The 72,089-nt window shown below is 39.5% G+C and overlaps 1 protein-coding gene and 1 pseudogene across 7 annotated transcripts; both read left to right on the top strand.

Moving 5' to 3' along the window:
- Positions 1 to 8,787: 8,787 nt before the first annotated feature.
- LOC112605933 lies at positions 8,788 to 9,631 on the top strand (annotated as a pseudogene).
- A 5,897-nt stretch (positions 9,632 to 15,528) lies between these two features.
- Positions 15,529 to 56,684, top strand: HIKESHI (Hikeshi, heat shock protein nuclear import factor). 7 transcript variants are annotated; one of them, XR_003115732.1, is made up of 6 exons: positions 15,544 to 15,794; positions 19,542 to 19,779; positions 30,230 to 30,353; positions 47,997 to 48,148; positions 55,276 to 55,394; positions 56,322 to 56,672. XR_003115732.1 is itself a non-coding variant. In XM_025358114.1 (6 exons), the coding sequence occupies exons 3-6, from the start codon at positions 19,629 to 19,631 to the stop codon at positions 56,374 to 56,376; spliced, it is 477 nt and encodes a 158-aa protein (XP_025213899.1). In that variant the 5' UTR covers positions 15,544 to 15,794; positions 16,673 to 16,850; positions 19,542 to 19,628; the 3' UTR covers positions 56,377 to 56,672. The 7 variants fall into 7 exon arrangements, 6 of the variants coding, with proteins under 6 accessions (XP_025213896.1, XP_025213899.1, XP_025213900.1 ...); XM_025358114.1 differs by lacking the exon at positions 30,230 to 30,353 and adding an exon at positions 16,673 to 16,850; XM_025358115.1 differs by lacking the exon at positions 30,230 to 30,353 and adding an exon at positions 16,673 to 16,776.
- Positions 56,685 to 72,089: the final 15,405 nt, after the last annotated feature.

Raw genomic sequence — 72,089 nt, forward strand, 5'->3', positions numbered from 1 at the left:
GAAATACCATTTGACCCAGCCATCTCATGACTGGGTATATACCCAAAGGATTATAAATCATGCTGCTCTAAAGACACATGCACACATATGTTTATTGTGGCACTATTCACAATAGCAAAGACTTGGAACCAACCCAAATGTCCATCAATGATAGACTGGATTAAGAAAATGTGGCACATATACACCATGGAATACTATGCAGCCATAAAAAAGGATGAGTTCATGTCCTTTGTAGGGACATGGATGAAGCTGGAAACCATTATTCTGAGCAAACTATCGCAAGAACAGAAAACCAGACACCACATGTTCTCACTCATAGGTGTGATTTGAACAGTGAGAACACTTGGGACACAGGAAGGGCAACATCACACACTGGGGCCTCTTGTGGGGTGGGGGGAGAGGGGGAGGGATAGCATTAGGAGATATACCTAATGTAAATGAGGAGTTAATGGGTGCAGCACACCAACATGGCACATGTATACATGTGTAACAAACCTGCACGTTGTGTACATGTACCCTGGAACTTAAAGTACAATAACAACAACAACAACAAAAAGAAACTCAGTGATTTTAAAGTTATCTTTAAGCAAATTCTGAGAAAGGCAAAAATCTAAAGAAATGATGGTCACTTTTCCAGAAGTGCTTGAAGAATTAAAATGCTCCCTTGAGGCAAAGGGGACAGTCATTCTGCTTAATTGCATCTTCAGGCTTGAACAAGGTATCATTTAGGACAGTAGGTCTTAAATGTTTTTTAATGTGACCTACAGTAAGAAATAGACTATACATAATACCCCAATCATACACACATATAGAAAGTTCCATGAAACAATATACTTACCAAGTATGATGCATTCTGAAATTTTTTATTTCTTTTTTTTTTTCTTTTTGTAATGCTGATTGTAACTCACTAAATTGATTTCGCAACCTACCTATGGATCTCAGCCTGCAGTCTGAAATACAATAACCTAGGGAAAATGAGTCTAGATGGCTTTTACCAAAGCTATTGGGAGTGGGGACCACATTGTCAGAAATACAACCATCAGTAAAAAGTGCTAGATGGCCTGTCTTTAACCAGAGACCACAGTGCCAACACTGTAAAGTCTGTAACTTCCCCTGCTTTCAGTGGTCACCTCTGGTTTTCCCCTGTTGTGATTTATAGAAAATGACTATCACTTTGGAATTGAGCTGGTGGATTTCTACAAAGATTCTTGGTATTTCATGGTTATTTTCTGATGCAGAGGAAGACTTCATGTGAATGAAAGCAGATTCCTTTTGCCTTTCTTGCTTTGGGTACACCAGACTGATGTGGAATAAAAAATTGTTGGGTGATTTCTGTTACATTTCTGCATAATGAGTGAGGGAAGTATGTATGTTTAATTCCAAAACCATTAAATTTTGGGTTGCCAGAAAACCATTGATCATAAGAACTGTATGGCATTGAATTGACACCTGTACTATTTGGGCCATTATTTTTCTTCATTGCAAAATCACTTTTTTTTTTTTTTTGAGACGGAGTTTTGCTCTTGTTGCCCAGGCTGGAGTGCAACGGCGCGATCTCAGCTCATGGCAACCTCTGCCTCCCGGGTTCAAGCGATTCTCCTGCCTCAGCCTACCGAGTAGCTGGGATTACAGGCATGCACCTCCACGCCTGGCTAATTTTGTATTTTTGGTAGAGATGGGGTTTCTACATATGGGTCAGGCTGGTCTCGAACTCCCGACCTCAGGTGATCTGCCCGCCTTGACCTCCCAAAGTGCTGGAATTACAGGCGTGAGCCACTGCACTCAGCCATGCAAAATCACTTTTTAAACTGTTAATATTTCATATAAGAAAGGCTTGGTTTATCTTACTGAATCTGGTTGCAAATTAAGTCTTAATATTCCCAGTTCTGAATAGCAACCTGCAGGGGGCGGTGGCTCAAGCCTGTAATTCCAGCACTTTAGGAGGCTGATACAGGAAGATCACTTGAGCCCAAGAATTTGAGACCAGCCCTGGCAACATAGTGAGATTCCATCTCTACAAAAAACAACTAGCCAGGTGTGGTGGCACATGCCTGTAGTCTTAGCTACTTGGAAGGCTGAGGCAGGAGGGTTGCTTGAGCCCAAGAGTTCAAGACGGCAGTGAGCCATGATCCCGCCACTGCACTCCGGCCCTGGTGACGGAGTGAGACCCTGACTCTAATGAAAAATAATAAAATGAATAGCTTATGTAAGAGTTCTGCATTATTCCCTTAATCCCTGAATAAATCTGGCTGAAATACAGAGTTTGTGACCCTTGGGAAGTCAAAAGTGTCTGTGAAGGGTCCTTCAAAATACTTTTTTGCCTTTGCTCTAAAATGTAAGCTCCTAGTAGACAGCAGAGAATCATTTATTCATGCATTTAATTGGCCAGGTGTGCAAAGCATTGTATTAGTGATGCCCCTATATAGACCTGTATCATGCAATGGTTCCCACATGTGAAAAGAGTGAATGTACCATAATCATTTAGGGAGTATTTTAATAATAAACTCTCCAACGTTTTGCTAAACTGCAATTTTATATTGGCTGGGCACAACACAAAACAGCCCAAAGTAGATCTAGTTATATAAAGTTTATTTCAGCCCAGCCCAGCCCAACTTTCCACAGTCAACTTGAAATTTTCTCACTGTTACTAACTGGTGTCTTCCAAACCCATGTCCGAGGTCATGAGTGGGAGTGCTAGAGAATTGTCACTAGCTCTGCCGCCTATTGAATTGCTTCTGTGTCTAGGATTTAGCAGTTCCTGTCCCAGATGGGGCCTGACTCAGCTTTCTACCAGGACTCTTCTTGTCTGTGGCTGTGCTTTCTAGTCTTCTGGGCCATAGTGAAGGCCAGTACGTCCAAGAAGCCAGCTGTGAACAGACTGGGATTTGATATGGCCCCTCACTGCCTGATGCCTCTTTCTGGTGGCCTTGCCAGGTTTAGAACTAGATCCTGCTAGGCTGCCTTCCTGGTAGTAGAGGCTTCCCAGGTAGTCAGGCTGCTTTCTGCATGCATGATGTTGGGTTCAGTTAATATTTGTAAAACAAATTTCCTCTGGAAAGGGCTCTGCCTTTCTGAATTACTGCCTCTCTTCTACCTCATTTAATAACCTGCTCATTTTAGCATCATTGAAATGCACACATCTTGTGGTTTCCTATGCTCTAAAATCAGTGCCAGACTAAGAGCTCTTCAAACAGGAGCCTTTCCCTTTTTTTTTTTTGAGACAGATTATCGCTCTGTTGCCCAGGTTGAAGTGCAGTGCAGTGGTACGATCTCAGTTCACTGAAACCTCCGCCTCCCAGGTTCAAGCAGTTCTCCTGTCTCAGCCTCCCAAGTAGCTGGGACTACAGGTGCACACCACCACACCCAGCTAATTTTTGTATTTTTAGTTGAGTTGGGGTTTCACCATATTGGTCAGGCTGGTCTTGAACTCCTGATCTCAGGTGATCCACCCGCCTCGGCCTCCCAAAGTGTTGGGATTATAGGCATAAGCCACCGTGCCTGACCCTTTCCTTATTTTTTGAATGCTCATTGCTTAACATACTATATGGCTTATAATAGGCATTCAAAGAAATGTCGAATGAAAAAATCAGCTAAACAATCTTTGCTTAAGTGAATTTCTGATGATTTTCAGGCTATATAGAAGAGAGTATAGGGGAGGTGAAGGCATGCTGGAACACCACTAGGTCTAGTCCCTTATGTAAAACTGTTCTGGGAAAAGAAGGGGAAGATTTGTGCCCCATTTGCCCCAGTATTCTTAGCCCCAAGCACACACAGCCTCTCTTATATTTTCTTCAGCAGTGTTTTTCAAATGTTAGCATGCATTGGGATCATCTGGAGGGCTTGTTAAATCAGATTGCTGTGCAACATCCTAGAATTTCTGATGCAGTAGGTTTAGTGTGGGGCCAGACAATTTGCAGCTTTAGTAAGTTCCTAGGTCTGTTGATGCTGCTGGCTCAGGGTCCACACTTTCCAGGGTTCATACTTTTTTTGAGAATTACTGTATTTTTTTTTTTCTTTTTTTTGAGATGGAGTTTCACTCTGTCGCCCAGGCTGGAGTGCAGTGGTAAGATCTCAGCCTGCCTCAGCCTCCTGAACAGCTGGGATTACAGGCGCCTGCCACCATGCTCAGCTAATTTTTGTTTTTAGTAGAGATGGGGTTTCACCTTGTTGGCCAGGCTGGTCTTGAACTCCTAACCTCAGGTGATCCACCCGCCTCAGCCTCCTAGAGTGCTGGGATAACAGGCATGAGCTACTGTGGCTGGCCTGTATTTTCGATAGTAGTAGCTACACTATTAGTTGAGTACTGACCAGCTTATTCCTTACCACGCACTGTGGTAAATTCTTTATATATGTTATTTCATTTCCATTCAACAACTCTATGAAGGAGAAATTGTCATCTCAATTTTACAAATGAAGAATCTGAGGAATAGAGTTGTTAAAAAACTTGCCTAGTATCTTAAGTACAGGACTGAAATTCGAAGTAAATTCTGTCTGAGTCATAGTAAGTGCACAACAAATACATAATTATTGAAAACGAACACAGGGCCGGGCGCGGTGGCTCAAGCCTGTAATCCCAGCACTTTGGGAGGCCGAGGCGGGCGGATCACGAGGTCAGGAGATCGAGACCATCCTGGCTAACACAGTGAAACCCCGTCTCTACTAAAAATACAAAAAAAAAAAATTAGCCGGGCGTGGTGGCGGCGCCTGTAGTCCCATACTCGGGAGGCTGAGGCAGGAGAATGGCGTAAACCCGGGAGGCGGAGCTTGCAGTGAGCCGAGATCGCGCCACTGTACTCCAGCCTGGGCGACAGAGTGAGACTCCGCCTCAAAAAAAAAAAAAAAAAAAAAAAAAAAAGAAAACGAACACAGAAAGTATCTAGGCAAACCTCAAACTTGTGAACCAAGTAGATACATGTTCACATATACAGACTGAGTGTGCAGAAATCCTGTGTTAGAGTGATGGGTATTTACTTCACTCCAACTCAAGACTTCTGAATTAGCAAGGCAACTTTATGCATGAGACTATATTGCCATTGTTTCTCAAATTGTGGTTCCTGAACCAGCAGCGTGAACATCACCTGAAAACTTGTCTAAGACTGCCAGATTTAGGGATTTAGGGATGTCAGATTAAATTGAATTTCAGATAAACTATGAATAATAAATCTTTGAGACATACATATACTAAAAGTTATTCATCATTTATCTGAAATTCAAGAATCTGATATATGGGAATTCTGTATTTTATTTGGCAAGACTAAACTATTAGAAATTGAAATTTTCCAGCCCTAGCCCAGACTTACTGAATTAGAAACTCAAGTGAGTCCCAGCCATCAGTGTTTAAATAGGCCCTACAGGTGATTCTGATGCACCTTCAAGTTTGAAAACCAATGACCTAGGCAATGCCTTGTTCACCTAAAGCAGGGGTTAGCCAAATCTGTCCAGCTGTCTGTTTTTGTCAATAATTTTTTTTTGAAACACAGTTATACCCACATCCATTCTTTTGCTTATTCTTGTATTCATTTACTTATTAAGTTCCCTGCCCTCTTGGAGCTTATATAGTCTAGCTGTGGACAGTTAATTATATCTTCAGGTGTAAGTAACAATAAAGCAAACTAAAATTGGCTTAAGTAATAAAGGAATACATGATCTTGCATAGCCAGAAATACAGAGGCTGCAGGGATGCTTGGCTCAGCAGTTCTTTGTGTTGCAAGAGCATGACAGGATAAAGACCTTACGGCCCTAGAATGTTTACTATCTGGCCTTTTACAGATAATGTTTGCTTAACCCTGACCTAAGAGAGCATCCTCTGATCATAGAAGCATATTCTCAGCCCTAACAGGAGCTGGAAGCTGGGATAGGACAGACACTGAGGTTCTGAAAATTGAAAAGTCCCTTCTGAGCTTCCTTGCATTGCTGTGTTCCTTGGCTCCAAGAGGGGGTCGGGGGAAGATCAAGGGGAATGCAGAAAAGGAGGGGCTGATGATAAAAAAAAAAAAAAAAAAAAGTTCCCAGAGCCCAGAACAGCTGGTTATGGGCACCCCCTGCTGGAGAGTTGGCAAAATTCTGTGACATAGGTCATTTAGTCAGCAAATGTGTAGAGGTCTACTGTATGCCAGATTGTGAAGAGCAAAGGTAAAGTTCTTCTCTTAAAGGACTGACTCACAGTCAAGAGTAGTCAGGCTCCCTAATTAGATATTTATGCTGTCTAGTCAAGTGTCAATTGCAGTCGTACTTAATAAATGATAATTGATATAATATGCTTATAGTCATTCAGTAAATAACTATTACATGTTTGTTAGGGGATAGGTGTTGGACTACACACTGGAGATAGAGTGGTAAACAAAATAGACACATTCCCTGCCCTCTTGGAGCTTATATTCTAGTGGATGTTGTGTTAATTATAACATCAGTTGTAAGTAACAACAAAACCAACTAAAATTGGCTTAAGCAATAAGGAATATATTACCTCACATAACCGTAAGTACAAAGGTAGGATAGGCTTTAGGGCTAGTTGATTCAACAGCACAAGACATCAATAAAGACAAGTTATTTTCATCTCATTCTCTGCCTTTCTGATTGTGCTGGCATTTTCCTCAGGTTGTTCCTTTATTATTTTTATTATTATTTTCTTTTTTTGGAGACGTCTCACTCTGTCTCCCAGGCTGGAGTACAGTGATGTGATTTCAGCTCACTGCAACTTCTGTCTCCTGGCCCCAGGTCAGGGCCTCCACCTCCTGGGCCCAGGCCCTCCCACCTCAGCCTCCTGAGTAGCTGAGACTACAGGCATGAGCCAACCACCAACTAATTTTTGTATTTTGTAATTTTTTTTTGGTAGAGATGGGGTTTGTGATGTTGCCTAGGCTGGTCTGGAACTCCTGGGCTCCAGTGATTGAGCCTCGGTCTCCCAAAGTGCTGGGATTATAGGCGTGAGCCACCACACAGGCCTCAGGTTGTTCCTTTTGAAGTTTCAAAATGCTTGCTACAACTCGAAGTATCACCTTCAGATTCATCAAAGTACAGAGACAGAAAGTGATCATCTCTTTGTGTGGCTTTTTCTATTTTGTTTAAAGAGACAGGGTCTGACTTGTTGCCCAGGCTGGAATGCAGTGGCACAGTCATAACTCACTGCAGCCTTGAACTCCTAGGATCAAGAGATCCTCTGACCTCAGCCTCCCAAATTTCTGGGATTACAGGCGTGAGCCACTATGCCTGGCTGTGTAACTTTCTTTTTCTTCTTCTTTTTTTTTTTTTTTTTTTTTTTTTGAGACAGGGTCTCACTCAGTCATCCAGGCTAGCGTGCAGTGGCACAATCACAGTTCACTGCAGCCTCAACCTCCTAGGCTCAAGCGATCTTCCTGCTTTAGCTTCCGGAGTAGCTGAGACTACAGGCCTGTGCCACAACACTTGGCTAATTTTTTACTGTGGCCTTCTCACGATGAAGACACTTTTCTCAGAGGCTCCCAGAAAACTTCCTTTCAGGTTATGGGACTGATCCTAAACCAATCACTGCAAAGAGAAGAGAAAATTGTTGATTAAAGTAAGGGCTTCCCCTGGGGCTCCTGAGTCATAGAGAGGAGAGATGGATGCCAGGACAAAATTGGGGTTCTGTTAACAAGGAAGAAGGGGAGAAGTGAATGTTAAATAGATATCTGCCAGCATCTGCTATAGGAAAGGGAAACAAATACATAAAAATTATTTTCATGGGCCGAGCACAGTGGCTCACGCCTGTAATTCCAGCACTTTGGGAAGCTGAGGCGGGTGGATCACCTGAGGTCAAGAGTTTGAGACCAGCCTGGCCAACATGGTGAACTCCTGTCTGTATTAAAAATACAAAAAATTGGCTGGGCATGGTGGCAGGCACCTGTAATCCCAGCTACTTGGGAGGCTGAGGCAGGAGAATCACTTGAACCTGGGAGGCAGAGGTTGCTGTGAGCCGAGATTGTGCCATTGCACTCCAGCCTGGGCAACAAGAGTGAAACTCTGTCTCAAAAAAATTTTTTTCATATGATGAAGGAATTACAAAGAAGTTAGCTTTTGCTGCTGAACAAAACACCTACAACTTCTATGGCTTAAGACAGCAATTTATTTAACTCATGATTCTATTTGGGCTGAGCTCAGTTGGGTGGTTCTTTTGGAATTGACTGGACTTACTCATGACTGTGGTCAGCTGCAAGTCAGCTAGGTAGCTTTGCTCATGGGATCTGGCTGTTAGCTGAGGAAATGAGTCCAGGTGTCTTTACTTATCCAGCAGGCTCTCCTTGGCTTATTCCAGTAGTAAATCAGCAAACTTCCAAGAACTAGAGCAGATGCTTGCAAGTAGTTTTGAAACCTAAGCTTGGAACTGGAACATTATCAGTTCTGCTGCATTCTTTAGGTCAAATTAAGTAAGAAGGCCAAGAAGGTGAAGAAATAGATTCCATCTCTTGAGAGGAGGAGCTTCAAAGTCACATTGCAAGGGCATGGACCCAGGTAGGGAAAGAACTTGTGACACTTTGGCAATTTATCACAGGTGCTAAGAGTAATAGGGAAAGCTACCTGGGTCTGCCTTCAAGAGAGAACTATCATTTGTAAAGTTTCAAATCAGCAATATGTCTACTCTGAGCTGAAATTCTTATACTAGTATAACTGTTACTGATGATTTCATTACACTGTTCTAGGTAGCAGAAGTTCAGAGGTTGTGATGCTGTGATTTAAAACAATAATATTAGGGTTTTCTGAGCTTCTTCCTGATGGGCAAGGAGATCAGTGGTCTCGTTTTTGGCCTTTCTTCACTGCATGGCCCCCCAAATGCCATGCTTTCTATTTCTGCTTCAAAAGAAGAAACCAAGAGCACCTTCTGCCTCGAGGCTGGAAGAGACATCAGTCTCTCTGGTCTTGCTGAAGAAGGGAGAAAAAGAACAGCAAGAAGCAACTGCACATATTGATGAAGTACAAAATGAAGTAGACTTAATAAACAAGCCAATGAGGAGACTTTGAAACCAGAACAGAAATATAACAAACTCGGCCAACTATTTTTTCAGATGAGGTCTGAATTGATAGCCAAAATCCCAAAGGGGTAACAGCATTTGTCAACCATCGACAAGTGTCTGCACTGCTTGTGGAGGAGGATGAAGAGGCACTACCTCATTTAACCAGTGTTGAAGTGACAGAATTTGAAGATATTAAACCAGGTTACAGAATATTTTCATTCTGACAAAAATCCTTACTTCAAAAATAAAGTTCTCTCCAAAAACTTTAATCTGAATGAGAGTGGTGCTCCATCTTCAAACTCACTAAAATCAAGTGGAAATCTGGAAAGGATTTCATGAAAAATGCAAGTCAAATGCAGAATAATGCCAGCAGGAAGAGGCAGCATGGGGAACCACAGAGCTTCTTTAACTGGCTTACTGACCATTCTGATGCAGATGCAGATGATTGAGGAAAGGTCATCAAAGATGGTATTTGGCCAAATCAACTACAGTATTACTTGGGTCCCAATATGGATGACAAGGAAGGGGAAAGAGAAAAAGAAGATGATGAAGACACGGATGAGGATGAAAGCGAAGATAAAGATGATGATGAAGGGGAGGAAGGACAGGAAGATAAAGGAGATGACCAACAGAACACCAATGGATTCCAACCTTCCTTTTAAAACATTTTCTCCAATCCCTGGGAGCAACTTGCAGTCTGTTTTTTTCCTCTTGTGCTCAGTCACCCTGTTGTTGAGGTATTTTCTCTATACCATGGTTCCTAAGTTATTTTGGGGAGAAATATATTGAGCAGAGGTGGGCATTTTGACAGCATGACTTCTTTCATATGGATGGAATCATATATGTGGTCTTTTGTGGCTTCTTTCACCTAGCACAATATTTTGAAGGTATATCCATATTGTAGCATGTATCAGTACTCTATTTTTTTATGCTGAATAATATTCCGTTGTATGGATATACCACGTTTTATTCATTCATTCATTCATCTGTTGGTAGAGACTGGATTTTCACCTTTTAGCTATTACGAATAATGATGCTGTAAGCCTTCATGTACAAGTTTTGGTTTGGACATGTTTTCATTTCTCCTATATCTTAGGAGTAGGTCCACAGGGTCACATGGTAGCTGTTTCCACAGCGACTGCACCATTTTACATTCCCATCAGCAGTGGATGAGGATTCCAATTCCACATCCTTACTTCCTAGTGGGTATAAAGTGGTCTATTGCAGTTTTGATTTTCATTTCCCTAATGATATCCAGCATCTTCTCATATGCTTATAGGCCACTTATATATCTAACTTGGAGAAATGTCTACTCAGATTAGTAGAGGACTGAATAGACCCTCCCCACTCCCCTAAATTCATGACCATTTGGTACCTGCGAATGTTGCCTTTTTGGAAATACCATCTTTGCAGATGTAACCAATTTAAGTTGAATCCATACTGGAGTAGGGTGGGCCCTAAATATAATGACTGGGGTTCATACAAGAAAACACAGAGACACAGTGAGGAATACCATGTGAAACAAGCCAGTGAGGCAGAGTTTGAAATTTATCTATACGTTAAGAAATGCCAACTGCTGGCAACACCCAGAAGCTAGGAGAGAATCATGGAATAGATTCTCCTCTGGAGCCTGCAGAGGGCACATGGCCCTCCCAACACCTACTTTGACTTCAAACTTCTAGCCTCCAGAACTATAAGAAAATAAATTTCTGTGGTTTTAAACCTCCCAGTTTGTAGTAATTTGTTACAGCAGCTCTAGGAAATTAATAAAAACCCATGGCCCATTTTTACATTGGGCTGTCTTATTTTTTTTTAAAGATGGGGGTCTCACTGTATTACTCAGGCTGGCCTTGAACTCGCAGGCACACGTGATCCTCCTGCCTCAGCCTCCTGAGTAGCTGGTACTATAGACGTGCCACTGTTCCCAGCTTAGTGTTATCTTCTTATTGAGCTGTTAAGTCCTTTAAATATTCTGGATACAAGTCCCTTATCAGACATATGATTTGTAAATATTTTCTCCAATTCCGTGGGTTTTTTTCATGGATCTTTTGAAGCATATTGTAAATTTTGATGAAGTAGAGATTATAAATTTTGCTTTTCTTGCTCATGGTTTTGATGTCGTATTTAAGAATCCTTTTCTAAATCCAAGGTCATGAAGATTTAACCCTGTTTTCTTCAAAGAATTTTATAATTTTGACTTGTATATCTAGATCTTTGATTCATTTTGGGTTGTTATATATGTTACGAGGTTAGGGTCCAAGTTTATTTTTTTGCATGTGGCCATCTAGTTGTCCCAGCATCATTTATTGAAAAGACTATTCTTTCCCCCCATTGAATGGTATTAGTGCTCCTGTTGAAAATCAGTTGACCATAGACATATGGTTTTATTTCTGGACTCTTGAATCTAATCTATATGTCTACCCTTGTGCCAATACCATACTGTGTTACCTTGAACTCCCAGCCTCAAGTGATCCGCCCACCTTGGCCTCCCAAAGTGCTAGGATTACAGGCATGAGCCACCCTGTCCAGCCTTTTAAATACTATACTGCCTTGATGACTGTTTCTTTGTAGCAAGTTTTGAAATCAGGAAGTATGGATATTAGTTTGTTCTTTTCAAGATTGTTTTGGCTATTCTGGATCCTTTGCTTAAGAGTTTTAGAATCAGCTTGTCAATTTCTACAAAGAAGTCAGCTAGGATTCTGATGGGAATTGCACTGAATCTGTAGATCAATTTGGGGAGTACAGCCTTCTAAACAATATTAAGTCTTCTGATGCATGAATATGGGACATTTTCCCATTTATTTAGATATCCTTTAATTTCTGTGTTATTCCATTTGCATTGCTAAAAAGAAGTAACTGAGGCTGAGTGAAAAGAGGTTTATTTTGACTCAGTTCTGCAGGCTGTACCAGCATGGTGGCAATATATGTCCAGCTTCTGGTAAGGGCCTCAGGAAGCTTACAATCATGATGGAAGCTGAAGGGGGAGCAGGCATTCACATGGTGAGAGGGAGCAAGGGAGATGCCAGGCTCTTTTTTAAATATATTTTTTATTTTTTTTAAACAATCAGCTCTCGAATGAAATAATACAGTGAGAACTCACTACTGCAAGGATAGCACCAAGCCATTCGTGAGGGATCTGCCTCCATGCTCCAAACACCTCCCACTAGGCCAACCTCCAACCATGAAGTTCACATTTCAGCATGAGATTTGGAGGAGACAAATGTTCAAGCCAGATCAATTTCTTACAACAACTTTTTTGTAGTTTTCAGAGTATATACTTTATACTTCTTTTGTTAAATGAGAATTTTAAATGAAATTATCTTCTTAATTTCACTTTTGGATTGTTCACTGCAAGTGTATAGCAACACTATTTTGTATATTGACCTATCCTTCAATCTTGCTGAAATTGTTTACTGGTTCTAATAGTTTTTTTAGTGGATCCCTTAGGATTTTCTATATACACGATGTCCAGGCATGGTGGCTCACACCTGTAATCCTAGCACCTTGGAAGGATGAGGTGGGCAGATCATTTGAGGTCAGGAGTTTGAGACCAGCTTTGCCAACATGGTGAAACCCCATCTCTACCAAAAAATACAAAAATTAGCCAGGCATGGTGGTGCGTGCCTGTAATTCCAGCTAATTGGGAGGCTGAGGCAGGAGAATCGCTTGACGTTGCGAGGTGGAGGTTGTGGTGAGCTGAGATTGCCACTGCACTCCAGCCTGGGCAATTGAGTAAGACTCTGTCTAAAAACAAAACAAAACAAACAAACAAAAAAACCCAAAAAGATTATGTCATCTGTGACTAGAGATTGTTTTACTTTTTCATCTCCAGTTTTATTTATCTTGCCTAATTGCCTTGGCTGGAATTTCCAGTACAATGTTGAGTAAAAGCAGGACCTAATCTATATATATATATGGTGGCCTTAATCTACAACCACTTTTTCTCGGTATATGGTTTCCTACTACCCAGGGTGCCTCTGATTTAATTTTTTTTCCACAGAGATTCATACCAGTGGGCTTTTGCAAGGTGTGGATGAGGAACAGATATAAACATCTTAACATTGATTTTAAGCAATCTGCCTGTCTTAGTCTTGCCTTCTGTGGCCCCTGGTATCTCCAATTCCTGGGCTTCTCTGATATTCATCTTTCTCTGTAAGTACCTGACTTTGATCTTCCACTCCTCTGCTAAGTCATTTGCCTTTCTTTTATCTACTTTCCATTGATATCTATTGTGACTTGGAGTTACAGATATCTCCCAGTTCAGGGAAGACAGAGTTTGTGTGTCTATTTGTTGTTCTCCTTGTTTTGTAAATAAAAATTTTTCAGAGGAGAGAAAAATATATTTTTGCTGTCTTCAAGTCAGAATTCAGTCCTAGAATTGGAAGAAATGTAATGGCCAAAATGATAAAATAAATGATCTCATCATTAGGTTAATTAATGAAGAGCTAAAACCAGGATTCAGAATCCCTGATACCCTGGCCAAGATTAAATTATAAGTGGTTCTTACTCCATAGAATCATATAGTTTGAGAGGGGGGAAGTACCTCTGAAGTTTTCAGCCAATTTCCCGAATTTTCCGTAAGTCTCCTCAACAATGTAAGTGGATTTCAGCATTGGTCAAAATATCAATGTGAATGGGAGCATTCACTCTATTCCATGACTATCTATCCTTATTTCAGAGAGCTCTGATTATTGGAAAGATTTTTTCCCTGAAACATTTTTTCTTCACTTCTTCACACTGTATCTAGTTCTGCTCACAGAAGTTACAAAGAACTACTGTATGTACAAATAATATAGTTTGGTAGCTGGAATACTGGCTACTCTAGAGATATGATACTATACTCACTGCCTCTATGTACAATCTATAACTAAGACAGTTCACCAGCAAAATGGAGAAAAAGCTCAACTCTCACATAACAGAGATTGAGACAATTAATAAACAGCAACTGTAATTAAAAAAAAATTCTAAGCTAGCTAGTTCTCAATCCATTAAATAAGATTGCTGGGTAGGAGAAGAAATGACTATCAGGTGGGTCATAGGAAGATTAGTGAAGAAAACTGAGAGGATATGTAAGAAATAACCAAGTGAATATTACAGGGAGATAAAACAAGTTGTATAAGCACATACAAATTTAAAAGTAGGAGTTGCTCAGAGAATTCAAAAGTATGGCTAGTGCACAAGGTGGGTATGAATAAGACATGGAAAATTAGTTAGGAAAGGCAATAATGCTAAATATTAACATTTATTGAGTAAGCTACATTCTGGCCACTACTGGGTACTTTACATGTAAGAACCCTCGAAACAACTTTATGAGGTAGATACTATTATTACTTCATTTTAAAGATGGGGAAAAGGAGGTATGGGAGTGTTAGGTTAACTTGCCTAAGATTATGTAACTAATAAATGGCAGAGATGGGCTCTGAAGCCAGGTAGTGGGTGCCTTAATTTATGAAGTGGTCTTCATATGAATGGCCTTTTTATTCGGAAGGTTCTAGGACTTTTTAGGTAGCAAGTTGGAGACATTGGTAGATCCTTTCCTACCTCTTCATCTTTGGCTCAGCTATCTCAAAGGAGTATCAGTGATAAGATAGGTGATCAGTTTAGGGATCCACAGTGGAGGCCAGAAGACTGTTCCAAACACTGATCCCCCGTATATAAACTAAGGACAGGGAAGACAGACCTGCTTTATGGCTGGTGGCCAAGCTCAGATATTTAAATTGGACAGAGACCCTTTACTATCCTATTCAAGATGAAAAGGAATTGGAGCTGTGAAAGGGAGAATAAGTATTGGTGGCAATCAGTACTTGATGCCAGTTTTTTTTTTTTTTTTTTTTGGCTATTGTTTTGTATTTCCTATGAACCTTTTCTGCAAATGCATATAGAAAAAAAAAATAGATATTTTTACAACAAAACTCCCACTAATTAAGCACAGCCAGGCACTATGCTAAGTGTTTTATACATATTAGCTCATTTAATCCTCACAGCAACCCTAGGAGATAGGCACATTATTTTTCTTTTGCAAAGGAGGGACACTGAAGCACAAAGACATCTACAACTTTTCCACAATTGTACAGCAAATGAGCGTGACAACTAAGTGAAGCTGGAAAGAACTATAAACTGTAGACAAGTACAAAACAATTGGTTAAAGATTAGTACTTGTGAGATACTGTGTAGCAGAAAGAAACCCGGATTTGGATTAGGACTTGAAATCAGCCTCCAACATTTACTGCTGTGTAAAGATTTGAGGTTGCTCACTCCTATAAAATTTGGATTATAATACTTACCTCATAGGGTTTTTGTAAAGATCTAGTGACGTGATTATTGTAAAAGTGCACTATCTCTCAGATGTTACAGAAACGTTAGAAGTATCTCCTCCCAGGATTGTACATGGAAATGAGAGATCCACAGATGGTGTGGCTATAGAACACTCGGACTACCGATCCCAGTGTGCAAAGCCTCCGGGCTTACTTTCCCGGAAACCGGCGCAGTGCCCTCTGGGACTTGTTCTGGGACTTGTAGTCTTGTACTGGCGCTGGCCCACCTTCCTTCCTCAGTGGGGAAACCGGGTGTAAGCCCCGGAAGTACTTGTTGCCTGAGCGGCGTGCTGCTTAGGAAGAGAAGGTCAGAGGTCGCGGGGCAGAAGCGTTCCAGCCGCTGGCCCAGTCACTATGTAGTGGAGGGGCAGACACCCTCTCACAAATTCTGGAAGGTTCTTAGTCTCGACTAGGGCAGTAGCCCCAGGACTCCTAGTCGCCGGCTTCAGGTCACTGCCGGCTGAACGGAGCTGCCGTCGCCATGTTTGGCTGCTTGGTGGCGGGGAGGCTGGTGAGGATGGGACCGAGTGGTATCAGGAAGGGGTCAGGATATCGAGGGCGAAGCCCTGCGGCGGGGAGGGTACGCAGGCTCTAGGGATGCGGGGAAGCCCACTTAACTGTATTTTGGCTGGGTATGTGAGGATGGAGCGTGGGAAGCTGGGTGCTCTCCTATGCCCAGCTCCGTTCAGATTCTTTCGAATAGTAGTCACAGTATTAGTTGGCATTTATTAAGTGTGCATTTTGTACAAGTACTGGGCTAAGTGCAGTGTACGCCTTTGGTCACTCAGCCTTATGTGTGGCGCTTATTTGGCACTTTGAACTTAATCCTCATAACTCGTGAGATGGTCTTTATCTTTGACATTTTGCAGTTAAGGAACTAAGTTCAATCGCCAGTATAAATGCCTCCCTTATTACCGTGAGGTAGAGGTGAATTTGGGATTGAATCTGGTCTATAGCAAACGGTTTTTCAAAGATTAAGGTGCTCAGGCAGTGTATATCTGCTGGGTCCCTTTGGAAGAACCCCAGTAAAAATATGCTTAATTTAATTGGAAGTTGGCAGAAACTTAACGTGTGAACCGTATCTGAGATAACCAGAGAAGGATGCAAGTAGTGTGTTTCCTTATTGGTCAAAATAGATAACCTACATTGCCAAATTGTTAGAGTAAATGAAATCAGCACCTGGAATTCTTTAGGAATAATCTGGAAGGTGAATCTTTTTTGTTTCCTTAGAAACCACACAGACATCAATTTTCAGGCCTGACTCCTTTCCCCTAGAAGTATTTTTCCTTCTTTTTTCTTCTGGCTTTTTTAAATGTTGCAATCCCTTTGTTGAATTGTCTTTTTTTCCCATCAAGTTTTGATAATGTATTGTATTCTGTACATATACAGTTCTAAGAAGCCAGAAAGATAAATTGGAGATGACTAGCCTCATAAAGTTTGTCTCTTGAATGACTGTGAGACCCCTGTGGTGATGGTGGTAATTCATAATCCTGGTGAGATAATTCTACCCTGCTCTTAATAGGGAAAAAGAAAGGACAACCCTGGAATGATTGTGTGACTCAGACGAGTGAGTGTTATTAATTAATGACATTAAAATTGTGTTTCTCAGAGAATAAAAAACCTATTTAGAATCCATGTATCTCTCATGTTGTCAACTAATTTGGAAGGAAATTCAATTATAGTAATACCTGTCTCTATATATTAGGGATACTTGGTCCTTTAATTATGGGGTATTAGGACATATCAAAGTGAAGGACAAATAGACCTAGTGGCATCTCAAAACTTAACTACATTACTCTAAGAAAAATTTACTTATCTAAACTTACGAACCCAGTTTTTATTTCTTGAGATTTTTTTCTTAAAGAGATAATACCTTTTCTTAATGTGAAAAATTAGAGTGTGATGATACAGATTTGCAGACTGTTCAGTACCCATACAAAGTTGACACTTGAGAAATACTTATTTTGCCTGGTGGTTATTTCAAGACTCACAAATAATAGTTTCCCACGCTTTTTAGGTTATATGCATGCCAAAGACTGGTGAAATTGAATTTAATACTAATACTGGCCATTTGGTTTATGTTCTTCCTTTGTTTTATTCTTTGTACTAAAGCTGGAGGATTTTAAATTGGGTTAGAATACTTCTGAAGAGGGAATCAGAATTTGACTTTAGGAACTCTCAGCCTTTGTATCTTGGGACTTAATTTAGGGCAGGCAGTTGATACTACTTTATAACTAATAGGTAGTTGAAATTACATAGCAGTATATTTTTCTTAAGTTTCTTTGTATCAGTAGATAGGATATTATAGAAGGAAAACTTATCTAACACACATATTTTCTCTGTAAGGCATGCCATGGCCTTCTTGCACTTAGGAAGGCTAGCCAGCACTTGAACTTGGTCATTTTAAACAGCACAATCACCAACAAAAATCACAAAAATGCTTTAAATAGATTAGACTGTGAAAAGGACACTTTTTCATATTATGAGGACTGAAACAAGATGGCATGTTCTACCTCAGCTGCCAGTGTGTGAGTTGCACACTCCTTTTTTTTTTTTTTTGAGATGGAGTCTTACTCTGTCATCCAGACTGGAGTGCAATGGTATGATCTCGGCTCATTGTAACCTCCGCCTCCAGGTTCAAGCGATTCTCATGCCTCAGCCTCTCAAGTAGCTGAGACTACAGGCTTGTGCCCCCATGTTCAGCTAATATTTGTATTTTTAGTAGAGACCGCATTTCGCCATGTTGGCCAGGCTGATCTGGAACTCCTGACCTTAGGTGATTCACCTGCCTTGGCCTCCCAAAGTGCTGGGATTACAGGCGTGAGCCTCCGTGCCAGGCCTACAACTCACATTTTTTGCTACTGTTCATATGAGTGTGTCCATGAATGACTGCAGAAATGCAGCAAGCATTGATTTGGGATTACAAATTTTAGTGAGTAGACGAATTCAGATAAAGGATTTGTGAATAAGGAGGATTGCCTAATTACTTCTGGATTGCTTACCTGTTTTAATTACCTGACATTCTTTCTTTTATTTATTTTTGGGACAGGGTCCCGCTCTGTCATCCAGGCTGGAGTGCAGTGGCGGGACCTCGGCTCACTGCAGCCTTGACATCCCAGGTTCAAGTGATTATCTGTCCTTAGCCTCCCGAGTAGCTGGGACCAAAGGTGCATGCCACTACCCCTGGCTAATTTTTGTATTTTTTGTAGAGATGGGATTTTGCTGTGTTGCCCTGGCTAGTCTCCAACTCCTGAACTCAAGCCAGCTGCCTGCCTCGGCCTCCCAAAGTGCTGGGATTACAGGCATGAGCCATCGTACCTGGCCCCTTTATCTTTGAACTGTAGGGTGAGAGCTTAGGTGATGTGTTTTGAATAACCTTTCATCTTTACAGCATTCTAAAGCTACAGTTATTTTTATTTATTTATTTTTTGAGACAGCGTTTAGTCCAGGCTGGAGTGCAATGGCGCGATCTCGGCTCACCACAACCTCCACCTCCCGGGTTCAAGTGATTCTTCTGCCTTAGCCTCCCGAGTACCTGGGATTATAGGCATGTGCCACCACACCTGGCTAATTTTGTATTTTTAGTAGAAATGGGGTTTCTCCATGTTGGCCAGGCTGGTCTTGAACTCCTGACCTCAGGTGATCTGCCTGCCTTGGCCTCCCAAATTGCCAGGATTACAGGCGTGAGCCGGCACGCCTGGCCTTATTATTTTTTATGTAAGTAGAATCCTTTCAGGGCACCTGTGAAATAATTTATTTTAATTTAATTTTTATTTTTTTGGACAGAGTTTCACTCTTGTTGCCAGGCTGGAGTGCAGTGTGGTCTCAGCTCACTGCAACATCCGCCTCCTGGGTTCAAGCGATTCTCCTGCCTCAGCCTCCCAAGTAGCTGGGAATACTTGTGCATGAGCCACCATACCTGGCTAATTTTTGTATTTTTAGGAGAGATGGGGTTTGCCCTGTTGGCCAAGCTGGTTTTGAACTCCTGACCTCAGGTGATCTGCCCGCCTTGGCCTCCCAAAGTGCTAAGATTACAGGTGTGAGCCACTGTGCTCGGCCTGAGTTATATTTTTAAAAGATTGCATTTAGTAGATCATGATTGTAAAACTAAGTATGTTTTAAGACTATCAGGTTTAACATTTTATTTGGTAAAAAGACTACAATGAATTATGCTGGTAATATAACTTATAAACGATAGTGTTAAGAGTTACAGAAACTCATAGAACTATTGAACTAAGACAAGTTTCTTATTTTCTAGGTGCAAACAGCTGCACAGCAAGTGGCAGAGGATAAATTTGTTTTTGACTTACCTGATTATGAAAGTATCAACCATGTTGTGGTTTTTATGCTGGGAACAATCCCATTTCCTGAGGGAATGGGAGGATCTGTCTACTTTTCTTATCCTGATTCCAATGGAATGCCAGTATGGCAACTCCTAGGATTTGTCACGAATGGGAAGCCAAGTGCCATCTTCAAAATTTCAGGTCTTAAATCTGGTAAGAATAATATGTTAAAGTAGTTTTATAATTAATCAAACCTTTTTCTTAAATAGCATAACATGGAATATGGCTTTTCCCCCTTTCGATTGTGTTTTTCTGGTTGTTGAAGTAATACAAAACATTATTTTTTATAAAAGACAATACAGAAACATTTGAAAAATAGTGAAAGACTTCATTGGTTCCTCACTCCTTCCTTCTCCCCCTAGAGAGAACCTAAGTCTTCGTTCTTTTTGTGTAGTATATACCTTCATAAAAATATTTTTTTTGGCCTGGCACGGTGTCTCACGCCTGTAATCCGAGCACTTTGGGAGGCCGAGGTGGGCAGATCACGAGGTCAGGAGATCGAGACCATCCTGTCTAACAAGGTGAAACCCCGTCTCTACTAAAAAATACAAAAAAATTAGCCGAGTGTGGTGGTGGGTGCTTGTAGTCCCAGCTACTCGAGAGGCTGAGGCAGGAGAATGGTGTGAACCTGCGAGGCGGAGCTTGCAGTGAGCTGAGATCGTGCCACTGCTCTCCAACCTGAGGGACAGCAAGACTCTGTCACATATATATATATATATATATATATTTTTTTTTTTGGTAGCCTGTGGGCATTTTAGCAAATAATGAGAGGAATCTTCTCATAATTTATAATATACACCTACATGTGTTAAGTGAGAAGATAAACCAGATAGACTTGTATAGCAAATAGAATGGAAGTACTTATTTTTTTCCTTTAAGATTGTTGAATTAGATTTGATCACCCCTCCAATGTTCTTCTTTTGGTTCTGTTGACATTTATTTATTTATTTATTTATTTATTTATTTTTTATTATACTTTAAGTTCTAGGGTACATGTGCACAACGTGCAGGTTTGTTACATATGTATACATGTGCCATGTTAGTGTGCTGCACCCGTTGACTTGTCATTTACTTAGGTATATCTCCTAATGCTATCCCTCCCCCTCTCCCCACCCCACAACAGGCCCCAGTGTGTGATGTTCCCATCCTAGGTCCAAGTGTTCTTGTTGTTCAATTCCCACCTATGAGTGAGAACATGCAGTGTTTGGTTACCTATCCTTGCAATAGTTTGCTCAGAATGATGGTTTCCACCTTCATCCATGTCCCTACAAAGGACATGAACTCATCTTTTTTTATGGCTGCATAGTATTCCATGGTGTGTATGTGCCACATTTTCTTAATCCAGTCTATCATTGATGGACATTTGGGTTGGTTCCAAGTCTTTGCTACTGTGAATAGTGCCGCAATAAACATACATGTGCATGTGTCTTTATAGCAGCATGATTTATAATCCTTTGGGAATATCCCCAGTAATGGGATTGCTGGGTCAAACGATATTTCTAGTTCTAGATCCTTGAGGAATCGCCACACTGTCTTCCACAATGGTTCAACTAGTTTACAGTCCCACCAGCAGTGTAAAAGTGTTCCTATTTCTCCACATCCTTTCCAGCACCTGTTGTTTCCTGACTTTTTAATGATCACCATTCTAACTGGTGTGAGATGGTATCTCATTGTGGTTTTGATTTGCATTTCTCTGATGGCCAGTGATGATGAGCATTTTTTCATGTGTCTGTTGGCTGCATAAATGGGATCTTCTTTTGAGAAGTGTCTGCTCATATCCTCTGCCCACTTTTTGATGGGGTTGATTTTTTCTTGTAAATTTGTTTAAGTTCTTTGTAGGTTCCGGATATTAGCCCTTTGTCAGATGGGTAGATGGTAAAAATTTTCTCCCATTCTGTAGGTTGCCTGTTCACTCTGATGGTAGTGTCTTTTGCTGTGCAGAAGGTCTTTGGTTTAATTAGATCCCATTTGTCAATTTTGGCTTTTGTTGCCTTTGCTTTTGGTGTTTTAGACATGAAGTCCTTGCCCATGCCTGTGTCCTGAATGGTATTGCCTAGATTTTCTTCTAGGGTTTTTATGGTTTTTAGTCTAGCATTTAAGTCTTTAATCCATCTTGAATTAATTTTTGTATGAGGTGTAAGGAAGGGATCCAGTATCAGCTTTCTACATATGGCTAGCCAGTTTTCCCAGCACCATTTATTAAACAGGGAATCCTTTCCCCATTTCTTGTTTTTGTCAGGTTTGTCAAAGATCAGATGGTTGTAGATGTGTGGTATTATTTCTGAGGGCTCTATTCTGTTCCATTGGTCTATATCTCTGTTTTGATACCAGTACCCTGCTGTTTTGGTTACAGTAGCCTTGTAGTATAGTTTGAAGTCAGGTAGCGTGATGCCTCCAGCTTTGTTCTTTTTGCTTAGGATTGTTTTGGCAATGCTGGCTCTTATCTGGTTCCATATGAGCTTTAAAGTAGTTTTTTCCAATTCTGTGAAGAAAGTCATTGGTAGCTTAATGGGGATGGCATTGAATCTATAAATTACCTTGGGCAGTATGGCCATTTTCACAATATTGATTCTTCCTATCCATGAGCACGGAATGTTCTTCCATTTGTTTGTGTCCTCTTTTATTTCGTTGAGCAGTGCTCCGTAGTTCTCCTTGAAGAGGTCCTTCACATCCCTTGTAAGTTGGATTCCTAGGTATTTTATTCTCTTTGAAGCAATTGTGAATGGGAGTTCACTCATGATTTGGCTGTTTCTCTGTTATTGGTGTATAAGAATGTTTGTGATTTTTGGACATTGATTTTATATCCTGAGACTTTGCTGAAGTTGCTTATCAGCTTAAGGAAATTTTGGGCTGAGACGATGGGGTTTTCTAAGCATATAATCATGTCACTTCCAAACAGGGACAATTTGACTTCCTCTTTTCCTAATTGAATACCCTTTATTTCTTTCTCTTGCCTGATTGCCCTAGCCAGAACTTCCAATACTGTGTTGAATAGGAGTGATGAAAGAGGGCATCCCTGTCTTGTGCCAGTTTTCAAAGGGGATGTTTCCAGTTTTTGCCCATTCAGTATGATATTGGCTATGGGTTTGTCATAAATAGCTCTTAATATTTTGAGGTACGTCCCATCAGTAACTAATTTATTGAGAGTTTTAGCATGAAGGGCTGTTGAATTTTATCAAAGGCCTTTTCTGCATATATTGAGATAATCATGTGGTTTTTGTCTTTGATTCTGTTTATATGATGGATTACGTTTATTGATTTGGGTATGTTGAACCAGCCTTGCATCCCAGGGATGAAGCCAACTTGATCGTGGTGGATACACTTTTTGATGTGCTGTTGGATTCAGTTTGCCAGTATTTTATTGAGGATTTTTGCATCGATGTTCATCAGTGATATTGCTCTAAAATTCTTTTTTTGTGTCTTTCTGCGAGGCTTTGGTATGAGGATGATGTTGGCCTCATGAAATGAATTAGGAAGGATTCCCTCTTTTTCTGTTGATTGGAATAGTTTCAGAAGGAAAGCTCTTCTTTGTACCTCTGGTAGAATTTAGCGGTGAATCTGTCTGGTCCTGGACTTTTTTTGGTTGGTAGGCTATTGGTTATTGCCTCAATTTCAGAACCTGTTGTTGGTCTATTCAGGGATTCAGCTTCTTCCTGGTTTAGTCTTGGGAGGTTGTATATGTGTCTAGGAATTTCTCCATTTCTTCTAGATTTTCTAGTTTATTTGCGTAGAGGTGTTTATAGCGTTCTTTGATGGTAGTTTGTGTTTCTGTGGGATCGGTGGTGATATCCCTTTTATCATTTTTTATTCCATCTATTTGATTCTTCTCTCTTCTTTATTAGTCTCTCTAGTGGTCTATCAATTTTGTTGATCTTTTCAAAAAACCAGCTCCTGGATTCACCGATTTTTTTGAAGGGTTTTTTGTGTCTCTATCTCTTTCAGTTCTGCTCTGATCTTAGTTATTTCTTGCCTTCTGCTAGCTTTTGAATGTGTTTGCTCTTGCTTCTCTAGTTCTTTTAATTGTGATGTTAGGGTGTCAATTTTAGATCTTTCCTGCTTTCTTTTGAGGGCAGTTAGTGCTACAAATTTCCCTCTATACACTGCTTTAAATGTGTCCCAGAGATTCTGGTATGTTGTGTCTTTGTTCTCATTGGTTTCAAAGAACATCTTTATTTCTGCCTTCATTTCGTTATGTACCCAGTAGTCATTCAGGAGCAGGTTGTTCAGTTTCCATGTAGTTGAGTGGTTTTGAGCGAGTTTCTGCTTCCTGAGTTCTAGTTTGATTGCACTGTGGTCTGAGAGACAGTTTGTTATAATTTCTGTTCTTTTACATTTGCTGAGGAGTGCTTTACTTCCAACTATGTGGTCAATTTTGGAATAAGTGCTATGTGGTGCTGAGAAGAATGTATATTCTGTTGATTTGGGGTGGAGAGTTCTGTAGATGTCTATTTGGTCCACTTGGTCCAGAGCTCAGTTCAAGTCCTGGATATCCTTGTTAACTTTCTGTCTCGTTGATCTGTCTAATGTTGACAGTGAGGTGTTAAAGTCTCCCATTATTATTGTGTGGGAGTCTAAGTCTCTTTGTAGGTCTCTAAGGACTTGCTTTATGAATCTGGGTGTTCTTGTATTGGGTGCATATATGTTTAGGATAGTTAGCTCTTCTTGTTGAATTGATCCCTTTACCATTACCCTTGTCTCTTTTGCTCTTTGTTGCTTTAAAGTTTGTTTTATCATAAGAGACTAGGATTGCCACCCCTGCCTTTTTTTTTGTTTTCCATTTGCTTGGTAGGTCTTCCTCTATCTCTTTATTTTGAGCCTATGTGCGTCTCTGCACATGAGATGCGTCTCCTGAATACAGCACACTCATAGGTCTTGACTCTTTATCCAATTTGCCAGTCTGTGTCTTTTAATTGGAGCATTTAGCCCATTACATTTAAGATTAATATTGTTATGTGTGAATTTGATCCTCTCATTATGATATTAGCTGGTCATTTTGCTCATTAGTTGATGCAGTTTCTTCCTAGCATTGATGGTCTTTACAATGTAGCACGTTTTTGCAGTAGCTGGTACCAGTTGTTCCTTTCCATGTTTAGTGCTTCCTTCAGGAGCTCTTGTAAGGCAGGCCTGGTGGTGACAAAATCTCTCAGCATTTGTTTGTCTGTAAAGGATTTTATTTCTCCTTCACTTATGAAGCTTAGTTTGGATATGAAATTCTGGGTTGAAAATTATTTTCTTTAAGAATGTTGAATATTGGCCCCCACTCTCTTCTGGCTTGCAGAGTTTTTGCTGAGAGATCTGCTATTACTCTGATGGGCTTCCCTTTGTGGGTATCCCGACCTTTCTCTGTGACTGCCCTTAACATTTTTTCCTTCATTTCAACTTTGGTGAGTCTGACAATTATGTGTGTTGGAGTTGCTCTTCTCAAGGAGTATCTTTGTGGTGTTTGCCATAATTCTTTGCTTTGATACTTTGAGGCATTTTGTGAAGAAATGTGAGAATGAAACTAGATTAGGTGCTATTTATACCTATTGAATCTCTGGTTCCCTTGAAAATCTAGATGAAGACAGACCTGAAAATTCCTTTTTAAAAATTTTTAATTATTTTATTTATTTTTGAGATGGAGTTTCGCTCTAGTTGCCCAGGCTGAGTGCAATGGCACAATCTTGGCTCACTGCAATTTCCGCCTCCCGGGTTCAAGTGATTCTGCTCCCTGAGGCTGCTGAGTAGTTGGGATTACAGGTGCCCACCACCACACTTGGCTAATTTTTTTTTTTTTTTAGTAGAGACAGGGTTTCACCATGTTGGCCAGGCTGGTCTTGAACTCCTGACCTTAGGTGATTCACCCGCCTCAGCCTCCCAAAGTGCTGGGATTACAGGTGTGAAAATTATTAAAATATAAATATATATTCTCCTAGAAACTGTTTATGGTGTCCAAAGTAAAATTGTATTTAGGTACCATGTAGGTAACTTGTTCATATATTTACCAAACATTTGTGTATCTATTATGGGGATATAAAGGTGATAATTAAGTTCTTGCCTGAGATAACTCATAGAGGAAGACATTTCTGTAGACCAGTAATTGGAATGGTGAAAAGTAATAGTGGATGTTTGTACAGAGTGCAGAAGGAGAATAGAAAAGGTAGCAATTAACTCGTAAGTGGGTTGGGGAAGCTTTCCTGGAAGAGGTGACATTGGAGCTCTTAGGCAGACAAGTAGGACTTTGTCAGGCCTATAAGAGATCTATTGGGCATTCTTTTCTTGGTGGAGGTAATAGGGGCATAAGGTGAAAGTTTGAAAGCGTGGTGTGCTCAGAGTGACATCAGGGTATATGTGAGAAAGATAGGCATGGATTATGAAGTTTTATGTAGCACACTGACTCATTGGAAGTGTAATAGGTCAGCAGTTTTTAACATGCTTAGGTCACAGACCTATTCCATAGTATTCTAGAAAGTATGTGTACCATAATGTAAATACTCAAATATTTGCATCTACTCTGAAGCCCATTCATGTATCCCTCCCGCAAAACAACTGCTCTTGTAGGTGCAGAGAAGCCAGTGAACAATTTTGAGTAAAGGAATGATATCAGATTTTATTTTGCTGTGAGGCCTCTGTGAAGAATGAACTGCAGCAGTTGTACCTCCTCACAGAGGAGGTAGCTGTTACTGTTTTATATAGTTGGTATTCTACAAGGAGAAATGGGAGGCTGGATGTGGTGGCTCACGCCTGTAATCCTAGCATTTTGGGAGGCTGAGGAGGCGAATTGCTTGAGCTCAGGAGTTTGAGACCAGCCTAAGCAACATGGTGGAACCCCCCTATAGTAAAATACAAAAAATTAATCAGGCGTGGTGGCATGTGCCTGTAGTCCCAGCTACTTGGGAGACTGAGGAATGAGAATCGCTTGAACCCAGGAGGTGGAGATTGCAGTTGCAGTGAGCCACGATCATGCCACTGCACTGCACTCCAGCGTGGGCGACAGAGTGAGACTTCATCTCAAAAAAAAAAAGAGAAATTGGAGAGAGCAATATTTAAAGCTAAAAATTGTTTAGAATTGTAAGGAGCAGATTAAGTCCCTATAGTCCTTCTCAGTGGGGGGTTTCATGAGATAATTATCATAAATTCCTAAGGCTATGGTTCTTAAAGCAGGAGCTCCTTCCTGATCTGTAGGATCAACATCACCTGGGAATGTATTAGAAATGCTGATTCCTGGCAAGACCCCAGACCTGGTGACTCAGAAATTGGGTGTGGAATCTAGAAGTCTGTACTGTAATAAGTTCCCAAATGTTTGTGTTGCAAGCTAAAGTTTGAGAACTTCTGCTCTAGGGCATTCATGGTACATATACCCCTTATACATATGGCATAGCATTTGAACAATCTTTGGGAAAATTAAGATGGTAGTCACTCTTAAATCATTTTTTATTCTTCATTTTGGTTGTGCCTAGAAGTAAACAGTGTATCCGTAAGTAGAAAAATATAAATAGATAATTCAGTATATTCTAGTAAAATTACTGAACATTAAATATAAAGTAATAAAGCAGCCAGAGAGAGAAAAGTCATTTATAACTGAACAGCAGTTAATTTAGCATACTTAGCAAGAGCATTAATAGAAGCCAAAACTCAATAGAATAATATCATTAAAGTGCCAAGGAAAAATAAAATAACTTTCAAAACTGTCATTCTAAAGGAAGAAATATATTTTCAGATGGAGATGAAGAGTTTACCACTCATAGACCATTAGCTAAAGAACTACTTACCGGAGGTAGTTGTACTTTATAAGAGGAGGTTGAACCCAGAGCTTAGAAAATGATGCAAGACACAAAGTTAGCACAGAAATTGATAAACCTATAGACAAATTTGGACAACTTGATTGTATACAACAGCATAACAAACACACAAGAATTAATTACTGTTCTAGAAAAAAAAAATAAGACAGGAGGGGTGTTAATCTGAATTACTGTTTTTTGAGGTCTGGTTCTTAAAAAGGAGAGTAATAATACTGATTCTACTTACAAGTAATCCTATTAAAAATTTAAGTAAAACTAAGCTGGGTGTGGTGGCACGTGCCAATAGTCCCAGCTACTCAGGAGATCAAGGTGAGAGGATTGCTTGAGCCTAGGAGTCCAAGACCAGCTTGGGCAACATAGCAAGACTGTCTTCATTAAAAAAAAAAAAAAGTGCACCTTCCATGTCATTAGAGTAAGTGGAGGAAAGGCAGTAGAGAAAACAGTCCACTAGAATGTAGGAAAAGAGGAAAAAGAAGGCTGGGTGCAGTGGCTCATGCCTGTAATCCCAACACTTTGGGAGGCCGAGGCAGGTAGATCACTTTAAGGTCAGAAGTTCGAGACCAACCTGGCCAACATGTTAAAACCCCGTCTCCACTAAAAATACAAAAATTAGCCAGACGTGGTGGCGGGCGCCTGTAATCCCAGCTACTTGGCAGTCTGAGGCAGGAGAATCGCTTGAACCCAGGAGTGGAGGTTGCAGTGAGTCGAGACCCCACCATGGCACTCCAGCCTGGGCGAGAGAGTGAGATTCCGTCTTCAAAAATAAATAAATACATAAATAAAATTTAAAAAGGGGGGGCGGGAAAGCAAAGAAAACACATAGTATAGTATAAACAAAGTAAGGCATTGGAAATAATTTCAACTTTATGAGTTATATAAATCAGTTTTTATAAATGTAAACAGATTAAACTTACCAGAGAAAACAGAGATGCCAGAATGAGATTGTTTTATTTAAAGGCAGCAAACAAAATAATTATATTGCTATTTATGAGTAAGGAATCTGAAACATTCTGTTTTTTTTTTTTTTCTTTTGAGACGGAGTCTCACTCTGTTGTACAGGCTGGAGTGCAGTGGTGCAATCTTGGCTCACTGCAAGCTCCGCCTCCCGGGTTCATGCCATTCTCCTGCATCAGCCTCCTGAGTACCTGGGACTACAGGCGCCCACCACCGCGCCCGGCTAATTTTTGTATTTTTAGTAGAGACGGGGTTTCACCTTGTTAGCCAGGATGGTCTCGATCTCCTGACCTCATGATCTGCCTGCCTCGGCCTCCCAGAGTGCTGGGATTACAGATGTGAGCCACCATGCCCGGCCGTGAATCTGAAACATTCTAACACAAGGAACCAAAAGAAAGCTGGCATAAGTATATGAATTTTGAGAAAAATTAGACTAGGCAGAAGTATAGTCAAGGATAAAGAGATTCATTCACAAGGAATGAGATAATTTACTAGGAAGACTTAAGTATTTCTAGGAGGTTGCAGTGAGCGGAGATGGCTACACTGCACTCCAGCCTGGGCAACAGAACAAGACTCTGTCTCAAAAACAGAAACAAAAAGAAGTGAGGTTGAAGTGAATGATCTAAGTATTTAACATAAGCATTCCAAAGAAAGAAGAAAATGATGATGCTAAAAGTAGAAATTAATGATAGAAAACAAACAATAGAGAGGCTCAATGAAACCAAAATCTGTTTCTTTGAAAAGACTGATGAAAAGATGAGCCTCTAAAAAGATGAATCAAGGGCCAGGTGTGGTGGCTCATTCCTGTAACACCATCACTTTGGGAGGCTGAGGCAGGTGGATCACCTGAGGTTGGGCGTTCGAGACCAGCCTGGCCAATATGGTGAAACTCCATTTCTACTAAAAATACAAAAAATTAGCCAGGTGTGGTGGTGTGCGCCTGTTGTCCTAACACTTGAGAGACTGAGGCAGGAGAATCACTTGAGCCAGGGAGGCAGAGGTTGCAGTGAGCCGACATCGCGCCACTGTACTCCAACCTGGGTGATAGAAAAAAAACAAAAACAAACAACGAAGAATCAAGGAAAAAGAAGGCACAAGTAATGTTATTTAAAATGTGAAGAACAATAACTACAAGTTTAATAGAGCTTCAAATAAAATATATAAAGTTTTATGGCAGTACATTTGAAATGACATAGGAACAGACAAAATTGGCTATTTTCTAGAAAAATATACCAAACAAAACTGAAATAATTTATTTCAAGAATAGATTGAAATCCTGAATAGATGTAATATCAATAAAATTAAAATCAGTAATTAAAAATATACCTCTTCCTTCCACATACAGCCATCAGATGAGTTTACAAAGTTGTACTATACCGTTAAGAAACAAATTGTTCATATTTTATATAATTTTCAAAGAATAGAGAAAGAGGAAAAGTTACTCAGTTTAATAAATTTTGAAGCCAGTATAACCCTCATACCAGCAATGGCCAAAGACAGTATGAGAGAGGATATTGGCCTTTGTCAATTTTATTTATTTAGAATTTTTATCTAGGTACCTTAGTTATAAAATAAATTTAAGTTATTTAAAAATTTTGTATTAATAGAAAATTCAAGCATATAGAAAAGCAGATCTAAGTGGAATATTGAACCCCATTCTGCTCATCATCCAGCTTCAGAAATGACCACCTCATGGTTAATGTTATTTTATTTAGATGCCCATTTACTTCTCTTTTCATATTATTTGAGAGCAGATTCTACAATTACCACATGCAATCTGTAAATATTTTAATGTATGTCTTTAAAAGACAGTTAAAAAAACTATAATACTATTATTACATCTAAAGATAATTTTTTGTTTGTTTTAGAGACGGGGTCTTACTCTGTTTTCTAGGCTGGAGTGCAGCGTCCAGATTATAGCTCACTATAGCTTCAAACTCCTGGGCTCAAGCAATCCTCCTGTCTTAGCTTCCTGAGTAGCTAGGACTACAGGTTTGCACCACCCCTTTGGCTAATTTATTTTTGGTAGAGATAGGCTCTTGCCATGTTGCCCAGGCTGGTCTCAAATTCCTGGCCTCAAGTGATCCTCTTGCCTTGGCCTTCCAAAAGTGCTGGGATTATAGGCATGAGCCACTGTGCCTGGCCTAAAAATAATTTTTTTTTTTTTTTTGAGACCAGTCTCACTCTGTCGCCCAGGCCAGAGTGCAGTGGCAAGATTTCAGCTCACTGTAGCCTCAAGCTCCAGGGCTCAAGTGATTCTCCCACCTCAGCTTCCTGAGGAGCTGGGATCACAAGCGCTCATCACCACACCTGGCTAATTTGTGTCTTTTTTTTTTTTTTTTTTTTTTTGTAGAGATGGGGTTTTGCCATGCTGCCCAGGCTGGTCTCAAACTCCTAGGCTCAAGCAGTCCACCCCTTAACCTCTCAAAGTGCTAGGATTACAGGGCTGAGTTATCACACCTAGCCCCAAAATGATTTTTTTAAATATCAGATTGAATATCTGTAATCAGTGTTCAAATTGTCAATGGTCTCAAAAGTTTTATGTTTAAGTTTTTAAATACTTTAAATCAACATCCATGTAAGGTCCTTACAGGGCAATTGGTTGATCTCTCAAGTATCTTTTATACAAAGATAATGTATTCTCTCTTCTCCATTTCCAAGAAATTACTGGGACTTAGAGGTTTAATCAGATTTTAGTTTTTTAAGTTTTGGCAGGGTTCTTATAGGTGGTGGTGTGTTTTTCCACCAGGAATTACATATATGGATATGTTTTTGTGTGAAACTTAGCAGCCATTTGTTTGTAATTTATTAATTCAGTAGGGGTTCAAAATGATAGTGTTCTAATTTTGTCATTTTATTTATTATCTGTAAAATCTGTAGAGATAAACTTGTATATCTACTGTTTTGTTACCCAGAGATGGAGTTGTCATAGGAAACGCAGGATAAATGCTTCATTCTTTCTCTTTATGTGTGAATGTTCAAAAATGAGTTGATTCCCTAGCATCCTTCAAAGCTACTTAAAACAATTTTTAAAAGAATTATGAATCATGGATATATGTGTTTAGATATATTTGATTTATATATGATGTATTCTGACTATTGATATACCATCAGAATCCACTGGACCCAATTTTAATTTTTGAGTTTCTTTTTTAAGCAGGCTTTTATCCTGTGTTAAGAAATCTTGTAAAGAACAAAGAGGGCTGGGCACGGTGGCTCACGCCTGTAATCCCAGCACTTTGGGAGGCTGAGGCAGGTGGATCACTTGAGGTCAGGAGTTTCAGACCAGCCTGGCCAACGTGGTGAAACCCTGTCTACTAAAAATACAAAAATTAGCTGGGCATGCTGGCAGGTGCCTGTAATCCCAGCTACTCTGGAGGCTGAGGTACGAGAATTGTTTGAACCTGGGAGGCGAGGTTAGAATGAGCTGAGATTGTGCCATTGCAATCCAGCCTGGGTGACAACAGTGAAACTCTGTCTCAAGAAAACAAAGAAAATTTATTTTTTATTAACAGATTATAGTAGCTTTATTGATGTATAATTGACACACAGTTAATTGCACATATTTGAAGTGGCTTGATAAATTTTGATATATCTACACTTGTGAAACTGTCACCACAATCAATGAATGGATCTGTTTCCACCACCTTTTCTCCACTGTAGGCAACTCCTGATGTACTTTATGTCACTATAAAATAGTTTGCATTTTCTAGAGTTTTATATAGATGAAGTCATACAGTATGCACTCTTTTTTTTTGTCTGGCTTTTTTTACTCAGAATAATTATTTTTGCAGTCATTCATGTTATGTGGATCCTTTGATTGTGGTGTTCATTTTTTTCACTTTTTTTTTTTTTTTTTTTGAGACAGAGTCTCATGCTGTTGCCCAGGCTGGAGTGCAATGGTGTGATCTCAGCTCACTGCAACCTCTGCCTCCTGGGTTCAAGTGATTCTCCTGCCTCAGCCTCTTAAGTAGCTGGGATTACAGGCATGCACCACTATGCCTGGCTAATTTTTGTATTTTTAGTAGAGACGGGGTTTTACCATGTTGGCCACGCTGGTCTCGAACTCCTGACTTCGTGATTCACCCACCTTGGCCTCCCAAACTGCTGAGATTATATAGGTGTGAGCCACCGCACCCGGCCCATTTTTTTCACTTTTATGTGGTGGTCATTCCTTTTTATTGCTGGGTAGTATTCCATTGTATGGATATGCCACAATTTGTTTAGCTGTTTGCCTGCTGATGAACATTTGGGTTGTTACTAGTTTTGGGCTCATAAAAATAAAACTACTGTGAACAGTTGTCTGTACATCTTTGTATGGACCTATGCTTTCATTTCTCTTGGGTTAATATCTAGGAATAGAATGGCTGCATCTTATGGTAATTAAATGTTTTACCTTTTAAGAAATTGCCAAACTATGTTCCAACATGGTTGTTTTGTTTTACATTTCTTTTTTTTTTTTTTTTTTTTGAGACCACATGTCACCGTCACCCTAATGGTATGATCTTGGTTTACCGCAACCTCTGCCTCCCAGGTTCAAGTGATTCTCCTGCCTCAGCTTCCTGAGTAGTTGGAATTACTGGCACTTGCCATTACGCCTGGCTAATTTTTGTATTTTTAGTAGAGATGGGGTTTCACCATGTTGGCCAGGCTAGTCTCGAACTCCTGACCTCAGGTGATCTGCCTGTCTCAGCCTCCCAAAGTACTGGGATTACAGACATGAGTCTCCACGTCTGGCCTTGTTTTACATTTCAACCAACAGTGTATGAAAGTTCCAATTCTTCCATGTTCTCATTAACACTTGGTATGGTCAGTTTTGACCATTCTAATAGGGGTGGTAGTATGACCTTGTCGTTTTAATTTGCATTTTTCCAATGACCAGTGATACTGAGCAGTTTTTTTTTTTTCTTTTTGAGACCGAGTCTCACTCTGTCACCCAGGCTGGAGTGCAGTGGCACCATCCCAGCTCACTGCAACCTCCATCTTCCGAGTTCAAGCAATTCTCCTGCCTTAGCCTCCCGAGTAACTGGGATTACAGGTGAGCACTGCCACACCCAGCTGATTTTTATATTTTTTTTAGTAGAGATGGGGTTTTACCATGCTGGCTAGGCTGGTCTCGAACTCCTGACTTCAAGTGATACACCCACCTCAGCCTCCCAGAGTGCTGGGATTACAGGTGTGAGCCACCATGCCTGGCCTCCGAGCATTTTTTAGTGTTGTTATTTGCTATTTATATATCTTTTCTGGTTAATATCTAAATCATTTGCATGTTTTTAATTGGGTTGTTTTCTTAAAGTTGTTTTGAGAGATCTATATGTGTGTGTATGTATATATGTGTATGTGTATATGTGTGTGTATGTATATATGTACGTGTATATTATAGTGTGTGTATATATATACTTGATACAAGTTCCTTATCAGATATGTGATTTGAAAATATTTTTTTCCCAGTCTTTGGCTGGTCTTTTCTCTAACAGTGCCCATCCCTTCTAACAGTGTTTTTTGAACAGAAGTTTTAGATTTTGATGAAGTCTAATTTTTCAGTTTGTTCTTTTCTGGGTTGTGCTTTTGATGTAAGAAATCTCTGCCTAACCCAAGGTTGCAAAGATTTTCTCCCAGAGGTTTTAGTTAGATTTTATATTTATAACTGAGATCCAATTTGAATTAAATTTAATATTTATTCAAGGTATCTGTCAAAAAAAATTTTTTTTTTGGCAAATTGGATATTTAGTGGTTCCAACATTTGTTGAAAAGACAAAATCATGAACATATTTTTCTGCATCCATCATCAAGCATGTTCTCTTGATACTCACTTGGGAGCTCTCAACTGCTTATTTTAAAGTAAAATATAGGCTGGACATGGTGACTCATGCCTGTAATCCTAGCACTTAGGGAGGCCAGGGCAGGTGGATCACTTAAATTCAGGAGTTCAAGGCCAGCCTGGGCAATATAACAAAACCCCACCTCTACAAAAATTCATAAATCAGCTGGCTGTGGTGGCTCACGCCTCTGGTCCCAGCTACTTGGGAGGCTGAGGCCTCAGGAGGACTGCTTGAGCCCAGGAGGCAGAGGTTGCAGTGATCTGTGATCACACCATTGCACTCCAGCCTGGGGGACAGAGCAAGACTCTGTCTTTAAAAAAAAAAAAGTCAAATATAAATATATGAGTATTTATGTATTGATTTTAAAAGGAAAGAAATAAATGTAAATAGATACTTTCATAGCTTTTTTGACAATTAAACATGATACCAGTTGGAAAACATGATAGATTCAGTTGGAAAACATGAAAAATTAAATGGATACTTACATCTATTTATAATAATAATCATAAGCAATAGAGTAGGAGAAGCAAGCTAATTTGTACCCAGAGTACACTGCATTGATTAAGGTGAAATTGATCACCAGCCACTAGACCAGGACAAAGTGGTTGTTTTTGGAGACATACCAATTAAATTGTCAATTTAATTGCCCCCATCTTTCCCTGTTCTTGCCACAGTTTTGCCAATGTTTTGAGTTTGGAATGGGACAAAGTATTTCTTTTTGGTTATTCCCTACAGGAGATGCTTAGGGAACAGTGAAAAGTGTTCTATCCTTTTTGCACTGCATTTGGCTGTCTTTTCTCTTGTGATACCTAAGAGATTGGGGAGGCACTTTAGGATCGTAAGAACCCAGACATTTCCTTATTGTATTATTTCATCCAATTTAAAAATTCAGTAAAAATGAGTTAATCCAGTTACTGCATCTGAAACTTTAATAGTTTCTCAGTTACATATGTTTTCTGTTGTAGAGTTAAACAGTCTAAAACCCAATCCCAGGGTAATGCTTGATCCAGTAGGGGAAGATGGATTTATTTTCATTATGATAATACTAATTCTTTTATTGTCTGCTTTTTATTTTATTTTTACATTTATTTTTATTTATTTTTTTAAGAGATGGGGTCTCACTATGTTGCCCAGGCTGGAGTGCAGTGGCTGTTTACAGATATGATCCCACTGTTGATCAGCATGAAGTTTTGAACCTGCTCCATTCTGAACTGGGCTGTTTCATCCCTTCTTAGGCAGCCTGATGGTCTCTCATTCCTAGGAGGTCACCATATTGCTACCGAACCTAGTGTGGACACCCGACCAGCATAGTGCACTACAACCCAGAACTCCTGGGCTCAATCAGTACTGCCACCTCAGCTTCCCAAGTAGGTAGGACCGCAGATGGATGCCAACATGTCTGGCCCACTGGCTTTTTAAAAAATAAATTGTTTGTCATCATTTCCATTATAACAAGACTATTCATAGTTTTATTCATGAAAACAAATTTTCAAGGCAATATTTGTGATGATAAAGCACAATGCTTTATTAGAGAAAAATAAAGCAATTTAGTATAATTAGAGACTTAGTGCATACCAACATTAAACAATGATAAAATGCTATTAAAATGTTTTGAGTGGTTCTTTACTAGTTGTTTGGAAGACTTTTTGAATGTTTAAACTATCAGAATTCTTAATTTATATATAAAAGATTAGACCTAGTATTCATAGTAGGAAATGGTGTATCATTAAAATATAAGAATAGGTTAATTTGTAATAGGTTTGTATTTTCAGCCTTTCAGGTGCCCTTTCAAGCTTGTGGGTTTAAGTTTGATTATATTGGGAAAACCTAGTTAACTAGCACATCAGGGTTAGGGAGAGGCTTGCTGAAGTAACTTCAGGCAATTGATTGAACTGAGAATTTATTATGTAACAAGTCTAGCAGAATTTTATGGGAGCTGGAGAATAGAGAGTTACTCAAGTGAAACAAATTTCATGTTAAAAAATTGGGGGCCAGGCGTGGTGGCTCACGCCTGTAATTCCAGCACTTTGGGAGGTTGAGGTAGATGGATCACTTGAGCCAAGGAGTTCCAGACCAGCCTGCCTAACACAGTGAGAATCCATGTCTACAAAAAATAAAAAAACTATCCAGGCATGGTGGTACATGCCTATAGTCCCACTACTTGGGAGGCTGAGGTGGAAGGATCACTTGAGCCTAGGAGGATGAAGCTGCAGTGAGCCAAGATCGCACCACTGTACTTCAGCCTGGGTGACAGAGTGAGACCCTGTCTCAAAAAAAAAAAAAAGAAAAGAAAAATGTTGGCAGTGCTTATGATTCTGTACTGAATGATGTGAACAGATTTCTTAACTTCACACAGAACAGTTTTGGTTGGGGAAGTCAAGAGAGCTCTGTTGGGAGAATTACATGTATTTGTAGGGTATCTTAAAGCCAGTTACTGTGAGTTTTGTTTTGCTTGAGGGATGATTCTTTGTAACTCCTGGGTTCTGAAAAGGAGTTACGTGATAAATTGTGATAAATACATTTTACTGTGATGCTGGAACAATCTGTGGGTGATGGTTAAGAACTCAGGTAGGACTAAATTTGAAAACATAAAATAAATGTTTTGATACTAAGAATAAGAAGAAACTTTTTTTTTTTCCTTTGAACATGGGATAAGAAATCCTAAAATAACAAAAAAGTGGCACATGTGTCCTGGTGCAGTGGCTCACACCTGTAATCCCAGTACTTTGGGAGGCCTAGGCAGGTGGATCACGAGGTCAGGGGTTCGAGACTGGCCTGGCCAATGTGGTGAAACCCCATCTCTACTAGAAATACAAAAATTAGCTGGGTGTGGTGGTGTGCGCCTGTAGTCCCAGCTACTCAGGAGGCTGAAGCAGGATAATGGCTTGAACCCGGGAGGCAGAGATTGCTGTGAGCCGAGGTGGCGCCACTGCACTCCAGCCTGAGCAACAGAGCGAGACTCCATCTCAGAAAAAAAAAAAAAAAAAATGACACGTGCTTAGTAGATAAGGTTTGGTAGTTGGACAATTTGGGAAGGTTTAAAGAGGTTCCTTATAGTTTTGGCTTTAGATGCTGGTTTTGGTCTCTGTAATATGGAAGGGACATTTAACTAAAAACTTCAGGCCAGGCACCATGGCTCATGCCTGTAATCCCAGCACTTTGGGAGGCTGAAGGGGGCAGATCACTTGAGGTCAGGAGTTCAAGAGTAGCCTGGCCAACATGGCGAAACCCTGTCTCTACTAAAAATACAAAAATTAGCTGGGCGTGGTGGTTGCACGGTTGTAATCCCAGCTACTCTCGAGGTTGAGGCGGGAGAATCACTTGAACCCAGGTGGTGGAGGTTGCAGTGAGCCAAGATTGTGCCACCACACTCCAGCCTGGGCGACAGAGGGAGACTCCGTCTCAAAATAATAAGTAAATAAAATATAAAATAAAAAGTGGGAACCTGCAGGTACTATATGTGGCTATAAGGTATTTTGTTACATTATGCAACTATCCATTTACATTGTGAAAGCTTGGGAAGTTACTTTAGGCCTTTCTGTTAACTAAATTACAGAAGAAAAAAAGAAGTATCTGTTTATGTAGTTAAGACGTTGTTGTGTTCTCATTCATCAGGTAATTATTGAACATCTACCTACTTTCAGCATCTGCATGTGTGTGTGAATATTAAATATCACACCAAGACATTGTTCAGAGGAGACAGAATAGTGAGGTGAGATAAATGAGAATGTCTCTGTGGAAGATTAGACTGGAGCATGAACTTGAACTATGAGTAAGATTTGGATGGGATGGAAGTGGGTGGATGGGAATCACATTTGGAGATGATTAAATTCATAAAACTGGTAATATACAGTGCATCTTCAAGTGACAGTGAGGAGGAGACTTTTAAGGGTGGCATGATAGGTTCCTGTTTGGGTGGAGTGAAAGGTAAGGCTTTAAAGTACATTGGGACCGTTGTATGGATGGTCATGCTATGTGGGGTTTAAATTTTTTCTTGTAAGCAAGTATTTGAGCAAAATCTTAATATGGTGTTTTACAGCTGGGCATGGTGGCGTGTGCCTGTAGTCCTAACTACTCGGGAAGCTGAGGTGGGAGGATTGCTTGAGCCTAGGAGTTTGAGACTGGCGTGGGCTCTCATCTCTAAAACCAAACCAAAACAAAACAAAATGGTGCTTTGGGAAAATAATTGTCTGGAATGGCTTGGAGAATCTTATTAGGACTAGAGGCAGAGAAATCAATTAGGAAGGTTTCATAATGATTGAAAAATGAATGAAAGGGTAGCATATATTGAATATCTGCTATGTGTAATGCAGTGTGCTAGGTTTTCATATGTATTATATATTATCTTTCACAGCAACCTTAAGAGGTTGGTGTTAATAAGCCTCTGGTTTTCAAGACACTGAATTTCAGTGAAGTTAATTTTTTTGCTCAAAGAGTCTGCTAAACTTTTAGTGGGTATGCATAGATCTACTTCTTTCAAACAGGTACATGTTATATGGCAATACTGTACTTTAATTCCCTATTAATGGAAATCTGGGTTTCCATTTTTTAATTGTTTTACTAGTAATGCTACGATAAATATTCTTACACATATCTTTGTACATAGTTTCTAGTACTGTATTTCTGTGGAAGAAACTCCTAGAAGTGGAACTAAGTTCCTGGATTAAAATGGCCTTTAAATCAAATGATATAGGAGGGAGTATCCTGAATGGGTAATGGATCATGATTGTCGTGACAATTTTTAGAATCTTAGTTAAAGGTACAGTGTACTTGGTACTACATGAAAAACTGGTACTACATGAAAAACTAGTACTTGGTACTACATGAAAAACTAATAGAGCATATCCCTGCCAAGTATAACATAAAGCCATGAAATATTAGAATGAAAGGCCCTAAAATAATTAATTCCTTAATTTTACTGTTAAGGCTCTTAAAATCTAGAAAGTTTTTAGTGTTCCTGAAATAGAGCAGGGATTAGGATCTAGATACTCAGATTTTTCGTTTACTATTCTAAGTGTAGTGTTTTCCTTTCCTAAAGTAAATTTAAGGAGAAAACAACATTTACATTTCTTTTCTTTTTTTTATTTGAGACAGAGTCTCACTTTGTCACCCAGGCTGGAGTGCAGTGGCGCGATCTCAGCTCACTGCAACTTCCGCCTCCCGGGTTCAAGTGATTCTTGTGCCTCAGCCTCCTGAGTAGCTGAGACTACAGGCACGTGCCACCACGCCCAGCTAATTTTTTTTTTTTTTTTTTTTGAGAGGAAGTCTTGGTCTGTTGCCCAGGCTGGAGTGCAATGGCGTGATCTCAGCTCACTGTAACCTCTGCCTCCCAAGTTTAAGCAATTTTCTGCCTCAGCCACCTGAGTAGCTGGGATTACAGGTACCTGCCACCACGCCCAGCTAATTTTTGTCTTTTTAGTAGAGATGGGGTTTCACCATCTTGGCCAGGCTGGTTTGAACTCCTGACCTCATGATCCACCCACCTCGGCCTCCCAAAGTGCTGGGATTACAGGTGTAAGCCACCACACCTGACCCTATTTTGTATTTTCAGTAGAGACGAGGTTTCACCATGTTGGCCAGGCGGGTCTTGAACTCCTGGTCTTCAGTAATCCACCTGCCTTGGCCTCCCAAATTGCTAGGATTACAGGCATGAGCCACTGCACTCAGCCCCACATTTCTTTCCACTGTGTTTGTGTGTGTGTGTGCATGTGCGCACGCCTCACATGCTTGTAAGTGCTGTTTTCTGCCATTTTTACTTAATATTACCTCATAATAGGTTATGAAATTTTGATGGATTCCAAAAGTATTAAATGTTTAGTTACCCTTTCTTTTCCTCCGCTCCTTTCCTATTAACCAAGTAAAGTGATAAACAGGTACATTCTTATGTTTAGATGAGTTAAGATGGGAAAAGAAGATGAGATTTTTATCTTTATTTAAAAGGAAAACGCGATGAGTTACAAAAAAAAAAAAAGATTTAAGAAACAGTGATCTGGAGGATATAGTCCACCCACTTTTTTTGCTATTTGTTTTAAATTGGTAATCTAGAATTGTATTTTGTTGGTAAGGTATGGTTTAATTACCCATTCCTTATTGGGCATTTTGGCTTTTTTTCCAAATCTCAAAACATTTTAAATTTCCAATTACTTGTTGCTAGTATTATAGAGGTACAATTGATTTTGGATTTGGCTTTGTATCCTGAAGGATGAAGGAAAGGGTATAATATATACTGAATATCTTGTTAAACTCCCTAATTAGCTCTAGTAGCTTTAGGATTTTCTCTACAGATGATCGTGTCTATGAAAAAAACTTTTTACTTCTCTCTTTTCAATTTTTATGCCTTTGATTTCTTTTCTTTTCTTTCTTTTTTTTTTGCCTTATGGTGTTGTCTAGGCCTTCAAACCCCATTTTGAATAGAAGTGGTAAGAGTGCAATGAAGTAAAAATAAATGCATAACAATGGTTTTCTTTTCCTCTGCTTTCTGAGTTTGTATAAATTGATGAATTTTCTTTTACCAATATGAAATGTCCTTTATCTCCAGTAATAATACTGTCTCAAAGTCTGCTTCATCTAAAATTTACAGCTTCTCCAGCTTTCTTATAGTGTTTTTACATACTATATTTTTTCTTTTAACATAAATTTCCTTTATAACATACTTTCACCTTTACTTTTAATGTAAATCTTTGTCTCTTAAATAGCATGTAGTTTGGTGCTGCCTTTTTTTTTTTAAATTTATTCTTACAGTCTCTGCTTTTTAAGTAGGGTGTTTAGTCCATTAATATTTACAGTTATTTATATGGTTAGGTTTATATTTTTATCTTGCTGTTATTTTTTTTTCTTCCCTTTTTTGGCATTCTTTTGGATTGAGTGTTTTTTAGCCCATTAATCTTTGGTTCTTTAGCTGTATACCTTTGCATTCATTTTTTAGTGGTTCCTCTAGGGATTACAATATACATTGCTAACTTTTCATGGTGTTCCAAGAATTAATATTACAGAAATAAACGTTTATATTTGACAACTATGAAACCAGACTTGGTAATATTTATAGGGTCTCGTCTCCTACAAGCAAGTTTTCCTTGTTTGTCACCCCACTTAGTGAAGTTCTGAATATAATGACAAAAACTCTAGGGCAAAAATCTTGGTGACTTATTTTGAATTAAAGCTATTTCTCTTCATTCTCATCATATTTGTACCAAAATTCAACATTGCAGCCCTTGATAGCATGCAAGGGAGTTAGATAACAGGAAGCCAAAAGCTCTATTTAGATACTCTGCATATTTTCTTCAAAGTCTAGAATTTGCACATCCTTCAGAGTTGAATAACAAGAAGCAAAAAAGATCATTTACTCACTTTTATTTTGATTTAATCTGGTCCAGAGAAGGATTTCATGATCAGGTCCAGGTTGTCCTGAGAATTTTCTCAATGGACTACATAAGTCTCCTCAGTGAAGTTCTTTGGCTAGCCTTAGCCTGCTTTTCTTACAAATTAGAAATCACATGTACCTAAAGTATTTTTTTCTAGTTCTATATTTGTACTGTCAGTACTTTTTGAAATTTTTTTCTTAAAATACCAAAGTTCTGAAAGTAGTTTCTAGCCTTAGCATCATAAATTGTCAGATGCATAAGAAAACTTGATAGTCTTTTCAGTATTCAGATAGAGGGTCAACTGAATATTGGTTTCCAGTTATAACAACATAAACATCTGTTAAAACCTGTAACACCTATGAACAGTGATATGCTACATTATGGATCTCAGTGATACTCATTACTGGTTGTATAATCTTGACCAAGGCCTTTAATTACAGAGGAGAATTCAGGTAAAATGGAGATAATACCTGCAGTGCAAGTTTTTTAAATTAGGGGTAATGTACACAAATGCATAGTAGTACCTTGTACACAGTTGGTACTCAATAAATGGTTATTATATCTATGTAAAATCATAGAATGTCAGCACTAGAAAGGATGTTAGAAATTACCCAGATAGGGCCGAGTGCAGTAGCTCACGCCTGTAATCCCAGCACTTTAGGAGGCCAAGGCGGGCAGATCACTTGAGGTCAGGAGCTCGAGACCAGCCTGGCCAACATGGTAAAACCCCGTCTCTACTAAAAATACAAAAATTCACTGGGCGTGGTGGCACGCACCTGTAATTTCAGCTACTCAGGAAGATGAGGCAGGAGTATCACTTGAACCTGAGCGGTGGAGGTTGCAGCGAGCTAAGATTGTGCCACAGCACTCCAGCCTGGGCAACAAAGCTAGACTCTGTCTCAAAAGGAAAATAAATTACCCAGATAATGAAACCAGTTCAGAATGGTTAAGTGACTGTTACTGCCCTCCCTCCCCTGCCACATAAGGGTGTAAGCTCTTTGAGAATAGGGATGTTTTATCTTTTATTTTGTGCTTTATAGAGCACAGTGATGGACTTTAGATACTTGCTTCATTAAGTACATTTCAGACATACTACAATGTCAGATAAATTGTTTTTATTTGATTTAAAATTATTGATAAACCTTTGAGAGTCACATAGCTCTAAGAATATACATTAGTGAAAATGTAATTTCAGGCTTGTCTAGTTATTAATAGAAATGAAGCAAGGAGTTTTAGAAATATGGATTTCTAAATTTGTATATTCAGTACTAGGAATGCTTTCAAGCAGGCATATTTAAGTTGTTTCTGTGTAGTTTTTTAGCTATGTCATCATAGTCAAATGCTACTGCATGGTGAATTCCTTCCTTTTGCCATAACTGTTTTCTTTAGTCCTCATCTGTTTGCTGCTATGCACACTTACAAACATCTCAACCAGTGGACTTACTTTTAATTTTTAAATTTCCCTTTTGAGCATTTTTACCCATTAGAAGGATTGGTACTTCATGAGTTTTATTCTTTTGTAGAGGTCTTCTAAAGAACAGAGAGGAAAAAAAAAAATAAAGAATAGAGATAAAATTTACTTACATGTTTTTTAATAGAATAAAACTCATTTTATCTTGTAATTACCATATGGACCACTTTGTAAATCTAAGAAGCATTTGGGGATATTACTGGTCTTGTTTTACCTATATATTGAAGCATTTTGTTATTTCATCCAGGAAATTATTGTATCAGTACTCATCAAAACTGTACTTACAAAAAGGAGGCTAAAATAAAAAAAGAAAAATGTTGGAATTGGCTAGAGTAGAAGTGGACAAACTTTTTTGTGAAGGGTCAGTTAGAAAATATTGTAGGCATTGTGGGCTACATATGATCTCTGTGGCATATTATTCTTCTTAAACAACCTTTAAATATTCAAAAACCATTCTTAGCTCCCATATCATACGAAATAGGTTGTGGGACCGATTTGGCCTGTGGACCTTGGTTTGTCATTGCATTAACGTACAATTTTCATATTGCATTGCCCAAAAGATTATGCCATCTTTTAAGTCATATAAAAGGAGACTGGAGACACCATCTTTATGGTCTCTTTTTAGCTTTTATTGAACAGAATGTAAATTCATACTTTTAAATATTTTGGTCATAATGGCAAAGAGAAGAAAATTGACAGAGGAAGAAGTTTCACAATTATTAGACAAATCAGAAAATGAATACAAAACGGTAAATTCTATACTGATGACAATGGTAAAGTGGATCATATAAGCAAAAATACCTACTATGAATCTTCAAATAAGATCTCATCTTCTGAGTTTTCTCAACTAAAACTTTGATGATTGAACAGTATATTTTTAAGGATCAAGAGAAAATACGAGGCCAGGTGTGGTGGCTCATGCCTGTAATTCCTGCACTTTGGGAGGCCGAGATGGGTGGATCACTTGAGGTCAGGAGTTCCAGATTGGCCTGGCCAACATGGTGAAACCCCGTCTCCACCAAAAATTTGAAAATTAGCTGGGCGCAGTAGCATAGGCCTGTAATCCCAGCTACTCGGGAGGCTGAGGCATGAGAATTGCTTGAACCCGGGAGGTGGAGGTTGCGGTGAGCTGAGATCGTCCCACTGCACTCCAGCCTGGGCGACAGAGCGAGACTCTGTCTCAAAAAAAAAAAGGAAAAAAGAAAAAAAAAGAAAAGAAAATATGGTATTCTACTCAGTCATTTAAGAGGAAGGAATTTCTCACACAATATTTTGTCATAGACAAGTAGTAAAGGATGTGTTCTGCTATTCTTTTATCTCTTATATTTGTGCTCCAAAATAGACTGGATATGGTTTTATAAGTAGACAAATGCTGAAAGTAGGGGTGTGTACAAAAGTGATTGGAAGGAAATAGGTGTCAAAATGAAAAATCATTGGCTTGATTATTCTAAATAATGGTTATAAATCTAAAAATATTTTGCAAAATATAGATCAGAGGATAGCAATCCTTACTTCAACAAATTGTGAACCATTAAAAGTTTCAAAACTTCAAGCTTTCAGGTATTATATTTTGCCAATGTAGATGCCAAAAAAAGAACAAGGTATAACCATAAGCTATAACTTATTAGATATCTGACTTATAACATTTATAAAATGGATATGTTCCATAAGATGGATGTGTTCCATGTTTATCCATGATGGTTGATGGGCAGTTGTATTCACAGGACATAGCCCATTTCGGCTCTATCTTAAAAACAAGGAAAATGTGAAATGACTATCTGGATTTGCTGTATTTAAATACTTAGAAAAAAATCTAATAATGTTTTCCACTATATCCTGATTCTTCTCAACATTCTCTGTAAAATATGTGTGTGTGTGTGTGTGTGTGTGTGTGTGTAAAGTTTCCGTTAGATGCAAATAACAAATGATGATGACTGCTTTTCCTTATATACTGAGAGTAAAGAACTAGCTCCCTGTAGGATTTTTTTCCTCTGAGTTGTGTTTTGTCTTAGGCTCTTGATTTACATGGAGGAGGGATACTTTGAGAAAGAGTCTTAAAAAAATTAGCTGCTGCATTTACTGTTACAGTGTTTTAAAGAACTTGATCTAATTTACATTTGTTTTTTATATTAAGACTAGGTCATATATTTTGCTTGCTCTTCTGTTTTTGTATTATGATTTATAATTTATTATTTTTGCATTTATGTGATAATGATATGCTTTGATAATGATATGCTTTCTGGATTTTACCATAATTCCAGATTTTAAATAAATCAAATGGTAGAGTAAGGAGCTCCAGAAAATCCAGTCTTCCATAAAAGCAACAACAACACTGTCAGAAGATCACAGCTCACTGTAGCCTCAATCTCCTAGGCCTAAGCGATCCTCCCACCTCAGCCTCCCTAGTAGCTAGGACCACAAGCATGCAGCACCTCGCCTGGCTACTTTTTAAAATTTTTGTAGAGATGGGGTCTCCCCATGTTGCCCAGGCTGTTCTCAAACTTCTGGGCTCAAGCGATCCTCCTGCCTCAGCCTCTGAAAGTATTGGGATTACAGGATATGAGCAACTGTGTCTGACCCAGAGTCAACTTTTTTGGAACTCTGGTAACTCATCAAAAGTTTGTAGCAATCAGGGGAACGCTTAAGAAAACACATTGAATCTCAGTAAGAACAGTGAGCTTTGTGGCATTTGCCTACCCTGGTCCCATCTGCTTCTCAGCTCAGTGGTAGCCTTGAAAATAACAGTCTCCATTCCTGGTACTGATACAGGGAGCGGGATAGACCTAATTCAGAAAGAATTGTAATTAACTTGTTCTTCTATCTGGTGGCTTGCTAGAAGGCTGTTTTTAAAAAAAGAGGTCTGCCTTTATGTCACCTAACTTGGAACTCTTTTGATGGAAAAGTAACTACCTTGTTTGTTAAAAGTATTTACAGACATATGTTTAGTTACTGTTGCCTGAGGCAAAGGAAAACAGTTGGAGCAAACCAAAACTAATCAGAAAGGTTGGGAATGAGATGCTTTGGGGAATAAGGGCTTTGAAATTCTCTGACATATTCTTGGGAATCTTGAAGGGTACATGCATGCCCAGAGCTTTGTGCATGCTCAGGAAAGACCCGAGAAGACCCAGAGCTCTCTCTCTGGCTCACTTTAAGTCTCTGCACAAGCAGGAAGTGAAGACTAAGGTGGAGTTATAAACTGCCTGGCTGAATATTGAAGGCATGTCCCAACACGCAGAGTCCATGTGCAAAGACTGGCAGAATTTTTTGGTTGCGGAGGTTTAAGGAAATTTCTTTCTAATCACCAGCAGACTACTAACTAATGGAACAGAGAGTTCACTGGCCACACATGACAAAGAAACAGACTTTACAAAATTAGTTCAGATAAGTCATTAAATGAGGAAACAACTACAACAAACAGCAGCAACAAATCCCTAGAAGGGGGAAACATCTGATTTATAGAGTTGTCACACTGTAATATTCGAAATGGCCAGTTTTCTACAAAAAATAATGAAACATATAAATAAACAAAGTAAGGCTCTTATACAGAAGAAACGAACAAAAACTGCCCCCAAGGAAGCACAAAGACTTTAAGTAAGCTGTCATTATTATGCTCAAATTGCTAAAGGAAACCAGGAGAATGATACACCATCAAATAGAGAATATCAATATAGAAATTATAAAAAGGAACTAAACAGAGTTTATAGCTGAAAAGTACAGTAACTGAAAGGTTCACTAAAGGTTTAGATAGCAGAATTGAGTAGACAGAAGAATCAGTGATTCTGAAGGTAAATTAATTGAAATATCCAATTTGAAGAGCAGACCCTTAGAGACCTGTGAGACACTGTCAAGTGCACCAACATGCACACCAACACAGTGTAATGAGAGTAACATAAGGAAAGGCGAGAGAGCTGGAAAGAGCATTTGCTATGGTGTGAATGTTTGTGTCTTTTTATATGATGTCTTTTAAATTTATATGATGAAATCCTAACCCCCAAGGTATTGGGAGATAGGGACCTGGGTGGTGACTGGATCATGGGAGTAGAGCCCTCATGAATGGGATTAGCACTCTTAGAGTAGTAAGATCACTTGCCCTTCTACCATGTGAGAACACAGTGAGAAGGCACTCTGTGAATCAGAAAATGGGCCTTCACCAGATAGCAAGTCTGTTGGTTCCTTGATCTTGGACTTCCCAACCTCCAGAACTGTGAGAAATAAATTTCTGTTGTTTATAAGCTACCCAGTTTATGGTGTTTTGTTATCGCAGCCTGAAGAGACTAAAACTATTTAAATAAATAATGCTCAGAAACTTCTCACATTTGAGGAAAAACATTAACCACATTTAAGAAGCTCAAGAAACTCCAAGTAGGATAAACTATACCAAGACACATGATAATCAAATTGTCAAAAGGCAAAGAGAGAATGTTGAAAGCATCAAGAGAAGTAACTCATCACATACAAGGATCCTTGATAAGATTAATAGCTGATTTCTCATCAGAGACTCCATAGTCTTCTAGAGGGTAGTAGATTGGCATGTTCAGAGTTCTGAAAGGAAAAAAAAAAGCCATCAACCAGGAATTTTATATTCAGCAAAACTGTCTTTAGAGATGAATGAGAAATACTTTCCCAGATAAACAAAAACTAAGTTATTGCTGGCAGACCTGCTATATAAGAAATGCTAAAGGGAGGCTTCTCTATCTAATTATTTATTTTTTCCTACACTCTGTTACTGTCTGTGTCTAGCTGCAGTAGTTTTAATACATTTTAGAATGACAGCTATTTTTCTGGTGGGAAACTTTTAGTTCTTTTATTCTTTGTTAATATGCTAAAAACTAGCCTTTTGCATTTATCTAAAAAGAGACAAACTTGGACATAAGAAAACTTTTTCATGTATAGAAATCAGAGGTTCTTTACAGATTTACAAAGGAAATTGTGTGACTACAAGTTAAATTTGAAATGTGTGGTATATGTTAATTTCTTGCAGGAGAAGGAAGCCAACATCCTTTTGGAGCCATGAATATTGTCCGAACTCCATCTGTTGCTCAGATTGGAATTTCAGTGGAATTATTGGACAGTATGGCTCAGCAGACTCCCGTAGGTAATGCTGCTGTATCCTCAGTTGACTCATTCACTCAGGTAATGCAACACGCATTTCATTCTTTATCTCCCCCCTCCACCGCTTTATTAAGGTATAATATACAAGTTAAAATCATATATAACGTATGGTATACAATACGTTTTTGATACATGTTTACATTTTGTTTTGTTTTCTTTTTGAGAGATGGAGTCTTGCTCTGTTGCCCAGGCTGGAGTGCAGTGGTGCAATCTCGGCTGACTGCCATCTCCGCCTCCTGGGTTCAAGCGATTCTCCCGCCTCAGTCTCCTGAGTAGTGGGGACTACAGGCACATGCCACCACACCTGGCTAAGTTTTGTATTTTTTTTTTTAGTAGAGACAGGGTATTGCCATGTTGGCCAGGCTGGTCTTCAACTCCAGACCTCAGGTGATCTGCCTGCCTTGGCCTCCCAAAGTGCTGGGAATACAGGTGTGAGCCACTGCACCTGGCCTGTATTTTGAAATAAAATCAAGCTACTTAACATGTCTGTCACCTCACACAGTCATTTTTTTGTAGAGAACACTTAAGATCTAATCTCTTAGCAAATTAAAAGTATACATTATTAGTAACTGTACTCTCCATGCTGTACAATAAACTTTCAGAATTTATTCATCCTGTTGAACTGAAACTTTGTGCCCTTTGACCAACATGTCCTCATTTTCCTTTCCCCTCCACTCTTCAACCCCTGGCAACCACCATTCTACTCTCTGCTTCTGTAAGTTCAACTTTTAGATTCCACATATAAGTGAGATCAATCATGCTATTTGTCTTTCTGTTCCTGACTTACTAGCCTATTGTCGAGAGGAAAAACTGATGATGTAGGAGAGCAGGGAGAACTACTAAAGCAGTGTCTTTGAGTAGAAAATAGCAGCATATATGGAGGTGTTCACTTTAGACAGTATAACGGATATATGGGTACAGATTCAGATATGGTAGATGTGGTGATGAGAACTTGTGCAGGCTGTCTCCTGATTTCTTCTTCTTTCTTAGTGAAGTAGAAAGGAAGATCATCAGCTAAGATTGAGGTAGTAGAAATTGAAATAAAAAAAGACTGTTAAATAAGTCTTCTAGCAGAGGAGGAGTGAATGGATTAGGGAAACCATATGTGTTTGCCTGGCAGTACCAGAGGAGCACTTTTTTTTTTTTTTTTTTTTTGAGACGGAGTCTCGCTCTGCCGCCCAGGCTGGAGTGCAGTGGCCGGATCTCAGCTCACTGCAAGCTCCGCCTCCCGGGTTCACGCCATTCTCCTGCCTCAGCCTCCCGAGTAGCTGGGACTACAGGCGCCCGCCACTGCGCCCGGCTAGTTTTTTGTATTTTTTTTTTTTTTTTTAGTAGAGACGGGGTTTCACCGTGTTAGCCAGGATGGTCTCGATCTCCTGACCCTGTGATCCGCCCGTCTCGGCCTCCCAAAGTGCTGGGATTACAGGCTTGAGCCACTGCGCCCGGCCCAGAGGAGCACTTTTGAAGGTTGTGGTCGTGAATTTAAAGGTAGATTTGTCACATCTTTGAAAATGGACTAAATTGAGAATGACAGACTCTGGGTCTCAAAAATGTTTTTTTCCCCATAATTTTACAAATAAATTGCTGTGCTGAAAAGAAAATATAAAATAATCATAGTATCCTGTGTAGACAGTATTTAAAAAGTGTCTGGAAAATACACATTAAAATGTTATCCCTGGAGAAGGGTAGGAAGACTTTTTTATTGTACATGTTTATAAATTATTTGAGTTTTTTAAATAAAACTATAGTTTTAATTAAATGTATTATGAAGTATTTTAAATACAGAGAAAACAGAGTAACGTATGTATTCCACAAATAGTTATTATGTAACTACTCTGTGCCAGGCATGCCTTTTTTTTTTTTGAGACAGAGTCTCACTCTGTCACCCACCCAGGCTGGAGTGCAGTGGCGCGATCTTGGCTCATTGCAAGCTCCGCCTCCCGGGTTCACGCCATTCTTCTGCCTCAGCCTCCCGAGATAGCTGGGACTACAGGTGCCGGCCACCACGCCTGGCTAATTTTTTTTGTATTTTTTAGTAGAGATGGGGTTTCACTGTGTTAGCCAGGGTGGTCTCGATCTCCTGACCTTGTGAGCCACCCGCCTTGGCCTCCCAAAGTGCTGGGATTACAGACGTGAGCCACCGCGCCCGGTCTGTACCAGGCATTTCTAAGCACGCATAGATACAAATAGGTCCACAAAATAGAGTAATGCCTGTCTTTACAGAGCTCTCTTTATAATGGGGTATACATTAAGACTTCCATTGTCTTCCCCCTGGATTTAACTGTTATATTTTTGTCTAATTTGCCACTAATTTTTAAAAAAGAAATTAAGACGTTATAGGTATAGCCCACTGCTGCCTGCTTCTCTTCCTGTTACCTTCTAACATTTTATATCTTTCCTATTCATATTTTAGTACTTAAAACATTCCTGTGTATCCACAAACTATATATAGTACTATCTGTATGTGTTTAAACATGTTTCTAATTTAATTACTTAGTTACTCCAAATTTTTAGGAATATTGCATGTATTTGGTTTAAATAGTCAAATAGTTTTTGTTTTTTTTTAAATTTAAGTTCTAGGGTACATGTGCACAACGTGCAGGTTTGTTATATAGGTATACATGTCCCATGTTGGTTTGCTGCACCCGTTAACTCGTCATTTACATTAGGCATTTCTCCTAATGCTATATCCCTCCCCTTGCCCCCTACCCCACGACAAGCCCCCTACCGCATATGTGATGTTCTCTGCCCTGTTTCCAAGTGTTCTCATTGTTCAATTCCCACCTATGAGTGAGACCATGTGGAGTTTGGTTTTCTGTCCTTTTGATAGTTTGCTCAGAATGATGGTTTCCAGCTTCATCCAAGTCCCTGCAAAGGACATGAACTCATCCTTTTTCATGGCTGCGTAGTATTCCATGGTGTGTATGTGCCACATTTTCTTAATCCAGTCTATCATTGATGGACATTTGGGTTTGTTCCAAGTCTTTGCTATTGTGAATAGTGCCGCATTAAACATACATGTGCACATGTCTTTATAGTAGCACAATTTATAATCCTTTGGGTATATACCCAGTAATGGGATGGCTGGGTCAAATGGTATTTCTAGTTCTAGATCCTTGAGGAATCGCCACACTGTCCTCCACAATGGTTGAACTAGTTTATACGCCCACCAACAGTGTAAAAACATTCCTATTTCTCCACATCCTCTCTAGCACGTGTTGTTTCCTGACTTTTTAACCGGCTCCTGCAACCTCCGTCTTCTGGGTTCAAGTGATTCTCCTGTCTCAGCCTCCCAAGTAGCTGGGATTACAGGCGTGTGCCACCAGGCCTGGCTAATTTTTGTATTTTTAGTAGAGATGGGGTTTCACCATGTTGGTTAGGCTGGTCTCAACTCCTGACCTCTTGATCCACCCACCTTGGCCTCCCAAAGTGTTGGGATTGCAGGCGTGAGCCACTGCACCCGGCCTTAAATAGTTTTATATGTGAAATAGCTGTCCTCTGTCATGACTCTTACATTCTGCTTCTATTCTGCTTCTTAGAAGCTATGATCTTCAACTCCCCTCCCTTTTTTAACCTATTTTTCCTAGTGTCTATTATTTCCCTGTATCAGAAAAAACCTTGCTTAATCTATTAGTTTTTCTGTTATAGATGTTTTCTATTTATTTACTAATATAAGACATGATGAAACTCTCACTTCCCCGCTTCCCAACATGTACACACTTCTTTTCTCCCCACCTTATCAGTATACATTTTTGTTAAATCAGTATTAAAAGTTTACAATATTATGAGAAATTAAATATTTTTCAGAACTGAGCTATGTGTAGTACAATGATTAAATTTCTTGTATAACTTTTCATTTTTCCTCATTTTTCATTTTCCTCTTTTTTTCCCTTTGCATAGATTTCTATGTTTCCACTTCTAATTTATGCTCAAACTCTACTAAGTGTAAATTCACATTCAGTTTATTATTTAAACATAGCAGTTTCAGATTGGTCTTGGAAACATTCTACTTGGAATTCTTTTTTTTTTTTGAGACAAGGTCTCGCTCTGTCGACTAGGCTGGAATGCAGTGGTGCGATCACAGCTCACTCACTGCAGCCTCAAACTCCTGGGTTCAAGCAATCTTCCCACGAGTAGCTGGGACTACAGGCAAGAATCACCAAACCCACAGTTAATTTTTTGTAGAGATGGGGCCTCATTATGTTGCCCAGGCTGTCCTTTCTTTTTTGTTCTACTGTTGACTGACTATTCTCTGGACCTGTCGAATAGCCTTAGACAAGGTATTATTTCCTTTCACCATTACTACAGAAATTCTTTTTGTTTCTCTTTTGTGTTGAATCCTTTGTTTTCTGGTTCCTATGTTTTTCCTTCTTGTTGATTTGTTCTTTTGTTTTAAAAATGAATATAAATAGTATTATTCTGTACAACTTGCTGTTGTTCACTCAACATTATTTTAAATATTTATCTATGTTGATATATGGAACAGACTTTGTTTTGATTGCTTCATAGTGTGCCATTGTATAAATGAGCCACAGTTTTTTTCATTTCCTTTTCCATATGTTCTCACTAACATTTATCAGACCTTTAAAATTTTGCCAAACTGATGAGTGAAAATTAGAATATCATATTTAGTTTGTATTTCTTGATTACTGGTGATATTGAGCATCTTTGCACATTTTTGGACTGTGTTTGTGTTTCCTTTTATAAGAATTGACTTTATATATTTTGTCCAATTTTCTGTTGTATTGCTTTTGGCACTTTTTAAATTTAGTCTTTTGGGAAAAGAACCTAAGATGCCTTTATGTGTTCTGGATAATAATCCTTTATAAATACATTGCATTTTTCTCCTTCTAGCATGGTGCTTGTCTTTTAATATTGCTTATAGTGACTTTTACATACAGATATACTATATTTGTATATAGATAAATGTATTGTTTCTTTTATGATTTGTGGATTTGTGAGTTTTTTAATGTTTGAGAAATCCTTTTCTACCCTGATATGTAAAGATATAAAGATGTTCTATTCTCTCTCTCCGCCCCCTTTGTGTGTGTGTGTGTGTGTGTGTGTGTGTGTGTGTGTGTGGAGATGGGGTCTTGCTATGTTGCCCAGGCTGGTCTTGAACTCCTGGCCTCAAGCAGAGCCTAAGATGTTCTCTTATAGTTCTTAAAGCCTTAAGGTTTACTTTTCGAATATGTTTGTGTGCAGTATGGTAAGGGAATTAAATTTATTTTTCCCCTTATGGAAAGCTAGTCCTAGCCCCATTAATTGAGTAATTAGTCCCATTTTTTTTTTTTTTTTTTTTTTTTTACCATGAGTAATAGCATCTTTGTCATATATGCTTAGGTTTATTTCTGGGCTCTGTCTTTTATTCCAATTAGTTTATTTGCCTGTCTCTTTGCCAGTAGGGCAAGTTCCTCCTCATGGTCATCAAAATATGTATAGGTATTCTTCATAATAATTGTGTAGGTATTCTTCATAATAATTATATCAGCTTGTTGAGTTTCATGAAATAGTATTAGCTTGTCAAGTTTCATGACGAACCTTGTTGGAATTTTGTTGGTAATAACATTGGATATATAGGTTTAATTTTGGGAGATTTGGCCAGCCACTTTTACCACATTGTCTTCCCATTTGTGACATATTGTATCTTTCCATTGAACATGGTATATCTTTCCATTGAATATGGTATATATAGGTCCTTTTGTTTTCTTTTCCGTCAGTAGTCTTTGTATTTTCCACAAAAATCTTATTAGTTTGTCTTAGCATTTTTTCTAGGTATTGGAGAAAATGCTTTGTTTATATTCTGAATGGAATCTTTTTAAAGTTAACTTAAAAATTATTGTCACTGGTGTGGAGGACTGCTGTTGATTTTTTTTTTTTCCTAACATTGATCTTTTAGTTGTGACTTGAGTCTGGGTACAGTGGCACATGCCTGTAACTCCAGCTCTTTGGTAGGCTGAGTTGAGAGGATTGCTTGAGCCTAGAATTTTGAGACCAGCCTGGGTAACATAGTGAGACCCTGTCTTTATAAAAAGATAAAAAATTACGCAGGCATGGTGGTGCATGCTTATAGTCTCAGCTACTTGGGAGGCTGAGGCAGAAGGATCACTTGAACCTGGGAGGTCAAGGCTGCAGTGAGCCATGATTGTGCCACTGCATTCCAGCCTGGGTGACAGAGTGGGATCTTCTCTCAAAAACAAACAAACTGATAGTGACTTTAGTGAACTTTTGATATTAATCAAGTGCCTTCACAGTAGAGTCTCTTGGATTATACTGCCTTCATATTATTAAACAACCAAATAAAAAAACCTAGTAAGACCACTTCTCTGGTGTAGAGAAGAGATAGCATGGCTGATTTCGTATTTTTGAGAAAGTGATGCTGGAAAGATTATTTTTGAGTGAGTAAAAGGCAGTATTACCTTCAGAAGTTCAGTTACTTTTAGGGTTAGTACTTAAGCCCATTTGATTCTCAGGAAATATGAATCCATTTACTTCTAGCTTCTACCAAGGAGACTTGGAGTATGTTAGTGAATTTGATCATTTTAGAGTCAAGGAAAAGAAACAGATTAGGAAACAGAGGAAACGGAATAGTGCTGCCTTCATCTTCTTTCCAGCAGTGGAAATAACGAGTTGCTACTTTATAATATGAAAACTCTTATCTTTCTGGCAGGTAAAAGACTTCTTAGAGATGGTTACTATTTTATATGAGAAAATAGGTTGATTTGAGGAGAGTGACAGTTGAGGAGGGACATAGTGGATGGAGATGTGGAGATGAAAGAAAATATTTTGAAGAAAAATATTTTTTTTCCCCAAAGTGAGTAGCATTGTCACAATGTCATTGTATGTATGATTACTCTTAACATTCTTTTTTATTCATTTATTTAATTTTGTTTTTTTGAGACAGGGCCTTGCTATGTTGCACAGGCTGGTCTTGAACGCCTGGCCTCAAGTGATTCTCCTGCCTCAGCCTCCCAAAGTTTTGGGATTACAGGCATGAGCCACTGCACCCAGCCAACTTTCAGCATTAGACTGTCTTAGAACTGACACTCCTTATAAACAAGTTAATGTGAGAACATTTTTAATTTAAAAATATTGAGTTCTAAATGAAGTATTTAGTACAATCCATTAATCTATTATTAACTTTTCAGTTCACACAAAAGATGTTGGACAATTTCTACAATTTTGCTTCATCATTTGCTGTCTCTCAGGCCCAGATGACACCAAGCCCATCTGAAATGTTCATTCCAGCAAATGTGGTTCTGAAATGGTATGAGGCATTTTCTGTCTCTAATATTAAGGCTTTTGTAACTGAATATCTATTTTGCCTGTGAATATATTCCTTTTTTGACATTTAAACATATTCTTTTATTATGAACATCAGCACTGCATGCCATTGAAGTATATACTATAGAGATCTGATGAGAAACAGTTCTTACCCTAAATATTTTGTTATAAATTTATAAAGACAGGAAAATATAACTGCCTTTGTTTTAGGGACCACTATTAAAGCTTATAAATATTTGCATATTTTCACTTAGAGGTACCACCTATGAGACTTGAAATATCAATCAAAACATTTTTTCTGCTGTTTTGAAGATCTTGATCTGTAGTAAACATGTACCTTTAGGGTACAAGAGTAGTTTATACTGCACCCTGAACATGAATGGCTAATGAATCTATTTTCCAACTTTCCTGTGTTTTATAGATATTTCTTTTCACTTTGAGTATCCTAGTGATGGGAGGATGCCTAGGAAGAGTTTGTTGAGAAGTGGTACCATGGTGTAGCATGGACAGCATTGGAATGCACTAGGTTTGAATTTTGGCATAATGTAGCTATGTGACCCTGAGCAAATTTCTCTCATCTGCTCATCTATGGAATGAGGAAATAGGAGTTCAATTTGATTTTTTCCCTTAGGTCCCTTCTAGCTCTTAAATTTGCAGAAGATAAACAATTACTAAAATTTCTTATGATTTGTGCTCTCTGGTAAAAGCTAATCAAAACTGCTCTGATATTTAAATTCTATGCTTGCCATCTTTTTATAAGAATAATTACATTTCCAGATTACCTATTTAGTTTTTTTATAGCTTTTTAGAAATGACATGTAAAATTGTTTTGGATAAGTCATTTGGCAGTTAATGAAAGATCCTATTTTAATTTTCTTGTGAATGTAAATATATGTGTTTTCTTTTCTAGGTATGAAAACTTTCAAAGACGACTAGCACAGAACCCTCTCTTTTGGAAAACATAATTTGAATAAAATAATTTTTAATGGATTCTGAAATTTGTCATGTTTTGAAGATAACTGACTCTATCTGAAAGTACGAAGTCAAAGGATCATGAAACCTAAGTGTAAAAACTACTTAGTTAGTGACTGAAACTTAATTAAAAATCTTTATTAAAAATTAAAAACATTGAAAAATGAAAATATGTTCATCATTAAAGACTTTTTTCCCCTTAAGCTTAAAATACTATTCAGGGGCAAAACATTTTGTTTTGGCTATGATTCATTTTTTTACTTAAAAATAAAGCCTATGCCCAACAGTAGTGTGCCAAGTACCATTGCATGTGTAATCATTCATTTATTGAAATGAAACAGTGGTTTGCTGGAGTAGTTAACTTTTCAATTACCTATCTATCTCAAAATTTGGGAGACTTGAAAAACATATGAAATATACATTTTTAAATATGGAAAAATTGTTTTCAGAGATTATTTCCTAAGATTGTCAGTTTTTCCAATTAATGCAGGTTGGCTGTCACTTTTTATATCTGCAGATTCATATGTGTTTAATAAAATTGCCATATTGGTGAGCTTTCATTTAATACTGGTAGGCATTTATGTGTAGAATATAGGATTCTTCTTGTTAATGGACGGTTAGTAGTTCATTTTTTGTTGATTACAACAATACCCAAAACTGGGTAATTTATTGACTTAATTTTTTTTTTTTTAGACGAAGTTTTGCTCTCTTGTCCCAACTGGAGCGCAGTGGCGTGATCACAGCTTATTCCAGCCATGACCTCCTGGGCTCAAGTGCTCATCCTGCTTCAGCTTTCCATGTAGCTGGGACTGCAGACGTGCACCCCCACATCCAGCTAATTTTTTTGATGTTTTTGTTTTGTCTTACTGTGTTGCCCAGACTAGGCTCGAACTCCTGGGCTCAAGCAATCCTCCCACTTCAGCCTCCCAAAGTGCTGGGTTGGTAATTGATAAAGAAAAGGATTTTTTTTTTTCCCCCTACAATGATGGAGACTGAGAATTCCAAGGCCAAGGAGCTGCAGCTGGTGAGAGCCTTCTTGCTGGTGGGGAAGAAACTCTGAAGAGCTATTAGGCAGTGCTACGTATCACACCGTGAGGGGGCTGAGCATGCTTTTGTGCCAGCTCAGGTCACGCTTCCTCTTCTTATAAAGCCACCAGTTCCCCTCCTCTGATGATAACTTATTAACCTTTGGGCAGAGCCCTCATGATCCAATCACCTCTTAAAGGCCCCACCTCTCAGTACTGCCACATTGGGGTTAAAATTTCAACATAAGTTTTGGAATCTAAAACTGCTCTTAAAAATAGTCTATTGGCCGGGCGCGGTGGCTCAAGCCTGTAATCCCAGCACTTTGGGAGGCCGAGACAGGCGGATCACGAGGTCAGGAGATCGAGACCATCCTGGCTAACACGGTGAAACCCCGTCTCTACTAAGTACAAAAAACTAGCCGGGCGAGGTGGCGGGCGCCTGTAGTTCCAGCTACTCGGGAGGCTGAGGCAGGAGAATGACGTAAGCCCGGGAGGCGGAGCTTGCAGTGAGCCGAGATTGCGCCACTGCACTCCAGTCTGGGTGACAGAGCGAGACTCCGTCTCAAAAAAAAAAAAAGTCTATTAAAAAAAGAAAAAAAGAAAACAAGGACCTTTGTGGTGAAACGACTGAACCATTGGGCTTTTATCAGGTTTTTTCAGCCATGTAAAAGTAGGTTTGCATCCATTGACAGATGAATGAATAAACAAAATGTAGTATATACATACAATGAAATTATCACTCAACCTTAAAAAGGAAGGAATTTCTGACACATGCTACATGTAAGATACACAAATGAAATTAAAATGACTTTACAAAATAATTATGCTATTTTTTAATTGATGTTTTTCCTAGAGAACTTGGAAGGCCTTTGATTATTTTTATTGGCTTTTACATTTATTTCACAAAAATTCAAAAAACCTTTTTAGTATCTGAATTGTGAAGTACAATTATGTGTACACTTAAAAGTAAAATAGCATTTTATAATTTTTAAATGCCATTACTGTTTTATGCCTGTGCTTTTGTCAGTTTCTCAGTCAAACTGTTACAGTAGGTGGCTAGTCAGGCATGAGCAGGGCAGGAGAGGGCTTCGCCTGACCAAGTATGTCAGGCAACCACGAGGTGATGGTCAAGGCATTATTAACTGTCTCTCTGAAATAATAATTGGTCACAGCCAGCACCAGGGAAAGTCAGTCTCCTTATAGATAGAAAAAAATTGAAACTGGTGATCGGTACCTTCCCAATAGGATCTCAGGAGCTGGGCAAATGGGCTCAAGTTTGTGCATTGACAGGTGAAATGGCGGGGTTTAACTGGTATGTGACCTTCTGGGGGCATTCCACCAGTAAAGGGAAGAACGCCTCAGGTGAGCGTGCCTACAACTCCAATATGCACGCTGCACATGCTCACCTCCCAAGTGCTGGCAGGCCACTGTGCATGCGGCAACCCACCCCAAGGGAAGAATCAGGGGAGAAGGGGTGCAAGACCCTGAAAGTATGCCAGCATATAAAACCCCAAGTCAAAAGGTCAAAGTGCACACTTGTCCTTCAAGTTGCCCACTTGGCCCTCTGCCAAGTGTACTTTCTTTCCTTTTGTTCTTGCTCTAAAGCTTTTTAATAAACTTTCACTCCTGCTCTAAAACTTGCCTTTGTTTCTCCTTCTACTTCATGCCCCACAGTCAAATTCTTTCTTCTGAGGACGCAAGAGTTGAGGTTGCTGCAGACCTGTATGGATTCGTCACCTGTAACAAAATGGTTTGCTTATGTGATGATTATTCTCAATAATGACAAGCCCAAATTACAACTGACCATTTTGTCACAACTGATTGTTTGTTTTTGAGATAGGGTCTTGCTCTGTTGCCCAGGCTGGAGTGCAATGGTGCAGTCTCAGCTCACTGCAACTTCTTCCTCCGAGGTTCAAGGGATTCTCCTGCCGCAGCCTCCCAAGTAGCTGGGATTACAGGTGTGTGCTACCACACCCAACTAATTTTTGTAGTTTTAGTAGAGATGGGGTTTCAACATGTTGGCCAGGCTGGTCTCGAACTCCTGACCTCAAGTGATCCACTTGCCTTAGCCTCCCAAAGTGCTGGGATTACAGGCATGAGCCACTGTGCCTGGCCACAACTGATTATTTTGTTAGAGCCTGACCCAGAGAATCCATTACCAGTTTTAGTTCTGTAGGTTTTTTCTTTAATCTCCTGTTTTCATGAACTTCATCAAACACCTAATTGAGCACTGAGGTTCAGTCCCAACAAATGTTTGATGCTGTCAGAGGCATGTGAACCAGAGCAACTCCATTTTAAATAGGAACTAGGCAAAAATGGGGCTGCATTCCCAGATGGTTAAGGCATTCTTAGTCCCAGGATGAGATAGGAGGTTGGCACAAGATACAGGTCATAAAGACCTTGCTGATAAAATAGGTTGTATTAAAGAAGGTGGCTAAAACCCACCAAAACCAAGACGGCAATGAGAGTTACCTCTGGTTGTTTTCACTGCTACACTCCCACCAGTACCATGACAATGTCATGCCATGGCAACATCAGGAAATTACCGTATATGGTCTAAAAAATGGGAGGCAGGAATAATCCACCCCTTGTTTAGCATATCATCAAGAAATAACCATAAAAATGGGCAACCAGCAGCCCTGAGGGCTGCTCTGTCTGTGGAGTAGCCATTCTTTTATTTCTTTACTTTCCTCATAAACTTGCTTTCACTTTATGGGGCTCGTCTTGAATTATTTCTTGTGGGAGATCCAAGAACCCTCTCTTGGGGTCTGGATCCAGACCGCTTTCCTGTAACAATACCCTTGTAAACCAAGAATAAAATTCTAAGCCACTCAGCTTACTGAATGGACTCCTTTTGGCCAAGGGGATCCCAAATAAAAAACTTGTTAAGGCCATGATGGGAAGTGGAGGTTGAGGTCAGACATGCTTTGTTATGCCCTCTTCCCTTTGGAGTTTAGGCACAACTGACCAGCATTAACATTAAAATAGAAATCATAAGACTGGGCCGGGCGTGGTGGCTCAAGCCTGTAATCCCAGCACTTTGGGAGGCCGAGGCGGGCGGATCACGAGGTCAGGAGATCGAGACCATCCTGGCTAACACGGTGAAACCCCATCTCTACTAAAAAAATACAAAAAAACTAGCCGGGCGAGGTGGCAGGCGCCTGTAGTCCCAGCTACTCGGGAGGCTGAGGCAGGAGAAGGGCGTAAACCCGGGAGGCGGAGCTTACAGTGAGCTGAGATCCGGCCACTGCACTCCAGCCTGGGCGACAGAGCCAGACTCCGTCTCAAAAAAGAAAAAAAAAAAAAAAAAGAAATCGTAAGACTGATAAAACAGACTGTTGTTAGTAATAAGATACCCGACTCCAGCCTGACTCTCTGGTATAACATCACATGACAGTGGCCCTAAAGGAAATCAAAGTATTTTATTCCAAAATATATTTCTTTGACATATTTTGGAATGGCCCTGCAAAGCTGTCTCCTGTGGGGGAAATTTGCATTCTTTAGAGAATCCCCTTCTCTTTACAAGTCTTTTCCTAATCCAGGAGAGATTTAATACCTTTTAAGGTCTGATAGACATTTATTATCTATTCTCCCAGAAGCCTGTTACTTAGAGGCTTCATCTACATAACAAGAACCTTGGCTTCCACGCGGTGAGGTAGCTCATGCTTATAATCCCAGCACTTTGGGAGGCCAAAGCAGGTGGATCACGAGGTCAGGAGCTCAAGACCAGCCTGGCCAACATAGTGAAACCCTGTCTCTACTAAAAAATACAAAAATCAGCCAGGCATAGTGGTGTGTGCCTATAGTCCTTGCTACTTGGGAGTCTGAGGCAGAAGAATTGCTTGAACCTGGGAGGTGGAGGTTGCAGGGAGCCAAGATCGCACCACTGCACTCCAGCTTGGGCAACAGAGTGAGACTTGTCTCAAAAAAAACATAATAAATAAATAAAAAGAACCTTGGCTTCCACAACCCCCCTTATCTTAAGCATTTCTTTATGTCGACTTCCATTTCTCAAGCAAAGCTTAATCCTTTTAACCAACTGTCAATCAGAAAATCTTTGAATGCATCTATGATCTGGAAGCACCCCTCCACCTGAGAGACAGGACTAGCTGGATTTCTTAGGCCAACAAAGAATCCCTAAGCCTAGCTGGGAAGGTGACCGCTTCCACCTTTAAACACTTAGGGTTTGCAAGTTAGCTCACACTCGACCAATCAGATAGTAAAGAGAGCTCACTAAATGCTAGTTAGGCAAAAGCAGGAGGTAAAGAAATAGCCAATCATCTATTGCCTGAGAGAGCACAGCGGGAGGGACAAGAATCGGGATATAAACCCAGGCATTCGAGCCAGCAAGGGCTACCCTCTTTGGGTCCCCTCCCATTGTATGGGAACTCTGTTTCCAGTCTATTTCACTCTATTAAATCTTGCAACTGCACTCTTCTGGTCTGTGTTTGTTATGGTTTGAGCTGAGCTTTCGCTCGCTGTCCACCACCGCTGTCTGCCACCATCACAGACCCGCTGCTGACTTCCATCCCTCTGGATCCGGCAGGGTGACCGCTGTGCTCCTGATCCAGCGAGGTGCTCATTGCTGCTCCTGATCAGGCTAAAGACTTGCCATTGTTCCTGCATGGCTAAGTGCCCAGGTTCTTCCTAATCGAGCTGAACACTAGTCACTGGGTTCCACGGTTCTCTTCCGTGACGGCTTCTAATAGAGCTATAACACTCACCACATGGCCCAAGATTCCATTCCTTGGAATCTGTGAGGCCAAGAACCCCAGGTCAGAGAACATGAGGCTTGCCACCATCTTGGAAGCGGCTCGCCACCATCTTGGGAGCTCTGTGAGCAAGGACCCCCAGTAACACGCCCACATCCCCTACTCCCTGCTTTTAGATAACCTGCCTTTTATACTTTACATGTATTGACTTTTGTCTTTGCCTATAACGTCTGTCTCTCTAAAATGTATAAAACCAAGCTATAATCCAACTACCTTGGGCACATGTTTTCAGGACCTCCTGAGGCTGTGTCACAGGCCATGACACTCATATTTGGCTTAGACTAAACCACTTCAAATATTTTAGAGTTTGGCTTTTTTTTGGTCAACACCTTCAAGCCTCAAATAACAAAAGCAGTCCAATAAAGCACTGAAGTGAGGACCAGTTGTTACAGGAAAGGGGTCCCAATCCAGACCCCAAGAGAGGGTTCTTGGATATCATGCAAAAAAGAATTCAGGGCGAGTTCGCAGTACAAAGTGAAAGCAAGTTTATTAAAAAAATAAAGTGGTGACAGAGCAGCTACTCCATTGACAGAGTAGGATGTTCCTGAAAGTAAGAGGAGGAATGTGTCCGCTCTAGGTACAATGCTTGTATATATGGGGAGATGTGCTCCACTACAAGGGTTTGTGATAAAGGATTAATTTTCTTAATTACTATATTTTGCAAGAATTGATATTATCATCTTTAAAGCAAAATCAGGAATGCCTTTGTTCTCCAGATATCTGGGTATCTGGACATTCCCAAGTGTGGGTCTGTTTAGGAAACATTATTAATTTGTTCCCTTAACCGTAAACATTTCGAGGCTAGGAGTGCCTAATTTTCTGAGAATGCAGCCCAGCAAGTCCCAGTCTTATTTTCCTAGCCCTCACTCAAAATGGAGTCGCTCTGGTTCAAACGCCTCTGACACAGTGACTGAGTATGCCCTTGGGTATGCGCTACTTATTTTCTAGTGTCAACTCTTTCGTTGACAGTGTATCTGTGTTTCTGAGAAAGGGATAGCCCGGGGAGTCAGAAAGGGAATCAGCCTTACAATCTCTCCAGCCACTGATACTTCTTCTCTATAGTGAGCCACAGTGAGGGGGAGGGCAGTCGGCAGCCATATGGAGTGGGGTTCTGCTTCCCTGATCCAAAGAGGTTATTGTCTCTGTGTACAAACTAGACCTTTATAGAGCTTCAAGCTGCTCTTTACTAAAGAGTCAAGTGAACGTTCCTGAGTCACTTGGAGTCCATAGGCTGAGATCAGGCATTCAGCTTTTGGTCAGGTCTCTCCCACCTCTAAGCAAGAGGAGGGCAGGACCTCACCTCATAAGCCATCAGATGACAGGCTATCTCAGGAGCAATTCTCCGTTTCTTTTAGACAAGCCACGCTTTAGCCCTCAGAATAAAGTTTCAGCCCCTAGTTTCTTTTGCATTTCATAGATTTTCTTGCTTAATATACCCACTGAATGTACACATGTGTTCTTCCTGCTTTTTTTTGTCTCCATTTGTCTCTGCAGGGAGAGAGATTCTGTAAAGAGAGAAGAACAGGGGGAGTGCACTGAGTGCTTTCCAGCTGCAGCTGGTTTCCCCCTAAAGTACCACAAATCAATGTGCCATTATGAAGATTAATTGAGGATTAATTTTCATTCCATCACTATGCAATCTAATCTACATTAGAAGCATCTAATCTTCCTATTGACATTTGTCCCTTTCTTTTTCTGGTTTTCATTTCAAAGGACTCTCACATGAATGGCACATGGCTCTACTTAAGCAACCTGGTTAACTAAAGCTAGGATTTAAATGTTTCTCTTTAATCCTCAAGTTTAATCCCCTGATAATGGGGTGGAAGGGTGGATAGTTTCCTTTTATGCCACCACACTACTTGGATATTTAGTTGTTTTATAAACTTCTAAGCAGACAAGTCCACAGATGTTAAGCAGAAGGAAATTACTGGAAGACTGTTGAGACGCTCAGAGTGATGGGAGCTAGGACAATCAGACCTGGAAATGGGCAGGAATCAAGAGGGGATCTGGGGGATTGGCCATTAGGAACCCAGGCAATTTTTTTAAAGCAAGATAGTGAAAAGTGTATACCATCCCTGTGGGAATAACTTCCACATTTTCCTGCTGTCTGCCTGTCAACAGCTCAACAGTCTGAGCCCCAGAAAGAGCATCTGATGACTGATATTGGGTCACATACCTGGCCCCCGGTCCTGCAGAGTCAAGGAGGGCAAGGGTGTGTTTCCTTCGGCTTTGGTAATGGAATGTAGTTACCAGGAATGGCAGCCCCACTAAGATTATACACAATGTAGATCTGTGAATTCCAAAAGGAAATATGGAGGCTCTTAGGGCAGCCAAAACAAAACAAATGCCAACCAAAACTGTTTTTTTCTTTTGAGACAGGGTCTAGCTCTGTCACCCAGGCTGGAGTGCAATGGCACGATCTCGGCTCACCGCAACCTCCGCCTCCTGGGTTAAAGCCATTCTCCTGCCTCAGCCTCCCAAGTAGCTGGGACTACAGGCACACGCCACCACGCCAGGCTAATTTTTGTATTTTTAGTAGAGATAGGGTTTCATCAGGCTGGCCGGGCTGGTCTCGAACTTCTGACCTCAAGTGATCCACCCGCCTCAGCCTCCCAAAGTCCTGGGATTACAGGTGTGAGCCACTGTGCCTGGCCAGAACTGTGTTTTCAATGGGCCAACTGAAATGTAGGAGAAAGGAATTCAGAAATAAGGATGGAAGGAAACAGGGAGGAGGGTGGAAGAAAATGGAAGTGAGCAAGAAAGCAGGAAACATTCAGTCAAGAAAAATTGTCCTTTGGCAATAGGTACATCTCTATGCAAGTCAGCATGGCTTTTTTCCTCTAATGTGATTTTAAAAGCTCTCTGAAAGCTCAGAGAACACAAAGCACATCTTGGTGATCTAGAAGTATAGTCATCTTCTTTCACCACCAGATGGTGCTTTATGTATAGAATGGAGGACAAGGATCCTGAGGATGTTCCCGAACACTTGCATGTTTATGAAGCTCTTTTACTTAACAATGATTCAAGAAATATTGGGTAAATGCAAGCCCAGATGAGGGACACCTAACCTAGCTGTACAGATAGGGAGGGGAGGGTTTCCTCACAACAGCTGAGGCTTGCACCCAAGGACAGGATAGAGATTGGGAGGTGAATTCCAATTTAAGAAAGAACCACCAGAAGCAGAGAGGCTTGAGAAAGCACATTGCCCTCTAGGAATCACAGGTGGTGGGCTGGGAATGGACAGTATTTCACGTGGAGGAAACAGAATGAACACAGGTGTGAAAAATGTACAAACAGATTTAAACTATGGCTATTCAACTGTTTAGCTTGTTATTGGGATTGTCTCAATTCTGCATCGTATGACCTGACCTTGGAAAAGTGGGCCATCTGTTTAGGGTAATGATCTGATTCTATCCCTCAGAATACTCAGTTTTCCTTAGCCAGTCCTTGCTCTTTAGCTTCCCCATTTTCTTGTCCTTTTCTGTCCTATAGGTGTATTGAAACTGATGCATTGCAAAACTGGTATTACATTAAATACACTGAACCCCAAATGCTATGGAACACTTACACTATTTATACAGAAGAATAAGCAAAAGTGTCCGGGCACGGTGGCTTATGCCTGTAATCTCAGCATTTTGGGAGGCCAAGGATCATGTGAGGTCAGGAGTTCTAAAACATTCTGGCCAACATGGTGAAACCCTGTCTCTACTAAAAATACAAAAATTAGCAGGCTGTGGTGGCAGGTGCCTGTAATCTCAGCTACTCAGGAGGCTGAGGCAGGGGAATGGCTTGAACCCAGGAGGTGGAGGTTGCAGTGAGCCAAGTTTGTGCTACTGCACTGCAGCCTGGGCAACATGGCGAGACTGTATCTCAAAAAAGACGAAAGAAAGAAAGAAAAAGAAAGAGAAAGAAAGAAAGAAAGAAAGAAAGGAAGAAAGAAAGAAAGAAAGAGAGAGAGAGAGAGAGAGAAAGAAAGAAAGAAAGGAAAGAAAGAAAGGAAGGAAAGAAAGGAAAGAAAGAAGGAAGGAAAGGAAAGAAAGAAGGAAGGAAAGAAGGAAGGAAAGAAAGAAGGAAGGAAAGAAGGAAGGAAAGAAGGAAGGAAAGAAAGAAAGAAAGAAAGAAAGAAAGAAAGAAAGAAAGAAAGAACAAAAGCCCCTACCCTATAACACTGATGCATTCTGTTTGTATCTTATTCCGTGATTTAAGCAAACATTATGTATTGTGTCCTTATATGTCAGATACTGTTAGCACTTTACATGTATCTCACTTAATCCTTAATACAATGTGGAAATAAAATAAACATTTTATGGATGGTGAAACAGAAATGCAGAGAAATTGAATAGCCTGCTCAGGGTTTCCAGAACAGCAAAATTAAAGGCCTAGGGTTTAGTTTTCCACTAAAGATTCTCATGACTGGCTTCACATCATTTAGGTCTCTGCTCAAATGTAATCTTAGAGAAGCTACATTATTCTATCTGAAATAGACACCTCACTGTGCATCCAATTGTCCTGCCTTATTTTTCTTTGTAACGTTATTATATTATTTATATTTGTATTGTCTGTATCTCCTACTAGACTATGGTCTCTGTTAGGGCAGGCTCTTGGTTGTGTTAGCTGCTTATTACCACACTACCCAGAACAGAGCCTGGCACATAATAAGGAGCTCAACAAATTTTTGTTAGGAATAATTGACTCTTAGATCCAAACTCTTAGCCACTATGCTATATTTTGTCCCCAGACAGGATTAAGAAGGTTTACATTTTGAATATTCTGATACCAAAGAGCATGCTGCACAAAGTCTGTGCATGGAACGTGCCAAATAGTATGTAAACTAGGCCAGGTGTGGTGACTCACACCTGCAATCCCAGCACTTTGGGAGGCCGAGGCGGGTGGATCACCAGATCAGGAGATTGAGACCATGCTCGCTAACTCGGTGAAATCCCGTCTCTACCAAAAAAAAAAAAAAAAAAAAATTAGCAGGGCATGGTGGCGTGCGCCTGTAGTAGTCCCAGTTACTGGGAAGGTTGAGGCAGGAGAATGGCGTGAACCCGGGAGGCAGAGCTTGCAGTGAGCCGAGATCGTGCCACTGTACTCCAGCCTGGACGACAGAGTGAGACCCTCTCTCTGGGAAAAAAAAAAAAAGTATGTAAACTGCCAGTCTATACTCTTAAAATTCGAGTTTAATTCACATACAGTAAAATAAATAATTTTTTTTTTTTTAGACGGAGTCTTGCTCTGTCTCCCAGGCTGGAGTGCAGTGGTGCTCTCTCAGCTCACTGCAAGCTCCTCCTCCTGGGTTCACGCCATTCTCCTGCCTCAGCCTTCCCAGTAGCTGGGACTACAGGCACACGCCGCCATGCCGGGCTGATTTTTTGTATATTTTTTTCAGTAGAGATGGGGTTTCACTGTGTTAGCCAGGATGGTCTTGATCTCCTGACCTCGTGATCTGCCCGCCCATGCCTCCCAAAATGCTGGGATTACAGGCGTTAGCCACCGTGCCCGGCCAAAATAAATAAATCTTAAGTATGTATATATTTTTACAAATGCATACTCTTGTAACCACCAATCGTATCAAGATATAGAACATTTTTTAGCCCCCAAGGAAGCTCTCTTGTAATAACTTCCAGTCAATACCCTACTTCCCAGAGATAACTACTCTACTTCTATCACATAGGTTAGGTGCTGGGTCCTGAGCTTCACATAAATGCAATCATATAGTTTGTACTCTTATGTCTCCCTTCTTTTGCTCACCATAATATTTTGGAGATTTATCTATGTTCTGTGTATCAGTGGTAGTTTATTCTTTTTTATTGTTGTGTTATATTCCATTGTATAAATAAATAACAATTTGTTTATACATTCACCTGCTAGTGGATGTTTAGGTTGTTGCCAAGTTTGGGTTATTAAGTATAAAGCTGCTTTAAATATTCTTATAAACTGTACTTGGTATGTTATTTTAGGGGGTATATACTGAGGAATAGAATTGCTGCATCATAAGGTAGATGTTTGTTTAGCTTTCTTTTCTGAAAAGTGCCTGTTCAAGTGTTTTGCCCATTTAAAAAGCTTTCTTATTGATCTGTAGAGTTATTTATGTATATAATCCTTTATCAGATATAAGTATTGCAAATATATTCTCCTACTTTGTAATTGCCTATTCAGTTTCCTGCTAATGTATTTTGATAACAGAGGTTCTCAATTTTAATGAAGTCAAATGTATCAATTTTGTCTCTTAAGGTTAGTGCTTTTTCTGTCACTGTCTACCCCAAAGTTGTGAAGTTTAAGAAATCATTGTCTACCCCAAAGTTGTGAAGTTATTGTTTTCTTCTAAAGCTTTATTGTTTCATATTTCACATTTGAGTATATGATCCACCTTGAATTAAGTTTTGGATTTGTTGTGAGTTAAGAGTTTATTTTCTTCCCCATATGGATATACAGTTGTTGAAGCACCATTTAATAAAAACACTGTCACTTCTCCATTGAATTGTAGTAACACCTTTGTTATAAACTAAATGAATATATATGTACAGGGTATTTATGGACTCCGTTTTGTTACATTGGCCTATTTGCCTAACCTTGCACCAATACCACATTGTCTTAATTGCTGCTGCTTTATACTTGGTCTCGAACTCTGATAGTAAAGTTGTCAACTTTATTCTTCTTAAAGATTTTCTTGGCTATTTTAGGTTCTTTGCATTTCCATATAAATTTAAGATTTATCCTGTTGATGTTGACCAAATATTTTAAATGGGTTTTTATAGATTGGGTTTGCATTGAATCCACTTATCAAATTGGGGGAAATTGCCATCTTATCAATTTTCAGTCATTTGATTCATATACATGATATAGTTCTTTATTTATTTAGGTCACTTTTAATTTCTCTCAGCAGTATTTTGTAGTTTTCACTATTAGCTTTGTGGAACTCTTCTTAAATTTGTTTCTAAATATTTGATTTTTAATGTTACTATAAATTACATTTTAAAATATTTCATTTTCTGATCATTTCTTGATAGTATATAGAAATATGCTTGGTTTTCATGTGTTGACTTTGTATCCAGAGAGTTTGCTAAATTAATTCTAATAGTCTGTATAGTTTCAGATTTTCTGTCTTCACAATCATGTAATACATAAATGAAAATAGTTTTACTTTTTGTTTTCAATCTTTATACCTTTTATTGCTCTTTCTTGCCTTATAGAACTGTCTTGGGCCTACAGCATAATGATGAAAAACAGTAGTGGTAGTAGAGATCACCATCTTTTCTTGACTTTGGGGAGAAAACTTTAACCACTGATAATGACACAGCTACAGGGTTTTATTACTAGATAACCCTTTGAGATTAAGGATGTTTTATTCAATTTCTCCTTTGTTGTGGATTTTTTTTCTAAAATCACCAATGCATGTTCAGCTTTATCAAATATGTTTTCTTCACCTATTAAGATGATCTTATTGTGCCCCTTCTTTCAATATTATGCTGTTAACGTGGTGAATTCTAATGACAGAATTTTTAAATGTTAAATCAATCTTTTATTCCTGGAGTACATCTTTCTTTGTTATGGTATATTATGTATTTTTTTACATTCCTGGAATCCCATTTATTGATTTTTTTGGTTTTGTTTTTAGAGACAGGGTCTTGCTCTGTCACCCAGACTGGAGTGTAGTGGTATGATCATAGCCCACTATAACCACATACTCCTGGGCTCAACTGATCCTCCCACGTCAGCCTCCTGAATAGCTAGGCCTACAGAGGCATGCCACCACACACAGCTAATGTAAACACATTTTTAGAAACAGGATCTCACTATGTTGCCCAGGCTGGTCTCAGACTCATGGGCTCAAGCAATCCTCTCACTTTTGACTTCCCAAAGTACTGGGATTACAGGCATGAGCCACTACACCCTGCCAATTTATTGATATTTTGTTAGGATTTTTACATCTATGTTCAAGAGAGATTCTAGACTATAAATTTCCTTACTTGTAATGTCATATTTTGGTATCAATGTTTTGCCAGTCTTAAAAAGTGAGTGCAGACATGTCCTTTCTTTTTTAATTCTCTGGAATAGTTTGTGTAAATCCAGTATTATTTGTTCTTGAACTATTTGTAAGAACTCAGCATTAAAGCCATAAAAATCTGACATTTATTTGCAGGAAGTGTTTTTTTTTTTTTTAAAATAAACATATGGAAGTAATTTGCTTTGTTTATGTCAGCACAAACTTAGTCATTTTCCACATACACCCTCCCAAGACTAAACCAGGAAGAAGTTGAATCCCTGAACAGACCAATAACAGGCTCTGAAATAGAGGCAATAATTACTAGCCTACCAACCAAAAAAAGTCCAGGACCAGACGGATTCACAGCCAAATTCCACCAGAGGTACAAAGAGGAGCTCGTACCATTCCTTCTGAAACTATTCCAATCAACAGAAAAAGAGGGAATCCTCCCCAACTCATTTTATGAGGCCAGCATCATCCTGATACCAAAGCCTGGCAGAACACAACAAAAAAAGAGAATTTTAGACCAATATCCCTGATGAACATCGATGCAAAAATCCTCAATAAAATACTGGCAAACTGAATCCAACAGCACATCAAAAAGTGTATCCACCACGATCAAGTTGGTTTCATCCCTGGGATGCAAGGCTGGTTCAACATACACAAATCAATAAACGTAATCGATCATATAAACAGAACCAAGACAAAAACCACATGATTATCTCAATAGATGCAGAAAAGGCCTTTGACAAAATTCAACAGCCCTTCATGCTAAAAACTCTGAATAAACTAGGTAGTGATCGGATGTATCTCAAAATAATAAGAGCTATTTATGACAAACCCCCAGCCAGTATCATACTGAATGGGCAAAACCTGGAAGCATTCCCTTTGAAAACTGGCACAAGACAGGCATGCCCTCTCTCACCACTCCTATTCAACATAGTGTTGGAAGTTCTGGCCAGGGCAATGAGGCAAGAGAAAGAAATAAAGGGTATTCAGTTAGGAAAAGAGGAAGTCAAATTGTCCCTGTTTGCAGATGACATGATTGTATATTTAGAAAACCCCATCGGCTTAGCCCCAAATCTCCTTAAGCTGATAAGCAACTTCAGCAAACTCTCAGGATACAAAACCAATGTGCAAAAATCACAAGCATTCCTATACACCAATAACAAACAGAGAGCCAAATCATGAGTGAACTCCCATTCACAATTGCTTCAAAGAGAATAAAATACCTAGGAATCCAACTTACAAGAGATGTGAAGGACCTCTTCAAGGAGAACTACAAACCACTGCTCAATGAAATAAAAGAGGACACAAACAAATGGAAGAACATTCCATGCTCATGGATAGGAAGAATTAATATCATGAAAATGGCCATATTTCCCAAGTGTAATTTAGAGATTCAATGCCATCCCCATCAAGCTACCAATGAGTTTCTTCACAGAACTGGAAAAAACTACTTTAAAGTTCATATGGAACCAAAAAAGAGCCCGCATTGCCAAGACAATCCTAAGCAAAAAGAACAAAGCTGGAGGCATCACGCTACCTGACTTCAAACTATACTACAAGGGAAAACAGCATGGTACTGGTACCAAAACAGAGATATAGACCAATGGAAGAGAACAGAGCCCTCAGAAATAATACCACACATCTACAACTATCTGATCTTTGACAAACCTTACAAAAACAAGAAATGGGAAAAGGATTCCCTATTTAATAAATGGTGCTGGGAAAACTGGCTAGACATATATAGAAAGCTGAAACTGGATCCCTTCCTTACACCTCATACAAAAATTAATTCAAGATGGATTAAAGACTTAAATGCTAGACTAAAAACCATAAAAACCCTAGAAGAAAACCTAGGCAATACCATTCAGGACATAGGCATAGGCAAGAAACTCATGACTAAAACACTAAAAGCA

Source organism: Theropithecus gelada, chromosome 14 (genome assembly GCF_003255815.1).
Source record: "Theropithecus gelada isolate Dixy chromosome 14, Tgel_1.0, whole genome shotgun sequence".
In the NCBI taxonomy this organism is placed as follows: domain Eukaryota; kingdom Metazoa; phylum Chordata; class Mammalia; order Primates; family Cercopithecidae; genus Theropithecus; species Theropithecus gelada.

Coding starts and splice junctions, on each gene's coding strand:
- HIKESHI (XM_025358110.1), top strand. CDS start 15,765: ATGTTTGGCTGCTTGGTGGCGGGGAGGCTG. Junction 15,795..19,541: donor GCTTGGTGGCGGGGAGGCTG/GTGAGGATGGGA, acceptor CTTATTTTCTAG/GTGCAAACAGCTGCACAGCA. Junction 19,780..47,996: donor AATTTCAGGTCTTAAATCTG/GTAAGAATAATA, acceptor AATTTCTTGCAG/GAGAAGGAAGCCAACATCCT.